The sequence below is a fragment of the Lactuca saligna genome, chromosome 7 (assembly GCF_052625555.1).
Source record: "Lactuca saligna cultivar CGN05327 chromosome 7, ASM5262555v1, whole genome shotgun sequence".
NCBI lineage: Eukaryota > Viridiplantae > Streptophyta > Magnoliopsida > Asterales > Asteraceae > Lactuca > Lactuca saligna.
The window spans coordinates 45,341,679-45,413,767 of record NC_136423.1 but is presented as its reverse complement, the minus strand read 5'-3'; the positions used below and the strand labels follow the sequence as shown (position 1 = coordinate 45,413,767).

Sequence of the window (72,089 nt, the reverse complement as noted above, 5' to 3'; positions counted from 1 at the left end):
TGGTGTGTGGATTGTCTAAAAGAGTATTAGACATAAGCAAATGTTTGCTGCAACATTCATGAGTGCTTATGAATATGAATTTGAGCATTGGATTAAACCCACGCTCACTTGGATCACTCCATGAATTGTATCACGAGTGATTGGTGAGACGATAACATATTATATTTTTGAAACCGAGATGTGTGAGTTGTATCTTGCTAATCGGTTGCACATTGATAATATGAAAACACACTAGTAACTTGGTGTTATAAAACATATTGTTGTGTGTGATTTGGTTAGTGAGTGCAAGCAAGCATTGTATCAAAGTTTATTTGTTCCTTTTATCCAAAGAAGGATAAAAGCGATATCTTTGGGCCCCTCGATGGTTTAGTGATGACAAATGTAAATGCTCGGCCGGGCTAGGGCTAATTTGATTTGTTCAATTAGTCTGTCATCAGAAATCGAAAATCGAGAAGTAGTACAAAGAGAATGATTTGAAATCATATCTCATACGATATGTAGAATGGAGGAATATATGATCCCTTATCTAAGGACACACGTATCTGATAGGATCAGAGTTGACAGCGGCTTTGGAAAGCTATGATTGTAGATCAGGATCTGAAGTCATACGCAGAATATTTATTAGACTTATCCAAGTGGGAGACTGTTGGATTAGTGTCTAAGTCCATAACTATTTTGGTATGTACTTGACCCGATGGTGCATGGTCCCTTTGGGTTGCCTTCACCAAAGCAACTTGATTGGAGAAATAAATAAAGAGAGAGAGGTTATTATGATTTATTAATATGTTATAAGAATAATATATTAAATGAGAAATCATATTTGCTTAATTAATAGTGGTCAATAATTAATTAGGAATTAATTTTGTGATCAAGTGTAATTAATTAAACTAGAGGGGCTGAATTGTAATTATGTGATAGTTACAAAATATGGTAATGGTTATCCTAAATATGGGTTGAACGAATTCAAGGAGATAAGGATCCTTGAAATCGTCCAAAGTATAAAGGATAAGGGTTTTCAAGGCTTATCTTATGGTTGCTTTGTGGATAAGCAACTAGATAAGTATAATGACTGAAACCCTATGTCTACACCTATATAAAGACCCTAAGGCCTTAGAATTCGTGTACTTGTTCCCAAGGAGTCCTAAGGACGAATTCTAACCTCTCTCCTCTCTCTTTATACCTTCTCCATTTGCTCTTGGTGTTTGTAAGCCATTAGAGGAGTGACACTTGTGACTTTAAGCATTCCAAAGTCAATTCTAGGAGGAATTAGGATTGTTATTGCTACATAACAATCAAAGTAACATCTTAAACCTAATTATATGTTAATATCGATTTCCATATGCTAGAATTAGGGTTTATAGTCTTGGATTCAAAGAATGTACAATAAAGAAACCTAGATCCAAGCATTAGGGTTTGTATGAGCACATAGGATGTCTTATGACCAAAAACCCATCAGGAAGATCTAAGAAATACGAAGTCAAGGTATTGGATTTATATGTAAGATTGGTTGGCAATACAAAGTAGATAACAGATCTACGGCCTTATTCTTGATCCAAGCTCCTCAGCCTTTAAGCCTCTTCAACAAATGCACCAATTACACAATTTTAGCCTTAAACACACTCAAAATATGGGTTAGCTTGCTTAGGGTTTGCTCTCTGGAAATGAAAGGTGGTAAGGAGGCTGGAGGGGAGGGCTTAAGGTCCTTTAAATAGTGTGAAAACCCTAAAATTTAGGGTTTTCACGTCCAGCCTCAACTCGTCGAGTTGGGTCCTCCAATTCGTCGAATAGGTTCTAGAATCCATGCGGCTTCATTAGTTTCTACACGATGAGTTTGTAGAGTCCCAATCCAATGATCCAAACTAGCGATCAAATCAAACATAAACAAGAATGAAGAAGAAGAAGAAGATTATCAAGCAATGCACATGTTTATTAGCAAAAACGTTTGGTACACCTTGAGATACACACAGTTGACCGTAAAACCCTCTGGATACGTCGCCTCACTCTAACAGAATCTGACACTATTTATAGGTGTAGGCTGGCCGTGAACGGGGTTCATGACCGAATGCACGTTTAAGGTCGTAGACTAGTTCATGACCGTGAACACCAACTCAACCATAAACAGACACAAACACACATATTACAAGATCAAGACCCTATAAGACTTATATAAATGATTGCCTAGTCCAAACCAGTGATTTATGACTTATCAATCTCCCCCTTGGTTTGTGGCTAGCAAGAGCCCAGTCTTTATTTATCTTGCATTCTCTAGAAGCCTCACATCTAATTTTCCCATTGCTCCCCTCCAAAGCTTATTGTCAATTATCTTCACAACCATTCCAGTGAACTCCTTAGCAGTTGCCTCCAAGATCTCTGTTTTGCAGATTATTTGATTTTTTGCCAAGGTGTGAATGTCTCTTTCCCTAAACCTTAGAAGATCTTTAGCTTCAACAAGTTGAAGAATAGTTTCGTTATTTGAAAACATAATTACTGCAGTGGCTGTGGCCTCATCAAAAGCCCATAATTCCATCCGATCCAAATATCCATCTTCAAAATGTTGAGGAATTGGAATTTGTTTTAACTGTTTAATAGAGGGCCACAACACTATCTTCATGGGCTCATTGGTTTGAGGATCGATCACATCCTTGTCTTTTCTAATTAGAGATCCTGTAGTCTTCATCCCAGAGAAATTTTCTTTGACCCGACTCTCCAGAAAGAGTTTGAAATTTGTATCCTTAGAATTCATGGAGGGATTGTACAAGTGGAATATTTGAAAGCTCTAAAAGATCGATTTTTGTCCAAGAACAAAAATCTTAGGTATCCTTGTAATACTCTAGAGGGCCATGATTCCTTTTTACCACCCACATATGAAAATCAACATTAAATCCCCACATTTTAATTCCTGATCAATTGCCAAATATATTGCCGAAATTCCATTTTTAAAGATCAATCACTGTAACCTGAGGCTGGTCTCCACGATGGTTCTCATCAGAGTTCCTCATGAAGAGTAATCCTTGTTTCGTGTCAGCAGTGACCTTTCTCTTGGCTTTCTTGATAGTGATTTGTGTGTTGGCATTAACAGGTTCATCTTCGAATCGATCGATGATTGTTGCAGTTTTGGGAGGTGGTTGATCCACAGGGTGTCATTTGGAGGATGTTGGACCGGGACACTGGGAAAAACTTCAGATGCTATAGGTTGTTCAACTGATGACTTGAACTTATCACCAAGTTCTTCATAAAGTTTGTTTTTCAATTCATAATATCATGTAGTTAATGCTCCCATGTGACTTTGAAGATCAGTTATCTGCTTTGACTTGCATTGGACTTTAGCTTCAAGATTCAACACTCGAATGTCGACTTTTCAAATCAAGACATCTTTATCAAAGATTTTTTGCTTTAGAACTCCAATCTTGATCTTGAGCTCTAAATTGGATGGGTCTTTACCCTCTGAGTTTCCTTCCTCGATTGATATGCCTTTACCACGAGGACAGAGACCTATTGCTTCTTGTGCTGCCAAGGCCCTTGCAAGCCTCACATAGGTGATATCATGCGAAGTCCTTGGTGGGGAGGAACCTCTAGGAGCTGAAGAGCTCCTGGATTCAAATACAGTGCTGGGTCCTTCTTGAGTCTGAATGATTAGCGTAGAATCTTGTGTTATGATTTCAGGCTAAATTGGCGAGGCCTGTTCCCGAATTAGTTCCCTCGGCCTCGGATCATATCTTCTTTGCTTCAATAAAGGTTCGGAGGATTGAGTCACAATTGGGTCACTCATAAATGGCGTAGACAACATTTCTTGAGACCATGCACCATTGACTTGAAATCACCATGGGCTGCTAGTGGGTCAACTAAGAAGATAGCCAAATTGTGATTGTCTGCAAACTTGAGTTCAACTATTCTTGATTTGCAATTAACTAAGCTAAGTGAGAAAAACAATTTATTTAGACAATTAAGAATGGGTTTAGCTCAATTTTCATTCAATTTAGACTTTTATTGGTGATTAAATGATAGAAATAAGGATTTATGTTCAACAATTTGGGTTTACAGTCAAAGAAGGTGTGTACGGCCGTAAACGGGTGTGTAGTGCCGTAAATGGGTTTACGACTATAAACCCTTTAACGGGCCGTAAACATCGATCAGTTCGTTTTCTAAGATTACACCCTCGATTCAGGGTTGTTTTCAGTTAAAATGGCGCTTTGGTGATTGCCATAGTTATACCTGCAAGAGTAAACAATCAATTTCGAGGAAAAACATGAATTATGAAGATCGATGAATCGAAACAGGGAGAGGACTCGGGAGAGTTTACGGCCACATACTAGAACAGTGAGAGAAAAGAGTTTGCAACCCAATATCCTTTATGCCCAAACCCAATACATCAATTTATTATTATTAATTTTTTATTTTTTTAAATAATACATTTTATGGACGTCAAAATAAATAAAATAAAATAAAATTAAAACAAATTCTAAAAATTAAACTTTTTTTTAATTTTTGATTTTCAGCAAAATGAAAATAAATCAAATTAAAATGAATTAGAACTAATTTCATCTCAATTAACGCTAATAATATTTTTGTGATATTGGGATCAAAGTTATTAGACATCCTTAATCCATTTATTAGTACTTCCACCTTCATGTCTAGATCTGGTCGACTGCCAGTATTGTGGTCCACTTAAACACAAAAGACTGTGACAACTTTTTGACATACTACAAATGACAAGGCATTGTGACCTTATGTTTCTAGATAAAATTCCTAGGGACCATTCGTCTGATGACAACCAAGGATATTATTGTTCACCTAAATTGAGCAGCGAGATCTACAGACAACCTATTTCAAGTTTAGTTTTAGTTGTTCTAGAACATGTTTCCCATTTCCTGATATACCCTGATAATCAAGAACTTCCGAGATACTCCTTACTTCAGGTGAGCAGACTATTATTAAGAGATTAGATAGATTTAGACTGCATATGTTATGTGCCCAGGTCAGATATATTCCAATCATGCAGAGGGGTTAATATATGACTAACCAGAAGAAGAAGGGTTGAGAAACAAAATGGTGCATATGTTGTGTACCAAGTTGGATGTATCTTAATCATGCAGAGGAGAATACATATGACTAACAGATATGAATAATTGCATAGAAAAAAGATGAAAATAAATGGATTTGCATATGTTGTAGTCCAGGTCGGATATGTTCCAATCAGATAGAGGATGCAACATATGACTAACCGTAAGTAAGAGATAAAATAATATTCTACATACCTACTTTATCGGAAATCCCAAGTCACCCTATCAATACCAAAATTAAGGACAGAGTCCATACATCAAGGATAAGTAACGCCACAGTAATAGATACAGATTGCTTTAATGTGACATGTGGATTCTCATGTATATCTCCCTGCTCAATCTACCCAAGCATCGTATTGTCAAGATAAACAGAACTATCTAAGTTTAAGATTCGTCAAGTCTCTAAATTCCTTAATTTCATCTATACCTAGTCAAGTCCATTTAAATCTTTTATGTCTACCAGCGCATCAAACACAGAGTCTATCTAATTCAATCTTGGTACATTACACAAATTCAAATTGCCTACCTGTTATCACAGGAAGATATCACTTCCCATCACAACATCTACAGAAGAAAGCTACTGAAAGAACATTATTTTTGGATTTTTGATTTTCTAATTTTTGTTTGGTTTTTGTTTATTTCTCCCCCTAAATTAGTGCATGGGTGAGAATGAAAACTAAATGCGCAAATTTAAACTATCCTAAAAACAAAAGTTAGTCCTTAAAGCGTATCATTTTCAAAAATCCTATAAGCATATCGAATCGAGCTTTGTTAAACGGTTCTGTGAGCAAATCCGCCACTTTATTAGAAGTAGGAACCTGTTCCCACCGAATGAGGAGCGCTCATAACAGTCTCTGATAAAATCCACTTTGATATCGATGTGCTTGCTTTTCAAGTGTCGGACAATATTTTTAGCAATTTGAGTTGAAGCTTCATTATCGCAAAATTTCTAGAAAATTAAAACCGTAATCCATGAGTTGATGTTGTATCTAGATAACTTGAGAAAAACATTGTTTGAACTAGACATCTACAATGGGAGAAATTCAAGTTAGTTGATTTAGTCCTTAATATAACACCCAAATGAAATATTAAGCTAGGACCCAACACAATATTTTACAATTTGGAAGAGGGATATCGTAATCCAAACTGCAAAATATTTGAAGGTAGGTAATGATGATTTACCAATTTCCACCATGAAAAACGAAAAACAGTTTTAGGTTTTAAGTGAATTGAAACTCCTAGATCCTTTGAGATTTATTGAACAATTCAATGGCATGTTTAAATCTCGATTGTGCCCTTCAAGTTTGTGAATGGGATATCGAGGATCACAAACAAGGTGTGAATAACCATGCAAATTAGCTTGGTACACCCAATGTTACAACCACCTAATCAATGTGCCGGTTAACCACACATGCTCCATTGATCTATGATTAACATCAAGCTACCCTTTGCCACGCATTGTTAGTCCCAGATTAGTGCGCCAGTTAACCACATACGCTCTACTAACGACTTAACAAGGTGCAAACTGCAATTTCACGGGTTAGCACCATATTCACATTTTCCCAAGTAACTAAGATTTGATAATTTATAAGTGTTTAGTTACTTAATATTTATCATTATACTTTTAATGAAGGGAAAATTATAGTCCTATCATATCCGTTCGGCTAACGACACTCCACCAGTCAAGGAAGTGGTGGGTGAGAGTGGACGCCCATTAAACTATCATTTTAAAGGCAGTAACCTTATACCCCCCCCCCCCCTTTATAGACCAACTTCGTGAATGAGGCCTACTAACGGTAAGACTGACTTTACTCTTATACACACACACACACACACACACACATATATATATATATATATATATATATATATATATATATATATATATATTAAACTTATAATATTATAATAGTATAAGGATTGATTTGAACTTTTAAAATTCTAGAGTTTGGAACTAAATGTGTCAAAAGAAGACTATATTTACAAATTCCAAAACTTGAGGGCAAGTTTTGAACTATGCAAAGACTTTTGGAATCCACAACTTATGAGTTTAATATAGGTTTAAATGAAAAGACTTTTGGAATCATAAACGGGAAATCTTTAGAAAAGTCCTAATATTTACGGAAAAGTTACACTTTAGTCCCAAGATTTTTTTTAAATGAAAAAGTCTTGAAAACCGACAAAAAATTGCAGTTTGACCCTTTTTGACCGGTTGAAACCGATAACAAATTAATTTGGTACTATTTCGTAAACTAACCCAAAATATTGGGACTTTTTGGTAAACAAAAATATTAGAACTTTTTCTATAAAAAAAAATATATTAGGACTGGCATGCGATTCACAAATTCATAATCAAATCATCACCAATAACAAATGTGGGTATTCTGGGGAAACTTACTTGAACTCAGCTGATTGCATGCACCACACCCTTTCTTATCTTATAAATTCTTTCCTTAAACTCTTTTGAAAACTTAACAGATCGCCTATATGTATGAAGGAACCGAAGTGACTCCTAATTCAAGTCTTTGATCTCCTGTCTCAATTAAGAGGGGTCGTGGAAAGAACAGGTTCAAAATCACGATCAATTCCTTTTTTAAATCCTGCTGCAGCTGCACGAGCTCTTCTTGCGTGCCACAAATGCCCTACGAAGAAGAAGAATCCTAGAACAAAATGAGAAGTAGTTAACCAACTTCTAGGAGAGACATAATTGACTGCATTGATCTCGGTAGCTACGCCACCCACGAAATTTAAATAACCTAAAGGAGCATTGGTCATATATTCTGCGGAATGACGTTCTTGCCAAGGTTGTATATCTTTTTTTCAGCCGACTTAAGTCCAACCCATTTGGACCCCTTAGGGGTTCTAACCAAGGAGCACGCAGATCCTAAAAACGCATAGTTTCTCTTCCAAAAATGACTTCTCCATTCGGGGAACGCATTAATTATTTACCAATATGTCTGAATCCCTCAAACCAAGGCTCTGATACCAATTTGTAACTACCCAAAAGTCAAGGGTAAAAATTGCATCTTTAGTGTAGCTAAAACACTAATACCATTTGTCCTAAACATTTCAAATCATCATTAAGTAAAACATTCATCAAAGTTCATCCCAAAATCATACATTGTGGAAATACGAGAATGTGCACTGCGATCAAGCTGAGCCATTCCTTTCCAAAACAATGATACCTGAAACCATAAACAAACATGTAAGCACAAAGCTTAGTGAGTTCCTGAGAGCATACCACACACACACAATCCACATATCATGTTAGCTATAAAAGCTACCTCTACCTGTAAGCACAAAGCTTAGTGAGTCTACCATATAACACATATCAATTAGTTATAAAAGCTACCTCTACCACATAATACATATCAATTAGCTATAAAAGCTACCTCTACCACATATCACATATCAATAAGTTATAAAAGCTATCTCTACCATTAGCCACAAAGGCTATCTCTACCATTAGCCGTAAAGGCTATCTATACCATTAGCCATAAAGGCTACGTCTACCATTAGCTGTAAAAGCTATCTCTACCATAAATCACTGTATAAATATGTCACACACCTCTACACAGCAAGTATAACAACTATCATAAAATGGGTCGGCCTTGGTGCCTTAGACCCACTAGTATGGTGAGGAGACTCACCTCACATTTCTGAAGTCCTGCGGATAAACTCTAGCTGCAGGTTGACAGGTTCCTGAACTGCTAATCATCAAAACAACACCCAATTAATAATTGGGTTACAATACAAAACCATAGTCTACACTTGGGGTAAATGGACCATTTTACCCCTAACCTTACTTGGTTCAAAACCAAGGCCCAAAAGCCCAATAGTCAACCAAGGCCCAACATATGGCCTAATTTTCTAAATTGGGCCCAATCCTCTGCATGGACTTATTTTAAGGCCCAACCAATTATTCTAGTCCAAACAATTGGCATTCTGGTGGTCCACTAAGGCCCAAAGTCCACTGCCTTGCCCCACCTAAGGCCTAAAATGCTCCAAGCCCATAACTGATGAGTACACTGGGCGTACTCCCTTGTACAATAAGCGTACCGACTGAAGGTAGTGTATGATGTGCGTACCTGCATATACGCCCAGCGTACTCCTCTCTTAAGCCACTTTTCCAATAAGTGCTTAATACTCTACTCCAGAAGCTACAATTATAGATCCAAGTCCTCTTCAACGTGTTAAACCATAAAGTTTCTTACTTGATGGATTTACATGACCCACATAAGCTCAAACTCCAAAAATGATAAACTACTTCCATGGAAATGGTCTTAACTCATGCATGAACTTATAAAGACCTCCAAGATGGCAACTTTCTGCCTTAGGGACTCATTTAACACTGAGAGTGGCAACTCTAAGCGTAAGAATCGGATTTCGACCACAAAGCTCCATCCTTGGGACCAAAAAGGTCCAAAAACTCATCATAATAGATCTAAGCATTTAAGGGGCAAGTGTAAGACTTTATACCTCAAGATGATCTGAAATGAAGCAACAATCTCGGATCTACAACTTCTCCTTTGAACCATCACCTTACTTTGCTCTTCACTTGCTTGGAAAATAGATTCTCAACACCATAATGTCCTCTAATGGCCTCTAAAGCTCCAAGAACACTCATGGGAGGATTAGGATTTCGTGGTGACTGTCTAAAGATAAAATGGAGGCTGACCAATGAGGCATGTTTTTCCTTTTATAGTGGCATAGCCCTAAAATTAGGGTTTAGAAACTTTGAACGTACGTTGGGCGTACGCCTCTAACACCCGCATCCACTTTACACCCTTACACTGGGTGTACTCACCTGTCTGCCACCTTGCATGCATGGGCTGAAATGCAAACTTTTCCATTTAAGGACCAATTTTGCTAACAACTTCAAAGTACTATAAATTCTTCGTTCTAAATCCGTTTCCAACGAACTTTATATCCACAAAAAGGTGGCATGAAGTCATACACTTGTAGATACACACCAAACCTTAAAACCTTTCGAATAAAACTCGGACCCATAAAAGGCCGAATCACGAGATTACGCTTATGCCCATGGTCCTCCGAAGATACAATCGAACACTTTCAAAACCAGGTGTAACAACTCGAACATATGTATCAAAATTTTCTTGTATCAAATTGTAACTCCTACAAACCGTCTCATAAATAGGTTTCTAACATTTATTAAAGAAATTGATAAAGTCATAATTTCTTTATCGATAATACCATACATCTTCCATATTAAGTTAACGCATTTTCAATAACATTGTATAAATTATTTATACTTCTTATCAACTTTAGTTCTTTCATTATTTCTCTTAAACGAATTTTGTAAAACCCAAACACCAGGGAAATTGCTAAAGAAGGAACTGGAGCTGCACAAAATACCGGTCTCAGACCAGATCCAAAAAAAAGAGCGAAATCAAAGCGGTCTAAAACGAGACCAAATCGAAAAAAAAACAAGGTCCTAAAAAAGACCGGACCGAAAAAACATTGACCGTTCGAAGACCGGTCTCAAAAAAGATATGCAGCCAAAGTTTATAAATACATTATTTTTATGTTAATTACGTAATTTTTAATCACACATTATCTAACTTCTTTCCTTCTTTTATTTTATTAAACTCAAGTGTGTTGTTTTAATAAATTTTAAGTTATCATTTTGGTATCAATTACATGTTTTTTAACGAAAAAAATTCAAAACATAACAAAAAACCGAAAAATACATAAACCAAATAAAAAATGGCGTACAAAAAAGAACACAAGATCATACCAAAAAACATTGAGACCATCCGAAAAAAGACAAACCTGAAACCGTCCATAACAGGTCCAAAAAAATACTGGATCGTTTGAAGAATGTCCAAAACTATCAGACCGTTTTGAGGACAATCCAGAATCAACAAGAATTCAACCACATGACTTAGTTTGCCTCTTCAACGGGGTTTTAAGTAACATTGGGATAACTTAAGGGCTCAATCTAGGGCGGAACATGAAAAGTTGTAGTAGGGGGCCAAAAGTAAAACTTTTAAAGAAACAAAAAAATATTCAATCCAATGTCATAACATATAAATAATCAAACAAAAAATTAATATAAAGTATTCTAACATCGCTCATTAAAGTGGAATTTGTCGATCTTTTACGTCTTTAAAGTCTTGCACAATCGTCTCTAAAGTAATTTTTTCTACAAGCTCCCTTTCAAAGTACAAAACCAACAAGTCGTTTAAAAATTCATCTTCCATTTTATTTCGTAGCCTTGTTTTAACAAGACTCATTGCTGAAAATGATCTCTCTGTTGTAGCAGTGGAAACCAGAAGAGTGAGTATAAGACTAACTACTCGATAAATCAAATAAAAATTTGTTACTCTTCTAGTCTTTATCAACCATTGACATAATTTTGAAATATATATCAATTGTTTATAATCATCACATTGAATGACATCCACTTCGTAATGTTGGAGTTGCATCTTCAACAGATTTTTCTCAGTTTCACTGAAATCTTTAGGATAAAACTTTTCTACTAAGTGACATATATCACCACTTCAAAAAGGCTCATTAGAATTTTTAGGATCTAAAGTTGATGAAAGATTGAGTAATTTCATCAAGCTATCATTGAGCCTATGATCTAATTCCATTAACTGACAATTAATTGCTTCGGTGAAAATATCCACTCGATAATGATGTTCAAGTGTATGATCGCTACCCTTATTACGAGCTCGAGCCCCTCTACTAAAGTAAGAAGAAGACAAATCAGGGATATCAATGTTGTGTTCCAAACAAAATGACTTAACATGAGATAGAAAACTATCCCATCTTTCATCTTTCATTTTTTTGCAATAACAATTTGGTGGATGCAACTAGCCTCAATGCATTCAATATATCTTGAGATTGTTTTTCTAAAGCTTGGCAAAGTAAATATGATCTCCATTATTTATTTATCTAGATGTAGAACAAAAATGAATTCATATGTTGTAATAGTCTCATATGCTGAATTTGCATTTCTTCTGATTGAACCAATGCCATCCTTGATAATTTTAAGTAAAATCTCACAAATTGGACGAAACATTTTGATTGAGCTTGAAACTGATTTCAATTGAGAACCCCATCTTGTATCTCCAACCCGTTGTAATGTACAAATCTGATTGAAGCATGTACCAGTCTCCATCTCACCAATAGATCTAAAATATGCCATTTGCTCTGCTTATGAATCTCTTAGTTGGTCAGCATGCTTGGAAGAAGCACCAATGACATTGATAACAAAAGATAATTGAGTAATAAACTTTTGCAACGCAATAACTCCTTGTGAAGCGGCCATTAATACTAATTGCAAGCGATGAGCAAAGCAACGAATATAATATGTAGTCGGACAATACTTCAAAATCAATGCTTGCAGCCCTTTGAAATGACCACGCATATTGCTTTCACCATCATACCCTTGACCACGAATCGACTCAAAATCAACATTGTTATGTGTCAATATGAAATATATTCTATTCTTTAGAGTTTGTGATGTAGTGTCAAGTCCAAAGAAACGCTCCATAATAACGCTATCTTTATTTACGAATCTCAAAACAATAGACATTTGTTCTCTGTTAGACTCGTCACGTGCTTCATCAACAAGTAAACAAAATTTTCCACCATCAATCTCATCACAAATCATCCGTCTCACCCTATTAGCGATAAGGTTTAAAATCTCTTTTCAAATTGTTGGTGATGTATATGATGCTTGTTTAGGCGCAGTGCGAAACAATTCTTTCATCTCATTGTTAAAAGAACATATTGCCTCTAACATTTCAAGGAAATTTCCTTTGCTAATCGAATTTGATCTTTCATTATGACCTCTAAATGCAATTCCTTCAAAGGCACACCAACGAACTACGTAATAATAGTCTTGAGTCTTCAATCTCAATCTATTCTTCTTACGATCTTCATTTGTAAATTTCTCAATCGTATTTTGTATATCTTGAGTCTCATTTAACAAATCATCATATGATTTTTGTGTAACATTGTGAAAAAATGTACACTCTATTCCCATATGTTGCAAAAAAGCACATTTTTCCTACCTACTTTCTTCCAGTTTTGAAATCCATCTATCGTAAACCCCCGTTGCCCATAGTATCCCATTTCGGAAGGTTTGTTAAAAAGGAAACATGGAAAACAAAACACAACATCTGAACTCTGTGAAAATTCAAGCCATGGGAATTGCTTGGACCAAGAACATTGAAAGCTACGTTTATGGTCTCCCGTTCCAGATTTTGGATATGCAGAAAGTATTCGTTGAAAGCGACCACGATTCATATAAGCTCGTCGAATTTTGTCTTGTTGATTGATTGGATAATTGTAAATTTGAATTCGCAAACTAGGATCTCATTCTAGTGTATTAAGATCAACATCATTAATTTCAAGACAAGGTTTTTTTGATGGATTCTCGGTCGCATGAACAATATCATTAGGAGTATTTGCATCTATAACTGTTGGGGGTGGCTCTATGGTACTTGAGAAGAACTTTCATGTTTTCTTTTTACAAATCCGTCAAGTGTTGATTGTTTTTCCATTTTTGTTTACACTACATGGCATAATTAATAAACTGTTAACAACTACAAAGCCTTTTACATAACCAAACAATAAATATTGTTACGACTTTTATGAAAAACAAATAATATATAATATTATATAATTAAAAATTTTATCTTATTAAATCCTTGACCGGTAATGCTATATCTATCCTTGACAGCTAATATATTATTCTAATGCCTATAACTATTATATAACTTTCAAACGTTATCATATATTATAGAGAGAGAAAGTCAAAGATAGAAGGAGACAGAAGTTGAGAACCAAAGAGCTTACGGATCTAGCCGATAGAATAAATTTGAGAGGCATACCTGGTCGGAGATCGATCTGTCTTGGTGGCCGGAGACACAAGTCAGAAAAGGCAGACACATATATGGAATTATAAGCACTCCGGCGGCGACGGCGGATACTGCGGTGATCTGTGGTCGGAAACACAGAAGATAGTAAAGCAGTGCTGGTCGGAGTAGCAGTAACAGAAGTCAGCAAGGGGGATTGTCGATCGGAGACTCAGAAGTCGGTGGGTTTTTTCAGTGTGAACTCAAGCAAAGATGATCACTCAGGTGGTTGGTTTTTAGGGCGAACTCCAGCGGAGTGGAACACTCCGACGGTGGGTATGATTTATGGCAGAAACAAATTGATTATTTCTCAATTTTTTGTTTCTCAAAGATTTTGATTCAGATAATAAGTTAGATGTATAGAGTTTTTAGGTATCTTAATTTTATTAGAATTGTTATTGATTTTTTTCAGCAAAAAACTGCATTCTGTTACAAGTGATTTACGTGCATCATAACCGATTTCCTGATTATGCATAGTTAATTGTTTTTTAAAATAATTTTTTTAATTATATATATATATATATATATATATATATATATATATATATATATATATATATATATATATATATATATATATATATCGTAGGGGCCAAGAAGTCCAGTTAGCCCTGTCAAAAATACCCGTTACCCGAATTACCCACCCGATTTTTCGGGTATCGGGTAAATCGGATATCAGGTTAATTTTTTCGGGTAAGTAGGTAACCCGAATTTTTTCCGGGTTAGGTAAAGGGTAAGTTGTTTGGGTTTCGGGTATACCCGATTACCCGAAATATATATAACAAATAATGTCTCTTTATGAGTTCATATGTCCCTCCCAATTCCCAAATCTAGAGATGTCAACGGGGGCAAACGGGGCTGGGATTGCATCCCCTGCCCCCACCCCCGAAATTTTCCTGTTCCCCCGCCCCCGCCCCCGCCCACGAAATCTCTAGCCTCCCCATCCCCGCCCCCATTTGGCTTGACTTTTTTTGGGCGAACGAAGGTGTTATTTAGGCTAAAAGAAGTTATTTTTGAGCTAAAAGAAACCATTTTTGGATAAAAATAGGTATATATAGCATAAGTTTATATATTTAAAATAAAAATATCATAACATCTTAAAAATGTTATACTATAAACTTAAAAACATGATATTTAATTGAAGTTTGGAAGTTCAAAATCATTGCTATTATTTATTATTATATTTTTATAATTAATATATATTAATATAAATAATATATTAACTGGGTCCCCATTGGGGGTTCGAGACGGGACTACCCACCCCCACCCCCGCCCCCGAAACTAAAACGGGGGTTAACATTGCCCCTGTCCCCGATTTTTTAAACAAATATTCCCCATTCAGAATCGTGGCCCCATGGGTTCGGGGTCCTCGGGACTTTTTGACATCCCTACCCAAATCCCAATTTCCCTTATTGAGACTCGTTCTATTTTTCCCACGTCAAAAAAACTTTGTACCTCGTCCGCTCTTCGTTTGTATTCGTCACTAATGGATGACTATATTGAAGTAGAAGATGAGACGATTGAAGTTGATAATCCAACCAATGATCAAGTTCCACAAGAAAAAATATAAAAAAATAAAAAAATATAAAAAATAATAAAATAATAAAAAAAAAACCTAAAGAATTCAACCCAATATCGAAAGTTTGGAAAGAATACTTGATATCTCAAATTTTATTGAGTAAAAAATCTCAATTTTCAAAGTTTAGCACGACATACTTATTTCATTACATTTATTTTTAGGTGCAATTAAAAATTAAAAAGACCCATTACCCGAATTACCCTAATTTAATTTGGGTAGGGTAACGGGTAAATATTTTTATATAAAAAACCTGAATTACTCGAAAATTTTATCCGATTAACACCCCTAAATAATCTAGTACACAAATAAATGTATTATTATATGTATAGAATATAGGTATTAGAATGCAAAAAAATCGGCCTCCGACCCTCTCATAGCTCCGTCTCTCTGGCTCAATCTAAACAAATCTTAGCCCACATTTTAATTTATAAAAGAATTTGTATCTATAAGTCACTTTAAGAATTTTTAAATAGTGTAATATATTTTGGTCGACCTATAAATCATTATGACTTAATTTTGGTTTTTATACTATTTCAGATCTGTTAGTAAAGGATTATAAGATAATTAAATCCAATTTTACAAAGGAGTGTTCACAGGTATAGTTCTTGATTTCCATGGTTTGGGTTCATCACTTAAATATGAATTAATATAATGAAGATTATAACTGATTAATTATATATAATTCTGTATTCGGTTATCTACAAAACAAAAAACGTAGAAACCGATAAAAAAAAATTAAATGTATTCTGGTTTATATAATTTGTTAAATTATTTTGGAAACACGTAGTTGAGATGGCCGAGTTGGTCTAAGGCGCCAGATTAAGGTTCTGGTCCGAAAGGGCGTGGTTCAAATCCCACTCTCAACATATTCTGCTTAAATTTTTATTTTGACCACCGTTATTGTTTATTCCGACTTTTAATATTGTTATGTAGTTTATTTCTACTTTTTGTATATTTTTTCGCTAATCAAAATATATGAGTTATCTATAAATCTAAATTAGGTTATAACCCCTATATTACAGCTGACTAAATAAAACAAAATTAAAACTTTTGTTTCTTGTGCCTACATGGGAGTTTCATAGTTAAAGCTTCAAGCAGCTCTAATTGTTTCTTGTGTCGATATTGTTGCACTGGCAGCTAGAGACGCCATTTCCTTCCAAGTTTTGCTTGATTGAAGAGTTATAAGGAGCATCATTAGCATCGGAACTCAAACTATACTCCTTGGATGAGCTAGAATCGTCACTTCTTAAAGAGCTCTCAAAAAGTATTTCAATGATAAGTCCTGAGGGTTTTGGTACTTCGTCATCAACATCTGATAGATAATCCATTCTATTGGATATCCATTCCGATATATATATATATATATATATATATATATATATATATATATATATATATATATATATATATAATCTTTTATTTCTTCCATCTCATAAAGGGATTGAATGGAAGATGGTTGATGTTTCAATGAAAGAAAATGAAATTCCAAGATGTTATTTTTGTTGCCCACCAAGAGTTTGATAAAATGCTCAAACCAATTTTTCTTTTGTTGCGGCCTTATTGTTCAAGATAATGTAGTTTGCTTGGTTTGGATGCTCCTTGTGCACACCAATAGCGTGTTGGTGTGTCATTTCCTTCCCTTGTTGATTATTGCTTCATAGCTTACGTTTCATCTTGTGGCTTGTTCTCTTGTATGACATCTTCTTCTACAAGCTCGAGTGATATTTGTTTGTCCCCGTTTAGAAGCTTCCATTTTTGCCCAAATGGTGAAGTGGGAAGTAAAGGGATTGGCCGTATGATTTCATACATCAAAAGGCATCATCTACCTACTGAAGATCGTTAATGTGTTTTACGTGAAGCTCTTTCTAGTGATGTTGGTTTATTTATAGCAGTAGAAGAAACTTTGAAGGCTTTTGGCCAATGGATGTGTGGGAAGTGTATGGCTTTGTATGCTCTTAGTCATTATTGTCATCACCCGGATGGTTGTGCGAGGTTTGTTACATGGGCAAACGGTTCGAGTCGGTACATTGTCAATATTTTAAAGTCGTCTACTAAATAGTCCTGACAAACTCTCGTGGATATTTGGTTTTTGATGTTGGGCTCCTTGATCGTGTTTTTAAAGCGTCTATCACTACTGTCAAGAGTATCCCTCATAGTTTTCGCCTTGCTTTCTCTCAGGCTTTGAAAACTGCTTTTTACAAGGTGATTGCCCAGCCTGGCTCGATTGATGCTTGGATTTGTTTATTACTTCTTCCTCACTGTACACTGTACACTGCAGGTGTTTAGGCCAAAAAATAGACAAGAATGTAGGTATTGGAATAGAAAATCCTTACAGCAAAGCTCCATTATGAAGTCCTTGGATACATGGCTGAAAGAGGATGGTATCGGGAAGTTAGTTCAAAATATGTTAGACAATCCTGAGGTTGGGGCCATGGGATAGAGTGGAGGTATCCTTCAGAAGGAGTCTACATCAAGTACACCAACATCAGGTAATGTCTCCGTAAGGTTACAGATGGGCATTTTACTACAACTGTGAAAGTGTTATGCTCATCGGGTGTTACAACATATAATGGTGATACTATTAAAGCTTTGGAGGACAAACACCCTTTCAGTCCACCCCCATCCATGTCGAGCCCCATAAATTTTGAACCTCCCCTTGTAGCAAACCTTGACTGTGTATTTGGGTGCATCAAATCCTTCCCTAAAGGAACTTCTTGCGGGAGAGATGGCTTGAGGGCTCAACACTTACTGGATGCCCTTTGTGGAGAAGGGTTTGCTATAGCCACAAATCTCATACGTACTATCACTCCAGTGGTTAATTTATGGTTAGCAAGAAGATACCCAATCATTTTGACAGAGTTTGTTGCATCCGCTCCTCTCGTGCCTCTACTTAAACCTGACAACGGGATTCGTCCAATTGCAGTAGGCACTATATGGAGATGTCTGGTTTCCAAGGTTACCATGAAAGGTGTGGGTAAAGAAATAGTCAAGTACCTTAATGATTTTCAGTTTGGGGTTGGTGTGTCCGGGGTATCGAGGCTGTGTTACACAATGCCAATAGGGTGTTGAGTGAACACCATGCTGATGGGCCTCTTGTAATGCTGACAGTAGATTTCTCGAATGCCTTAGCATGGTGGAAAGTTCAGCATTGCTCCACGAGGTTAAGATGATGTGTCGTTCAATTTCTTTATGGGTGAATTTCTGGTACGGGCAAGAAGTGAGACTTTATATCGGAGACCACTGGATGCAACAAGGCGACCCCTTGGGTCCTCTTCTTTTTGCCCTCGTTTTGTACCCGCTTGTGCACAAGATTAGAGACAATTGTAAGCTCCTTCTCCATGCTTGGTATCTGGATTATGGGACTGTCATTGGGGATTCAGAGGAGGTGACTTGAGTGTTGAACATTATTCGCTTGAATGGTCCAGGCTTGGGTCTTGAGTTGAACATCAAGAAAACAGAGAATTTTTGGCCCTCCTATGATGGTAGGAAGCTTCGTGCCAATTTATTCCCAATGGATATAGGGAGACCTTCTTTAGGGGTGAAGCTCCTTGTGGGGGCTGTTAGCAGAGACACAGGGTTTATTAGCGGGCTGGCCATGAAGAGAGCGGTCGATGTTGTTCATTTGATGGGTCTTCTTCCACAACTGTGTGACCCGCAGAGTGAGCTTCTTTTGCTTCAATCATGCATGGGCATTGCAAAACTTTTCTTTGGTTTAAGGACTTGCCAACCGGTGCACATAGAAGAGTCATATTTGTTCTTTGACAAAGGGTTGAGCAAGTCTATCAAGGATATGGTGGTATGTGGAGGCCCCTTCTTTGGAGACATTCAATGGCGTTTGGCTTCCTTACCTATTCGTTTCGGTGGTTTGGGTTTGTACTCGGCATACGAGGTTTCCTCCTACGTATTTGTAGCCTCAAGGGCCCAATCTTGGGCATTACAAGACCACATCTTACATGACATTGGCATATGTGGTATGGACTCTGATTACCTATGTGCTATGACTCGTCTTCACAATACGATTTCGGGGTTCGACTGTAGTAGTTTCACTAATAACGACACTGTCACCCCTAAATCCCAAAAAGTATTGGTGTGTGCCCTTTTTAGCAAAATCAACAAAGATATGGAAGTCAACTTCGATATGATTGTTAGACAGAAAGCAGTTTTTGAGTGTCTTCGGGCACCTCATGCTCAGGATTTTCTGCTAACTATCCCCATTGATGGCCTTGACCAGCATATGTCTCATGTGGAGTACCAAACTATCCTTCGTTACTACCACATGATTCCTCTATTCCCAATTGACGAGATGTGCCCAGTTTGCCACAAGGCATGTTTGGATACCTTTGGGGAACATGCGGTTCATTGTAGAGAGCTCCCTGGTTTCAAGTACAGACATGATGTGGTTAGATATGTTCTCTTTGATACTTTTCGGTGTGGTGATATTTCTGCAAAGAAAGAAGCTCCTATGAACTTTTTGAGGAACCTGCAGGATGGAAGATCTACACTTAGACCGGCTGACATTTTGGTCTTTGGATGGGTAGGAGGGAAGTACGTGTGTGTGGATCTTAAGTAGGTCTCTCCTCTCGTTGGTTAAAGGAGTTGGGGTTTCACAGCAGGGCATGCCGCTTTGAAAGTCGTTGCGTGCAAAGTGGCAAAGCATGAGAATACATGTATAGACAATCAACATGCGTTTGTACCTTTTTCCTTTGACACATTTGGTTTTCTCGCACCAGAGGTGGTGGAGCTCCTCAACAGAGTCCAACGAGTCATGCACTCTAATTTCATATCTCCTAGATCCACAAATGTTGTTTTTAAAAGGATTAGTTTTTCCATTCAGAAAAGGTTAGCGTCACAGCTTGTTGCCCGTTTTCCTTCCATCGATATGTATTGAACTATATTATGCTTACCGTCATATATAATATTTGTTATTGCATAAAATGATGTAGTTGGGGAGATTTCATGGTTGTATGTTGATATGCATATGAGTAATCTAAATTGACATTTTCATTTCCATAAACAACATTTTACGACACATTTGAAGATACTATGTGCTGAAGACGATTGCACACAAGTGCAATATAATACTAACATAATATAATATTAACATTAGTAAAATCGTCATAAAATAATTAAGAATAATTTTAAACAATTATACCAAATATATCCGTATAATGGGATCAAGACCAAATAGTTATACCTAAAAAGTTTACAACCAAATTACCCCCTGAATTGTATATAGTGGTTTACTAATGTTAATCGCTTTTTAAGCCAAACCTTGAGATGATTTATACTCATTTCTTTCTGTAAAACCCGATCTAATGTATTAATCCAAATCACAAGATTGGTGTGGAATCTCAATCAAATGATTAACGCAAAATAGTTATAACGAATTAAGAACACAATATCGAATCTTCAATGTACACTATATTGATCAATAGTTTAGTCTCTATGTCTTTTGGTTCTCTTTATCTCTCTCTAAACTCGAAATCAGCTAATTATAATGACCAACAATTTTACACGGATACAACAATGCTATATATATATATATATATATATATATATATATATATATATATATATATATATATATATATATATATATATATACCTAGACCTAATTACAAAGGCCCAACCCAAAACCCAACCAAAAACATCATTAAGCCCACCGAAATCACATGGTAATTTTGGTCCAAACACCACCGAATTCATGGTGTTTTCGGTCCTAGATCAAGAACTCTAAAAGCTATCAAAAGTAAAGTATAAACCACAAATCATGTCCTAGCAATCTCCTCCTTGGTTTATAGCTTTCTTTTCTTTTCAATCTTCTCTTTGTTCTTGAATTCCATCCTTTATCTTCGATTTCTTCACAACTTTAAGATGAACATATGGATTTCTACATTAATGAATCTATCTTGAACAGTTGGATTTCCTATAAAATTTAACTTTGAACGCACATTGGGTATAGAGGCTTCTTGTATAGGTTCTTGAAAATCAGCACTTTTAGCTTTGAAAAACCTCAGAGATAATTACAGAGATACCGATTCTTCTGGATCACTTCAACAAGTTCATAGATAACAGCAAATTGATTGAGGAGGCTTCAAAGAAATTCATCACATAATCTTCAAATACAGCTTCACCTTGCTTCTGGCTTTGAAAGATTTTGTGTTGAAAAATAATCTTCACTTCTTGTTCCTTCAAATGAAACTTCCATATCGATAACAGATGTGTCTTGAAAAGTAACCATGACTAATAGTCCATGTGGATCACAGAGTCATAAAGACCCTTCTCACCACAGTTGTTCAAGGACCCAACCTTGGCTCAGATGGAGACTACTCGCAGTATCTGTGTGAACACGGAGGAACGCACTGTGATTTGTTGAGTATCAAAGAACTACTCATGGCTATTTTTGAAGTTAGCCCCTGCATATCCTCGATCAAAGATCTCAATACATTTTTTCAAGTTAACAAGTTAACTTGTCCCTTGGTGAGACGTTCAATGGTTTTTGAATCTCAGTTGAATGTACCATCCTAGTGCCAGTGAGAGTTACTTAGGAAAAACTCGTAAAACCATCCTGTGACAAAATTATCTGAAAGCATATTTTCATAGTTTAGCATGACACGAGGTCAAGGCCCTTTGGAGAGACATTCAGCGATAATCTTGTATTGCGAGGTGCATTACCCTAGTGCCAGTAACTGTTAAATCCTTACAGGCGGAGAACATATTCGAGAATACATTCGAGTCTCCGTAGTTTTGCATGACAAAAATTGTCAACGCCCTGGTGGGATGTTCAGCGATATCCATTTCCCGGTTGGGTGAATTGCCCTAGTGCCATGACAGTTCTTAGGTAAAGATAACTGACAAGACCATATTTGACAATCTGTACTTTTTCAAACTTTCAATTCGTGAAATACGACTGTTCTTAGAAAGAAACTGCCTAACTAATAGGTTGTACAGTTTTATGCCTTGAATTCCTTGAATACGATAGTTCTTAGAGAGATACTGCCTAACTAATAGTTTGTACAGTTTCATGCCTAAAATTCTTTGTGAAAGTAGTGTGAAGTGTAATGACCATCAATTCCTTTCTAGGTTTCTTCTCCTTGCTCAGAAAATTCCGACACAGTCACTTTGAGTATCTTCTTCTTTTGAATTCACGTTAAAGACAAATGAAAATTTTGAGATAAAAATAAAAACAAAGAGTAAACTTAGCACATAATAAAACAACTAAGAATAAAATTAAAATTAAAATACGCTGAAAAACAATAAAATATTTTTAGATTTTTCTAAAAAATAAATAAAAACACAAATAGACATATTTTTGGAATTTTTGAATTTTATGATTTTTTTTACGATTTTTTGTTTGGTTTAGTTCTCTCCCTAAATTTATGCATAGTGGAAAAAATATGAACAAATTTAACGAAAACAAAAAAAAATGTTAGTCTTCAAAATGAATCAATTTAATACAACCTAAGAGTATCAAGAAAATTTAAACCTTAATTCAGCAATTGAAGTTGCATCCAGATGACCTGAGAACAACAAGCAGAAGCAACAACGTATTCAGCCTCAGTTGTGTTTCAATTTTGGAACGAAGTTAACATATTCAAAATTCATCACGCCGTTAAATGCGGTCCCTGTTTGTGTAATATCTTCTCTCTCCCTTCCTGCAAAGGACACATAACCTCAATTAAAGTTCTGAATGTTGTGTGATTGAGAGATGACTCATGTTATGTTCCTGGAACTACTACTATCAACACACTGAAGTCTGATGATATTCCTCCATAGCTGCTCCGACATAGAGACCGAGATTAATTGGTTTTGGGAAGCCGGTCCATTTTGAAACAGGATTGACCTATGCCATTTATGCATGATACGCGTTCCCAAGTCATATCCTATTTATCAAACACAGAAAACGAAGAGATGTTAGAATTAATGAGTGATTTGGGAGTGGAAAATTTCGGTACCCATCTGTAATTAGGTTTAACCATTTTTTTTGTTTAAACGGATGGATGCTTTAGCACTCGCTTTAGAGCTTGAGACCGATTACTAAGATGACTTCGACCTTACCGATCTTGGTCTCAAATCAGATCTCCTGTTAGACATGACCTTTTTGTTCTTGAGAGTCTGATTTTTGGTCTTTTTAACATTCCAATCATTATTTCTTGAACGTGACCTCGAAGGATTTCTTTTGGAAGATCTCCCCATTGGCACGTTCTGCCAACCTTGTTTATAGTAGGGAATATATGAACGATGTTGGCAATTTCTAGCAATGTGACCGGGAGTCCCACAATTAAAACAAGTTTTTCTTTTCAAATAAATAAGATTGTGACTTTGACCTTGTCCAAATGAAGTTTGTTTCAAAGAACTTCCACCAGCACAAACACATGCACATTTATTAGACTGTTTAACAAACTTTTGTGGCTTGAATTTTTTAACAGTGGGATTATTATTATCACAAGTTTTTGAAGCATTTTCAGCATAAGTAGAAATATTTTTGTTCTGCAAGAACCCATCTTGCACTTTTACTCTATCTGCAGATGAAGTAGAAACATTAGTATCGTTCACATTAATACTCTCAGTTGGGCCAAATTGTTCAGTCTTGATTGAGGCAGTTACAGGGGGCTAGCCATATTGTGCAGGTGTCTCTATCTCTTCAGTTTCAAGGGGCGGAGTATAGTTATCATTGAAAGGAGGTAGAACACTATGACACCCTAGACCCTCACCCTGTTTATCTTTCCACTTTAATTATTTTTCTATCATTGACTCAACTATCTCACTTGACACATTGAATTTCTTAAAATTAAAATCAGTGTCTTTAAATTTAGCTTTTAATGCATCAAGTTCGGCAGTTAATTTGGAAATTTCCTCTTTAACATAATGATGGTGAACACTTTTAATGTTAAATTCCTCCCTAATCCTAATTAAATCTTTATTTTAAGCATTCAACTGACTCGCAGAGCCCAAGGCAATCTTTATTTGACTCGCCGAGTCTATGACTATCTTTATCGGACTCGCCGAGTCTTTCATTTGAATCGCCGAGTCTAATCAGTCCTTCATCCATACAGAGGATTTTTAAGCCATGTTAAGGTTCCATATTGTAGATCTAAGCTTCTAGGGCATGTTTATCACATAAAGTTGCAAACTTTACGTGCATGCAAGATGATAATGATCCAAAACAAGCTAAAGAAGAGGTTCTAGGCAAAAGAGCTTCACCTTCATGCTAAGGACTGAGACTTTATGATGATAAGAGTCAAGATGAGCCTAGATCTGAACTTGCAACTTCAGATCTTGGTTCATCACTCGGAATGCAACACCAAATACCCTAAATGGACCTAAAACTCAAATATAGAAGGGGTCTAACTAGAAGAAGCTTAAGGTGATGACTTGATACCTCCAAATGATGATATAGTGAGGTAGATTTCAAATCCTCAACTGTTCCTTGCTAAAAACTTCTAGATATTCAAACTTCCTCACCAAAATTCCTCTTTCAAGTTATGAAGCACACCAATATAGAGAACAAACACAATTAGGGTTTCTGAATTCGAGGGGAGCAGTAAGAGAGGCTAAGGGGAAATAAGTGATCCTTAAATAGGGTGCATAACCCCGGAAATTAGGGTTTTATCCTTCAGCTCCTACTCGTTGAGTCCTTTCCTAGACTCGGCGAGTAGGTCGCTAAAACACGCGGACCAACCTGCGGCTACTCGACGAGTAGGGCAACCAACTCGTCGAGTAGACCTTGAAATCAATACAATTCTCACTAAAGCAATACCTGAAAGAATCGGGGCATTACAATTCTCCCCCACTTGAACTAAACTTTGTCCTTGAAGTCTGCTGCGGTGAACAGCTCAGGATAGTGCTCCCGCATCTCTGCCTCTAGCTCCGATGTTCGCTCGGATCCCCTCCGATGTTCCCACTACACCTTCACTAAAGGTATTTCCTTGTTCCGCAGAACTTTCATCTTCCTCTCCAAAATGGCTACAGGCCTCTCCACATAATTCAGGTGCTCATCGACCTGAATATCATCCAACAACAATACTGTCTCCTAATCCATAATGCACTTTCGCAACTGCGAAACGTGGAAAGTGTTTTGAATTTGGCTAAGCTCCTACGGTAGCTCTAGCCTATATGCTAACTTGCCAACCCTCGCAAGAATCCTGAATGGACCAATGAAACGGGGGCCCAATTTTCCCCTCTTCCTGAAGAAGATCACACCATTCCAGGGTGAGACCTTCAGGATTACCATGTCACCCACTTGGAACTCTAACTCCGATCGGCGCCTGTCGGCGTAACTCTTCTTCCGAATCTGAGGGGTCTGCAATCGTTGCCTAATCTGCTGAATTTTCTCAGTAGTCTGCAGAACTACCTTCGATCATCCCATCACTCTGTGTCTAACCTCGCCCCAACAAACTGGGGTGTGGCATTTCTGCCCATACAACAGCTCGAAAGAAGGGGCGCCAACGTTGGAATGATAGTTGTTGTTGTAGGCGAACTCTGCAAGTGGTAGGTGGGAATCCCAGCTCCCACTAAAATCAATGACACACGCCCTCAACATATCCTTGAGGGTCTGAATGGTTCGATCGATCTGACCATCGGTCTGAGAATGAAACGTTGTACTAAAATGCAATCATGTGACCAGTTCCTTGTGAAACTTCTGCTAGAAATGAGAAGTAAATCTAGCATCCCGGTTAGAAACAACGGAGACTGGAACCCCATGGCGAGCGAAAATCTCGCGAACATACACATCGGCTAACTTCTCGGCCGAGGAACTCTCCCGTATTGCCAAGAAATGGGCACTCTTGGTCAATCGATCTACGATGACCCATATAACTGTTGGATAAGGTGTCTAAGTCCATAACTATTTCTGGTATGTACTTGACCCGACCCGGCATGGTCCATTTGGGTTGCATGGCACCATGCAATTGGATAGACTAAATGAAAGATATAACACTTGGAGATTATTAATATATTATAAGTTCTAATATATTAATAATATTATTTGATTAGTTTGATCAAGAATTAATTTAGAATTAATTAAGTGATCAAAAGATAACTAATTAAATATATGGGTTGATTATGTAAATCATCCATATCTTGTATAGTGGGCTAAGAGGCTCCATGGATTATCAAGTTGGGTTCCACCCATAGGATGCTCCATGGATGCTCCATGGGAGTTACAAACCCATGGGTCATGGAAATGAAGAGTCATGACACATTAGGGTTTACATGGTGTAACCCTAGATGTATCAACACTATATAAGAATCATATTCTCCACCAAAATCGGCAACACTAAGGAAACAAGAGGGCTTGGCGGATTTCAAGAAGTGTGCATTCTCTCAAAAGTCTTTCCAAGAGCATTTGGTGTTGTGTGAAGCATTTGAGGCATCACACTTGGGGTGCTAGGCTCATAAGGTTTCAAGGAACATAAGCAACAACAAGGTAAGTTATTCTATCTATCATTCAAGTTAAAATTGTTCCCCATGTATGCTAGATAGGAATATAGCCTTGGAATTCAACTTTGCATGATAATTAGACAAACATAGATCCAAGGTTATTAGGGTTGCATGTACACTTAGGAAGTGTTAGAATGCTCAAAACTCAACAGCAGTATCAGAGCCTAGGCTTGTTTGTTTGTTATTTGTGCTAAAAAGTTGAAGAAAGTTGAAAAACTTGCTGTCTGACTGCTGGACTCGTCGAGTCCATGGGGGGACTCGTCGAGTTCACTTGTATCTTCAACCTACTCGTCGAGTAGGTTAATGCACTCGGCGAGTAGGGTCGACAGAGTGCAGATTTTCGACTTTAGTTGCTGGAAATGGATTAGAAACATTACCCTAAACTGTTTTGGTACTTGAAAACTTGTTTTAGATGGTGTAATGTCTTTGCTAATTCATTTACAACAACTAGTTATCAAAATTACAAAGTTTTAAGTGTAATTTTGATTTATGAATGTGTTCATATTCATGTTCTTGTTCTTATGATGTTTTAGATGATCATACGAATTATTTGTAACCTATGTGGTAGATTAATTCTTGATCATAATGTGTTTTAATGGAGTCCATAAATTGTCCTCAAGTTATGGAAAACCAAGAGTCACACTTGAATTAAAACCATTAAAAGAACACAAGAGTTAGGAAAATGAAGAGTCTTCATTTTATTACTCTATTAAACTCATAAGTTACAAGAAATGAAAAGTTTTGAAAGTTACAAAACTTGCCCTCAAGTTTTGGAACAAGTAAAGTCTTATTAAAACTTTAGTTCCAACCCTTAGAATTTTAAAAGTTAAAATTCAACCCTTATACTTATATTATTATAATTATATATATATATATATATATATATATATATATATGTATAAGAACAAAGTCATCTTACCACTAATACGCCTCATTCATGAAGCCGGTCTATAAGGTGGGTATAAGGTTGTTGCCTATAAAATGGCAACTTAATGGGTGTCCATTCTCACCACCGCTCGCTTGACTGGTGGAGGGTCGTTAGCCGAATGGGTAGGACAAGGACTTATAAATTCTCATTAAAAGTATGATGAATATTGTAAAGTAACTAAATGTTTTATTAAATTCCCAATCTTAGTTACTTTAGGAAAATGTTAATAAGGTGCTAATCCATGAAATTACATTTTACACTTTGTCTAAGTCGTTGGTGGAGCGTGTGTGGTTAACCGGCACACTAACTTGGACTTAACAAGGTAGGTAAAGGGTGACTTAAGGTTTATTATAGTATCGGTGGAGCGTGTGTGGTTTACCGGCCCATCGATTGAGTGATAAACTTTAAGGGTACCAAGTGATTTGCATGGTTACTTCACACCTCGTTTTGTGATCCTCGGTATCCCAGTCACAAAACTTGGAGGGCACACTCGAGATTGAAACATGCCTTTGAAAAGTTCATTGAATCTCAAAGAATCTAGGAATTTCTAAGAACCAATCATAAAACCTAATATCTAATATTTCGGTTTTCGTGGTGGAAATTGGTGAATCGTCATTCACCTACCTTTCAAATATGTTATAGCTTGGATTACGGCATACCTCTTCTAAGTTATAATATATTGTGATTGGATCCTAGCCTTAATATTACATTTAGGTGTTTTATTAAGGACTCTCTAAATATCTAAACTAATCTTGTCCTCTTCATTCAGATGTCTTCAAACAATGCTGCTTCTGGCTTTAATCCTAATGGCTCCTTTACCCTTATGAACTTGTGTGGGAAAGTCACTTTTGATGGATCCAACTTCAATGAGTGGATCAGAAACATCAGGATGATTACCCGCTACGAGGACAAAGAATATGTCCTTGACAAGGAGCTTAAGGAGATTGATGAGACCACTGCAACTCCTCAGGAGATCGCTGACTTTCAGGCACATGAAAGGGATGCTACGAAAGTAGCATGCATCATGATGGCCACGATGACAGTGGAACTCCAAAAGTCCTATGAGGATTTCTACCCTTATGAAATGCACCAAGATTTGATGGAAAGATACCATCAAAGTGCACGACAAGAGAGGTACGAAATCATCTGCTCCATGATAACAACCATGATGAAGGACAGGGATTCCGTCACGAGCCACATGCAGAAAATGCAAAGGTATGTGGATCGATTGTTGAAGCTTAATGTGAACTTCCCTGAGGAGCTTGCAATAGATATAATTTTGCGCTCCTTACCATCGTGCTATGCTCAATTCCGCATGACATATCACATGAATAAGGAAGAGGTCACACTCAGCAAACTTTAGGGACTTCTCAAGACCATAGAATTAGGTCTTAAGGGGAAGTCGGTTGTTAACACTCCTACTCCAAACTCCACTCCGGTTTTGGAAATCGGGAAAAGTCGAGGGAAGAAGAGAAAGAGTTTTTCGAAGGGTACCAAGGTTAGGACCCTTGATGGCTCTTCTTCAAGTGGAACCAAGAAAGGTTTCGTCACTCCTTCTTCTGATCCAAAAGAGGTTGAATGCTTCTATTGCCATGAGAAATCACATTGGAAGCGGAACTGCCCAAAATACCAGCAAGATGTGAAGGATGGGAAAGTTAAACCCAACCATGCAGGTATTTACACTATCATTTCTAATAACTCACCCCATTCGAAATCTTGGGTCCTTGATACCGGTTGTGGTATTCACATTTGTTGTGACTTGCAGGGACTAAGAAGAAGTGAGAATGTGGAGCAAGGAAGAATAAACTTAATCATGGGGAATAGGAAAGTTACACATGTCACCAAGATTGGAGTTTATACTTTATCGCTAAGTAGTGGGTTAAATTTAGATTTGAATAAATGTTGTTATTCGCCAGAAATGGCAAGAAATATTATTTCCTTTCATGCATTGTATAAACAAGGTTTCACATTTTCATTTGATAATGAAGTTGGTTCGATTAATGCTTTCTTTAATAATGTTATTTATTTTAAAGCATTACCTTGTGATGGTGTGTATGAAGCTGTATCTGTTGTAGATAACTTAGGAAATAATGTTTTGTGTATTGATTCTCCTAATAATAATAACTTGGATAAAGCATCGTTATGGCATTGTCGTCTTGCACATATAAGCAAGAAACGCATAGGCCAACTCCAAAAGGATGGAGTCTTGGAGTCGTTTGACCTAAAGTCAAATGATAGTTGCGAATCATTCTTACTTGGAAAAATGACGAAGTCACCCTTCACAGGCTCGTGTGAGAGGGGTGAAGGTTTGTTGGACCTTGTACACACGGATGTGTGTGGACCATTCAAACATGCCACAAGGGATGCTAATCGTTATTATTTGACTTTTACTGATGATTACAGCAGATATGGATATGTCTACTTAATCAAGCATAAGTCAGAGACTTTCGAAAGGTTTAAGGAATTTAAACAGGAAGTCGAGAATCAATTGGGCAGGAACATTAAGATGCTTCGATCCGATCGAGGTGGTGAGTATCTTAGTTCAGAGTTCCTTGACTATCTAAGGAAATGTTGGATTGTCTCACAATTGACACCTCCTAGGACACCGCAGTTGAATGGTGTGGCTGAGAGGTGTAATCGAACCTTGTTAGACATGGTTCATTCCATGATGAGTCGAGCTTCGCTACCAATCTCATTCTGGGGGTATGCCTTAGAGACTGCCTCCCATATCCTTAATCTAGTCCCTACAAAGAAAGTTTCCAAAACTCCTCACGAGATGTGGACTGGTAAAGTACCTAAACTAGACCACATCAAGATTTGGGGTTGCGAGGCTTTCGTGAGACGCGAGACTCATGATAAGCTCGAACCTCGAAGCGAGAGGTGTATTTTCATCGGCTACCCACAGCAATCCTTTGGTTACCTCTTCTACAGACCTAGTGACAATGTGGTCTTTGTAGCAAGAAGAGGAGTCTTTCGAGAAAGAGAGTTTATAAGCCAAGGAGACAGTGGGAGGCAAATTGATCTTGAAGAAATTCAAGAGTCAAGTGGTGAAGGAACTTCAAACTCTAGCCCTCAACTTGAGGAGGAAACTCCTGTTGAGCCAATTGACGAATCTGTACCTTTGAGACGTTCCACGAGAGTTAGGAGTGCACCTGAGCATTACTATGGATTCCATATTACTGCAGAAGGTGAGACACTTATTAGTGATGGGACACTAGTAAGTCAAGATGACCCTAACAGCTACGAGGAAGCCATGGCAGGCCCAGAGTCTGCTAAATGGAAAGAGGCTATGGATAGCGAGATACAATCCATGTATGACAATCAAGTTTTGAACTTGGTTGAGAATGTACCGGGTCGTAAGACAGTAGGGTGCAAATGGATCTTCAAGAAGAAGACCGACATGGATGGTAATGTACACACTAATAACGCTCGACTGGTCACAAAGGGCTTCTCTCAAATTCCTGGATTGGATTATGATGAGACCTTCTCTCCAGTAGCCAAGATTAAATATATTAGGGTTATGTTAGCCATAGCCGCATTTCATCACTATGAAATTTGGCAAATGGATGTCAAAACCACTTTCCTTAATGGAAGGTTGGCTGAAGATGTTTACATGAGTCAGCCAGAAGGTTTTGTCAGCAGCGAATACCCTAATAGAGTGTGTAAGCTTGAGAAATCCATCTATGGATTAAAGCAAGCACCTCGCAGATGGAATCTTTGCTTTGATGAAAAGGTCAAGGAATTTGGCTTTTCTAGGAGTGAAGATGAATCTTGTGTGTATGTCAAGGCTAGTGGGAGTATAGTTAGCTTTTCGGTATTGTATGTGGATGACATACTACTCATAGGAAACGACATTCCAACCCTGCAGGAAGTAAAGTCCTTGCTTGGGAAGTGTTTCGCTATGAAGGACCTTGGTGAAGCTGCATATATTTTAGGGATAAGGATCTTGAGAGATCGGAGTAAAAGACTAATTGGACTTAGTCAGAGTACCTACTTGGATAAGGTGCTGAAAAGATTCAGCATGCAGGACTCCAAGAAAGGAGAGTTACCCATCCAGAGTAACGCCAAATTGAGTAAGACACAAAGCCCTAGCACTGAGGCTGAGATAGCAGAAATGAGTCGAATACTTTATGCTTCGGCTGTAGGATCGATCATGTATGCTATGAAGTGTACTCGACCTGATGTAGCCTTTGCCCTGAGCATGGTTAGCAGGTTTCAGGGGAACCCTGGCAAGGCACACTGGACTGCGGTAAAGAATATTCTCAAGTACCTACGAAGGACTAAGGACTGGGTCCTTACCCTCGGTGGGAGTGATGACTTGAGAGTTGTAGGGATAGTGATGCTAGCTTCCAGACTGATAGGGATAATTTCCGCTCTCAGTTGGGCTGGGTCTTTACTCTAAACGGAGGAGCAATTTCTTGGAAGTGTTCCAAGCAAGAGACAGTGGCTGATTCAACCTGCGAATTAGAGTATATTGCAGCGAGCGAGGCGGCAAAGGAGGCTATATGGCTAAAGAACTTCATCGGAGACCTTGGAGTTGTACCAACTATTAAAGAGCCAATGGAAATTTTCTGTGATAGTGAAAGCGTTGTTGCCTTAGCCAAGGAACCAAGGGATCATGGGAGATCCAGACACATCGACAGAAAATACCATTTTATTAGACATCGAATAGAAGAAGGACTCCTCGTGGCAAAGAGGGTATCATCGGATGAGAACCCAGCAGATCCCCTCACAAAGGGACTAACTCGGGTTAAGCATCTCCAGCATGCTCGGAGCATAGGGCTGAAGGATGATATTAGATTTAGTAGTTAGGTAACCTCGAAATTTGTAAAGTGTAATTGACATTAGATGATGAATAAAAGGTGTTTTATTTATGAGCAAAGTGTTGCTATCTCTTGTCAATCGTTTACTATATTTCTTTTGCATGTTTTGACTTCCAGAATAATTTTGTTTGGTATAACATATTATTCAAACCTCCACAGTCGGTCATATGTCGGAAGTAGGTATGAATCAAGACTGTCATGATTGGTTGCAGAGGTCTAAGGTGTTAGACAAGGCTACAACAATCATGAGTGCTCATAAGTTCTGAGCATTGGACTCAACCCACGCTCACTGAAATCACTTCATGGAATTCTATCTCGAGTGATCGTGAGACGGTAATATCATATAAATCTTCAAACCTAGAGATATGATTTGTTACTTACAAGTTGGTTATGCATTGATTGTACTAAAAAACATTGGTAACTCGATGTTATAAATCGTGCTCTTGTGTGTAATTCAATGAGTGGTAAAACAAACATATGAGTCGAAGTTTATCTGTTCCTTCTTGGATTAGAAGCTGATATCTGGGCCCCTCGATGATTTTGTTTTGACCTATGTATCGTGCCCGATCAGAACTAAGTTGATGTGTTCAATTAAGTTTTTTGTCAAACAAATCAGAAATCGGGAAACAAACTGTTGGACAATAAGTAAGACATTGTTCCATGTATTTGTCCAACTGATATCTAGAACAGAGGATTATATGATCACTTATCTTAAATGGCGTACCATCATCTTCTCAGTTCCGAGAAACCTTGAAAAGAGCTACGATTGCCGATCGGTTCCTGAAGTCATACTTGTAGTAATAGTTATTAGACTTATCCAAGTGGGAGACTGTTGGATAAGGTGTCTAAGTCCATAACTATTTCTGGTATGTACTTGACCCGACCCGGCATGGTCCATTTGGGTTGCATGGCACCATGCAATTGGATAGACTAAATGAGAGATATAACACTTGGAGATTATTAATATATTATAAGTTCTAATATATTAATAATATTATTTGATTAGTTTGATCAAGAATTAATTTAGAATTAATTAAGTGATCAAAAGATAACTAATTAAATATATGGGTTGATTATGTAAATCATCCATATCTTGTATAGTGGGCTAAGAGGCTCCATGGATTATTAAGTTGGGTTCCACCCATAGGATGCTCCATGGATGCTCCATGGGAGTTACAAACCCATGGGTCATGGAAATGAAGAGTCATGACACATTAGGGTTTACATGGTGTAACCCTAGATGTGTCAACATTATATAAGAATCATATTCTCCACCAAAATCGGCAACACTAAGGAAACAATAGGGTTTGGCTGATTTCAAGAAGTGTGCATTCTCTCAAAAGTCTTTCCAAGAGCATTTGGTGTTGTGTGAAGCATTTGAGGCATCACACTTGGGGTGCTAGGCTCATAAGGTTTCAAGGAACATAAGCACCAACAAGGTAAGTTATTCTATCTATCATTCAAGTTAAAATTGTTCCCCATGTATGCTAGATAGGAATATAGCCTTGGAATTCAACTTTGCATGATAATTAGACAAACATAGATCCAAGGTTATTAGGGTTGCATGTACACTTAGGAAGTGTTAGAATGCTCAAAACTCAACAATAACATCACATCCATTCACCGTCCTTGGCAACTTGGTAATGACGTCCATCGTGATCTATTCTTAATTCCACATGGGAATCTCTAGGGGCTGCAGCACACCATGCGGCCTATGATGCTCGGCCTTGACCATCCTATAGGTCAGGTACCTCTCGACATACCAAGTGATTTCTCGCTTCATGCATGGCCACCAATAACTCAAACTCTGGTCTCGGTACATCTTGGTGCCCCCCGGTTGAATAAAGAAGTGAGACTTATGAGTCTCCTCCATGACTGTCTGTCTGACCCCACTAGACATCGGAACCCATACCTGATCGCATCAGGTCAATAATCCCCGACTATCCTGCACAAACTGGGTGTTCTCACCCTTGATCCTCTCTAACTTCCAGTTCTCCGATCGCATGCCCTCAACCTGAGCCTCCCTGATCAAGCTCATAAGCGGAGAATCCACCGCTATCCTCATACACATTGTTGGGTGGAAGACCTAGCTGCCTTGCGACTCAGATAATCTGCCACCACGTTCACCTTACCGGGGTGGTAAAGGATCTCACAGTCGTAGTCCTTGACTACATTCAGCCACCTCTGTTGCCTCATGTTCAGGTTCGACTGATCCATGATGTGTCTCAAACTCTTGTGATCCGTATATATGGTACAATGAACCCCATATAAGTAATGTCTCCATATCTTGAGAGAGAATACCACTGCTCCCAGCTCCAAATCATGAGTAGGATACCTCGTCTCGTGCGGCTATAGTTGTCACGACGCATAGGCTATTACCCGTCCTCTCTGTATGAGGACCACCCCTAAACCTGTTATAGATGCATCATAGAACACCACAAAATCCTCTACTTCCTCCGGGAGTGTCAAGACTAGGGCCTCGCATAGCCACTGACGGAGGGTCTCAAACACCCTCTGCTGCTCAGGGCCCCATCGGAAATCCACCCACTTCCTCGTCAGACGAGTGAGGGGTACTGTAATTTTGGACAAATCTTGAATGAATCTCCGATAGTACCCTGTCAATCCTAGAAAAATCCTAATGTACGAGGGAGATATCGGCACCTCCTACTGCATGACTACCTCGATTTTGACCGGGTCAACCAAAATCCCCTCCTTATTAATGAGAGTCCGAGGAACTGGACCTCTCGCAACCAAAACTCACACTTCAAGAACTTGGCATACAACCGTTCTCGTCTCAGAACTCCCAAAAACTCCCTGAGGTGCTCCTCGTGCTGCTCTCGGGTCTTAGAATACACCAATATATCATCTATGAACACAATGACCGAGCGATCAAGCATCGGTCTACATACCCGATGCATCAAGTCCATGAAAACTGTTGGTGCATTGGTCAACCCAAATGGCATCACCACGAACTCGTAATGACCATAACGACTTTAAAACGCGGTCTTCTCTAAGTCCTCCTCTTTGACCCATACCTGATGATACCCTGACCTCAAATCAATCTTGGAGAACCAAGATGGGCCCCGTAACTGATCGAAGAGATCACCTATCCTAGGGAGTGGATAACGGTTCTTCACCATCAACTTGTTCAGCTCCCTATAATCAATGCACATCCGATGTGAACTGTCCTTCTTCCTAACGAAGAGGATCGATGATCCCTATGGAGAACTGCTAGGTCGAATGAACTGCTTGCCCAATAGTTCCTGCAACTGTGATGACATCTCTTGCATCTCTGGTGGTACCAACTGGTACGGCGCCTTGGCGATAGGGGCCACACCAGGCACCAGGTCGATCCTAAACTCAACCTGCCTCTCCAGAGGTATCTCTGGAAACTCCTCCGGAAACACGTCTGCAAACTCCCTGACTACTGGAACCTCTGAAACTTAAGTTTGACCCCTAGCTCACGTGTCTACTACATATACCAGAAAACTCATACACCCATGTTGAATATACTATCGAGCCCTGGTATCTGAACAGAACCCTGATCCCACTATGGTACCTTCACCGTATACCATCAGTTCTCCCCCACTTGGGGTTCGAACTACCACCCGTTGGCCCTCGCAATCTATCATGGCACCAAACCGACTATGCCAGTCCATTACCACAATAACGCATACTCCCCCCATGGGAATCGGGATCAAATCTATCGGAAAGGACACCCTGAAGATCTACAACTCGCATCCTCGGTAGACCGAAGAAGCAGATACCCCGTGTTCGTTGGAAATAGAGACTCGCAACGGAAACTCTAAATCGCCCACTGGCACCCTGAACTCCCTACTAAACTTCTGGGATACGAAGGACCGACTCGCCCCTAAGTCAAATAAAACCAAAGCGGGCAAAGAGTTCACTAAAACGTACCTAATCACAGGTACATAAATAAGCATAACATATATATAATAAATGAGATAATATATAGAAACATACCAGAAACCACATTCGGTGCTACCCTGGCCTCCTCTGCCGTAAGATGGAAGGCACGCCCCTGATCCTTTACAGGCTTGGCCTTAACTGGCCTCCCATCTGCAATCCTCAATGTAGTCGGCGCAGGAATCTGCACCGGCCTGGCTGCGAGCTGTGGACAGTTGGTCTTTACGTGACCAACCTTATGAGAATGATAACATATCCGATGTAGGGGCGGAATGGAGACAGTCCCTATCATAGTGCCCCTCCTTGCCACACTTGTGGCACCCACTACTCGCTCGACAAGCTCTAGAATGACTCTTGCCGCACTTTCCACACAGTACGACTCTATTGACTCCCGGTCCTAGAATTAGCAGGCTTAGACCGCTTAGGCGATGGTTGCGATTGTGTCGGGGTCTGCTGCTGCTCCTTCAACTGCAGCTCAATCTCCAACTCACGCCGTCTAGCGGCCTCCTGCAACTCCAAAAGAGTATCACATCGTTAGGTAGACACAAACTTACGGATATCAGTCTTAAGTATGCTTAGATATCGGGTCATCTGAGCCTACTCGGAAGCAAACTCAGGGCAGAACATTGCCCTCTCTGCGCATAACATATCCCTGAACTGCTCCCAGGTAATAGCAACTCTCTGATCATCAGTTTATGACCCAGTCGCCAGTCTCCACTAGTCCTTGGACTCGGACCTTAGCATGTTCAAAGCATACCTAACCTTCTGGTCAGTAGGACACGAGCAGGTAAAAAAACACCCATCTACATCTGAGATCCACCTCATAGCCTTGATGGGATCCTGCGTCCCATTAAAAGTAGGGGGTTTCGTATTATTGAAGTTTCGGTACTGGAAGCGCCTACTGGCTCCTCCCCCTACCACAGATACAGTTGATGCAGCTGCTGTGGCAGTTGTCTCTGCAAGGGCTGCATAACGCTCATCAAAATACTCGACCATAGCGGTCTTAATAGACCCAAACATCTCCAGAAGCTATGCCCGGAACATAGCAGCAATCTCATCATGCAGGATCTCTCGAATCCTGTCATCCAACTCCTCTGTACCCATCTGCACCAGAGGCTTAGGTGTTGTTGGCCTATCCTGGCCTTCGTCTCCTGCTCCTGATCCTGAACCGGATCCTGTCACAAAGCGTCTCGTCATCACCATTCTGAAACATACCAAATGATATTAGATAATCCATATAATAACTGGGATCCAACTCCCGACTATACCCTAGGGGTTGTGACTTCCTTGCTACGTGTATGGGTCCTGTGTTTTCAGTAGTATGGGCCCATACTACCTTCCACACCTACCCATATTTGTCTTAAGTATCGCCACAACACCCTAACAAGACACATAATCATAACGAGCATTTGATCCTCAGTCCTAGAGGAATGTTAAATATCTTGTGATTGGCCTACCAGACTCACACTACTCACTTACCCATGAAACTTCCACCCAACACTGCAACACTCGTGTATGCAGCCATACATAATGTTGGACCCTATATACTTTCGAATATCCGATCCTACCCTACGCCCTAATCAAAAGGACAGAACATAAGGCCAAATCAAACATTCTTAGGCTATAAGATCTTAATTATATACAACCGTGATGCATACACAAGTAACTACAGTAATGATGTCAATCTCATATAAGGAAAACCCTAGGCTAGTAGGCATTATGTAATCAGACAATTCTATCATGCAATCCCTGAAGATCGTTAGCTTATTACTAGAATAATGTTCTAACATATCACATAATCAAATAACTGTATGGTATTTTGGTGTTTGCTTGCTGGCTCCGGCTGATCATACACCCTGCCTCCTCCTCTACTTATTTTGAAAACCACTTTAGAAATCATTTTGAAAACCTATCCTTGATTTGAGACTAGATTCACACGAATGCTCCCCCAATTCACTCAAACCAAGGCTTTGATACCAACTTGTAACACCCAAAAATTTCATGCCAAATTAAAACCATTTCAAAACATTTAAAACCATTCATCATTACAAAGTTTGTTTTCAAAATCTAATATCAGAGTTTTTCCCAGAAACATAAACAAATCACGAGGAGTTGTACGATCATGCCTTCTCCTTGATGCGATCCCCTGAGGTACCTGAAACAATAAACTGAAACTGTAAGCCCGAAAGCTTAGTGAGTTCCCCCAAAATACCAACACCATATAAATATAACCAAATCATATAACAATTACAGAACAACATGCATAATGAGCTTTCAACCTGACTGGACCGCCTCGCAGGGCCTACAGCTTATCCGGGCCACTCTCTGGGTATGTTGGCCTACAGCACAAAGCAGGACCGCCTCAACCCAACCCCCAACCCCCAACCAAAAAATCATATGCACATAAATATCATATGCTAGCTTATATCATATAACAGTCAAAATGATCTAATAGATCACCAATCATAGCAACATCCCAATAACCGGGATACAGACCTAACCGGTCACTAACATAGCATCATCCTATAGCCAGGACACCGACCTAACCAGGTCATTAAGCATAAGCATATCACCATCCTAACTACCAGGATGTAATCAATAAACATATCATGCCATAATCCATATACAAATACATAAAGGGCCGGCCTTGGTGCCTTAGACCTTATTGATATGGTGAGGATAACTTACCTCGTACTGTCGACTTGAAGATAAACTCACGCTCTTGGATTGCCGGTACAATTCCACCACCTAAATGAACCATAGAACCATGCTTGTAAATTTCCAATTTTCCAAAATGTCCCAGAAGTCTGAAAGTCAACCCTTGGTCAAGGTCCAAGTCAACTATCAAATTCAACAGTCCATGTTGACCTCAACTCATCGAGTACAACCATTCACTTGTCGAGTTCCTTGCATGCTCACCAACTTGCCGAGTCACTTGAGTGACTCATCGAGTTCCTAGTGTCAGTGGTCGTAACTCCTCGGCCAACTTAGCGAGTTTTCCCCTTACAACTCGTCGCGTTTATACGTGTCCAAATGTTGGGAAAGTCCTAGCCGAGTCACCGAGTCATTCGACTGACTCGCAGAGCCCAAGGCAATCTTTATTTGACACGCCGAGTCGTTCATCCGACTCGCCAAGTCTACGACTATCTTCATCGGACTCACCAAGTCTAATCAGTCCTTCATCCATACAGAGGCTTTTTAAGCCATGCTAAGGTTCCATATTGTAGATCCAAGATCCTAGGGCATGTTTATCACGTAAAGTTGCAAACTTTACATGCATGCAAGATGATAATGACCTAAAACAAGCTAAAGAAGAGATTCTAGGCAAAAGAGCTTCACCAACATGCTAAGGACTGCGACTTTATGATGATAAGAGTCATGACGAGCCTAGATCTGAAGTTGCAACTTTAGATATTGGTTCGTCACTCGGAATGCAACACCAAATGCCCTAAATGGACCCAAAACTCAAATATAGAAGGGGTCTAACCAGAAGAAGCTCAATGTGATGACTTGATACCTCTAAATGGTGATATACTGAGGTAGACTTCAGATCCTCAGTTGTTCCTTACTCAAAACTTCTTGATCTTCAAACTTCCTCACCAAAAATTCCTCTTTCAAGATAAGAACCACACCAATATAGAGAACAAACACAACTAGGGTTTCTGAATTCGAGGGGAGCAGTAAGAGAGACTAAGGAGAAATAAGTGATCCTTAAATAGGGTGCATAACCCCGAAAATTAAGTTTTTATCCTCCAGCTCCTACTCGTCGAGTCCCTTCTTGGACTCAGAGAGTAGGTCACTAAAACACGTGGACCAACCCGCTTCTACTCGACGAGTAGGGCAACCAACTTGTCAAGTAGACCTTGAAATCAATACATTTCTCACAAAACCAATACCTGAAAGAATCGGGGAGTTACACCACTCCACATCAATCAAGAAAAAATCCATGAAAAATGTATAAACAGAAAAAGCCTTAAGCAGTTAAGCACATATTCACCTGGGCATTCTATTGGTAAGTCTGTTCAAGTTTCTTTTGGGTTTAAATTCGTCCCACCGGATACCTGCATCTGGATTCGTGGGCGGTGACAGGTGGTGGTGGGGACTGCCCACCACAGCAACGATGGCCAGTAGTGGTTGCTTAATAGCTTCATTGCTTTCGTCTTCCCAATACAAGGGTGATCGAAGAGGAAAAAGGAGCAAGGATTGGGGTTTGTTTGGGGTTTCTCAAATCAACAGAAAAGAAAAAGAGATGGGGTGAGGCTGGAATGGTTCTATGGTGGGCGGAGATATAGCGGTTCACGGTGAAGTTTGGTGGTCGAATGGAGGCTAGCAGGTGGTGCGGTGCTTATCTCCAGATTTTCGGAAGTAGCAGACCCTTCTTGTTCGTTGAAATCGGGAACGAAAGAAAGAAATGGGTATACGACTCGGAGAGAGAGAGAGAGAGAGAGAGAGAGAGAGAGACTTTTATTTTTTTAATTGGTTAAATAAATAAATAAGTATTTATATATTTTTTTTAAAATGAAAGAACTGAAAAATAAATGAAAAATAAATAACCTAAGGGTATTAAAATCATTTCACTATTTAAAGGGACCAAAAACGCAATGAAACTAGTTCAAAAGGACCACCAATCCAAAAAAAATCGTAGTTTGGACTAAAACCCCAAAATTTTGCATACCACAGGGACAATTTTTACAGTTTTGTCTTTTAAAAGTTATATATATATATATATATATATATATATATATATATATATATATATATATATATATATATATATATATAATTAACTTTTTGAAAAGTAAATTTTGAAGATAAGATTGTTTAGATACCAAACTTTATTTTAAAAGATTACAAATTAAAAAAATATATATACTAATATTAAACAAAATATGATTCAAAATCTTTACTACTTATAAAAGAAATCTAACTATTTCTATAAATAGATTGAATATAATAATATTATTTTTTTAAGACGTCCAAACTATTAAGCTTGAAGTACAACCCATTTATAATATAATAATATTAAAACTTTAACCATATCCTTTATCCCTTAAAAATCTCGTATCAAATTAATAGAATAATTCATTTGCAAATTGAACCCGTCAATCTCAACACTTCAACCATTTGAAGCGGTCAATGTCAACAATTTATAGAGGATCTCTTCTCTCACATTGGTAACAAACAATCTCATAATATCTATCTTCGTAATCCCTTCAAAGTAAGAAATATACGCACACTCTCTCGAAAAACCCTAACCAGTAACCAAGACAGTATAACCACCACCACCACAGCCGCTCTGCCTCCTTTCGCCTTCAATCAACCACTATCACGACTACCGTCCTTCCTCTCACCCACGACATGAACTTTCTTTTGGAACATAACATTTTTCTTTAAAAAAATATCGTTGAAAGAAGCTATTTGTCCCCGCCGCTGTGCGCGGGTAACGGCTAGTATTTATAATTTAAAAAAATTATATTCAATATTGTTAAGATTCTTAATTTATTATAATCAAAAAATATTTTAATTTAAATATTTTATTACCTTTAATTATTATATTTTTATGATTCAAAATTAAATGATTTATAAATATAATAATATAAATGCTGTTCCGAAAAAACCCTTATTTAATTGAATATATTCCTATCAAAAATGTATGATCTAAAATACTATTTCTTCCATTATAAATTACAGTTGAGTATTGAGTTTTGATCGTAGTCTTCTTCTCCATTGACTCCCCTTTGACCCACTGCTCGAGGAATCGAACAAAGATGGCAGAGCTTGAAGTGAAAATGATGGTGGGTTCTGATGGTGTTGCTGTGATCACCATCTCCAATCCACCTGTCAATGCCTTTGCCGTCTCAAGTGAGCTTTAATTCAATACCGTTTCTTTCTTTTTTCTTTTACCCCCATTCAATTCGCGAGCAAAATGATCAGTTTATTGTTATCTTCGTGGGTTTAATCTTTCTTATTGCATCACTGCTCTTTAACTAACTCCCATTGAAACTACTGATTCTTTGTTTGTTTGTGAGTTTTATTTTCTTTGATACCATTGGTAAACTGGGGTTTTGTCAGTTTTGTCTTTCCACCTTACATGTGTGTCAATGATTAATTGTTTGCTGCGTTTATGGGTTTTCCTGTATAGTTATTGCTTGGTTGAAGGAGAAAATTGAACAAGCTATGAGCAGAGATGATGTAAAAGCTATCGTTTTGACTGGTAATTCGTCGAACAAGCCTTTTCCTTTGATTAAATTTGACTGTTGTTTTGATGCAATTTTCTATGAATTGGAATGCCTACCAACTGTTTGATTTTTTGCTTTAACGAGATTACAACTTAACAGTAGAAATCAAAAAGTGGTATCTTCTTCTTATCTTTTCATGTATAGGCAAGCATCGGAAGTTTTCTGGTGGATTTGACATCAATGTATTCAGAAAAGTTCAACAAACTGGTACACCTTTATTAGTTGTATTCTATCTCAAAATTCAAACATGTTTTTTGAAAATCAAGCATTGTTTGAATTACTTGCAGGAAAGTTATCTCTTCTACCTGATTTATCCGTTGACCTTGTGGTCAACAGAATAGAAGGTCTTATCATACAACTCCTCATTCATAAATGTTATCAAAGATCCGTTTTTTTGTTATTAACTTATGTTCTTCTGTAAACTTAGATGCAAAGAAACCTATAGTTGCTGCCATTGAAGGACTTGCACTTGGGGCAGGGTTAGAAGTTGCCATGGTTTGTGATTTTGGGAATCAAAGAATTTTTAATTTAAATTTAAATTTAAGTTCTTTAAAATCATTTTCATCTTGTTGTTTTGAACAGGGATGCCATGCACGAATTGCAACTCCAAATGCCCAACTTGGTTTACCCGAATTGTCTCTAGGAATTATCCCAGGGGCTGGAGGTACAATGTTTAGTAATTTGTCTGCTTTTAAAACTTTTTTTCATTTAAGTTTAATAAATATGATTTTGTTTAATAATTGTTCTTAATATAAAAAACAAAATACTTTTTAAGGTACCCAACGACTTCCTAGACTTTTGGGGTTGCCAAAGGCACTTGATATGATGTTGGTGAGTTCCTCTCCCTTCCAACAAGTGTAAACATGGGAAAAATTGTATCCTTATTTATGTTCCTAAATAGAAGGGTAAAATTGTCATTTACTCATATTCAGATAGTTTATTTCGTCCAACAAGAAACAACCCCTGACACTATCCAGACATACATCATTACCCACTCAGTCACAACTTAATAGAAAAAGTCCCCTTAAGTCCTACCTATTTACAAATTCGCCCTTGTCTATTCTTTCAAGTGTGTCATCATTTTTCTCAAATATCTTTTAAACATTATTTTGCAGACATCTAAACCAATAGTCTCTCAAGAAGGGCATAAGCTAGGGCTAATTGATGCTATTGTGTCGCCTCAAGAGTTGCTTAAAGTCTCAAGGCAATGGGCATTAGACATTGCAAACAACCATAAACCGTGGGCCCGCTCCCTTCACCTTGTAGACAAAATCGGTTCCTTATCTGAAGCACATAAGATACTTACAATTGCAAGAGAAAAAGCCAAAATAACATGGCCTAATATGCCTCAACACATAGCATGTATTGATGTAATTATGGAAGGCATTCTTCATGGAGGATATCATGGTGTTTTGAAGGTATAATTATGACAATTTTTGTTCTCAAAATAATCATTTCAAATGTTAATAACATTAGTGTTGTTCCAAAAGATTCTTTTATCTTTGTCATTATTAAGATTTCTCAAATATACAAAATTTTATCCCTCAGGAGGCTAAAGTCTTCAACAAGCTTGTTGTTTCAGACACATCAAAAGGTCTTGTTCATGTGTTCTTTGCACAACGTGCAACCTCAAAGGTAACATACTTGATATAATTTATAAACTAATACCAACATTTTTAATCTTTTGAATATTTTCTACATTTTCAACTTAGTTTTAATCACTTACAGGTGCCTAATGTTACTAATATTGGGCTCAAGCCAAGATCTTTAAAGAAAGTTGCTATCATTGGTGGAGGTTTAATGGGTTCTGGAATAGCTACAGCTTTTATTATTCATAATATTTATGTTATTCTCAAAGAAGTCAACCCCAAGTTTCTTCTAAAAGGGATAAAAATGATAGAAGGTATTCGTTTTCTCAAATGAACCTTTTTTTGGACTCTAATGAACTTTGTTTTGTAAACTTTGTGATTCAAAAACTTAATGGTGTTTTCTTTTAGCAAATGTCCGAGGTTTGGTTGCAAAGAGAAAGTTGACTCAGTCAAAAGCTGAGAAAGCCTTGTTGATGATTAAAGGGGTAATGGACTACTCAGATTTCAAGGATGTGGATATGGTGATAGAAGTATGTTCTTTACTTCTTTTTCTATATATGTATAAAGAATTAAAGATTACTATAAAATATAAAGATTGTTGTGTTTAATTGTTTGATTTTGTTACTTTGAATGGCAGGCAGTTATTGAGAATGTTGAATTAAAGAAAAAAATATTTAATGAAATTGAGAAAATATGTCCTCCTCATTGCATTTTAGCAACCAACACATCTACCATTGACCTCAATTTAATTGGTCAAACACTTACATGTCAAGATCGAATTGTGGGTACACATTTCTTCAGGTATGTTTTTCTATACATTTTGAAGATTAACAGATCAAGATTTAAAATTTATAAAATATATATATATATATATATATATATATATATATATATATATATATATATATATATATAACTTTATATATATCTTGCTGATAACAGTCCTGCACATGTAATGCCACTACTGGAGATCATTCAAACAGAAAAGACTTCTCCCCAAGTGATTCTTGATCTTATGACAATTTCAAAATTTATAAAAAAAGTTCCTGTTGTTGTTGGAAATTGTACTGGTTTTGCTGTTAATCGAACTTTTTTTCCATACAAACAAAGTGCACACATCTTGCTTCTTTTAGGAGTAGATTTATTCAGAATCGACAGATTGATCAAGAATTTCGGGCTTCCAATGGGGCCATTCCAGTAAGTTTCTGTTTCTTAATCGTAAATTCAAATAGTTTAGAAAAAGGGCAAAACGGTAATTTTCCAAACATGTGATTGTTTCTAGGCTTGAAGACTTGACAGGATATGATTTAGCAGTTGCTGTAGCTAAAGAATTCGCCACTGCTTTTCCTGATCGAACTTTCATCTCTCCTGTAGTTGACCTTCTTATCAAAAATGGGCGAAATGGTAATTTACTAGTTTTCATTTTCGTGTTGTGATTCAATCATGTGTTGAAATGACATGGCTTTTTCAGGTAAAAACAATGGAAAAGGGTATTATGTGTATGAAAAAGGTAGCAAACCGAAACCTGATAATATGGTGTTACCAGTTATAGAAGAGTCAAGAAGGGTAGCCAATCTTATGCCACAAGGAAAGGTAACCCATTTGTACCCTTGGGACATACCAAGGGCAATTTTGTCATTTTGTGTTTTATCTGTGTAGACTGTAGCCATGACTGATGAAGAAATAGTAGAGATGGTGTTGTTTCCAGTGGTGAATGAAGCATGTCGTGTTTTAGAGGAAAAAATTGTTGTGAAAGCATCCGATCTTGACATTGCATCGGTTCTTGGGATGAGTTTTCCTTCATATCGGTATGTTTATAATTGCAAGAATAAATGATTTTAGATAAAAATGTATTTTGCATTTACATTTTCACAATGCGTTTGCAGTGGTGGCATTGTTTTTTGGGCAGATGTTGTTGGGAGTAAACACATATATACAAGTCTGAAAAAATGGTCTGAAAAATATGGCAACTTTTATAAACCATCAAGATTCTTGGAAGAAAGAGCCATGAATGGTGTCCCATTGGTGAGTTTACTTTTTTATCCTCCATCTTTTTTACTTAATGGGACATAAAAGCTTATATATTGGTGTTCTTTTGCAGAGTGCACCTATAAATACGGGTTCTAGAGCACGTATGTAAGCAACTATATGTTCATGGGTTGAGTTATATGAAGCTAAGTATGATATGAAAGTGGTCTTTTTTTTCAAAACCTTAATAAGAAATCGGTTGTTTGTTGGTATCAATTTTGTTGAAGATTGATACGAATAAAGAGATGGAAAGTTGGGTTAGTGAAGTGTTATATGATGTGGTATATATTAATTTTGAATAAGGGTTATAGGTTTAGATAATAAAGGTTGTGTTTAGTGTATTTTGAGGCAACAAGAATAAAAACCATCTTCATATCTTTTGGATAAATGTTTAATAAATGTTTGGGAAAATGAATACCTTGGTGTTACTTTGTGATTTAAGTTGGTTATAAGTTGGTTGAAACAAAACCAACCCACAAGCCACATGAACGATTTGTGTAATTTACTTTTATTTTTAATATATTTATCCTTTATAAAACTTTAAAAACCACTCTTCCCTTTCTGATCCATAATAAATATCACCATTTTGACCTTTGACAAAACGCCCAATATCCAAACAAGAATTGAACTCGAATTCTAAATGATCAAAATACTTAAAACTCTAAAAGACTAAAACATTTTATCAAATACTCTAACAAATCAACAAAGCAACCGGTTATTTCAATAATGACACACAAAGCATAATTAGCTGTTGCATCTAATAAAAATGAATGGCCTAATACTAATAATAATAATACAAAAATGCCACAAGCATCCTTCTTATTGCACATCTTTTTCATGTTTTAGTTTCAAATCTCCATTTTCAAGGTGAAATGGGGGTTTCATATTATTCTGGTTATCATTATGTTGAAGAAGTTGTGTTGACCTTGAGAAACCATTAATGGAAGGATTCCAATGAGCATTTGTTGTTGAGTTTTCAACTGCTTCCATTTGACTTTGACCTCCATAATCACTTCTTGCCAATGAAGAACACTGTGTTTCTGCAATGTCAAAACAAAGTTAGAATTACAACCAAAAACTATCATCATCATCAAAGGGTAGAGTAAAATTACTTATATACCCTTAAAAGGAAGAAACTTGCCTTTTAGTTCACCTAAAGTGATGAGCTTATTAAGACAATCTCTAAAGGTTGTCAACACTGTCTTTTCTTGCTCAACATAAGTTTGAGTAATGACTTGTCCATTTGGCAATCGACCATGATTTTTTTGATTATTATTATTATTATTATTATCCGCATGATCATGATCCAGAAATCCATCAGAATCAGAATTCATGAACACTGAATCATGTTCATCACACATCAAGGCTAGGGTTCCTGGAGACATTGGCCTCTCACTTGAAGATTCATCAGCCATGGCTTTCTGAGCATCACCTTCCTTTGGGCTTTGTTGTAGATCTGTTATTGATGATGTTAAGGAGCTTTCTCTGTTAATGTTTCTTGTCTTTTCCTTTGCATTTGTCTCATCTGAGTATAACAAATTGCAACATACTTTTTCTTGTTATTAAATTATAATCATACTTTTCATTTCTTTATGTTACAAGTTACAACAATCTACTATGAAAAGTCTACCTAATTATAGCAATGTCATCCAAATGACCTAATTATCTATAAATTTACTCAAATATTTTTGTATTATCTGATTCTAATTCTTGAAATATACCTGAAAGCACCCGAGCAGCTTCACTTGCATACACCACCAATACAGCACATAGCTCCTTCATATCATCTGAACGAATAAGATCTGCTAATAGAGACCTTCAACCAAGATGAACTAATTAGCTTTCCAAAAAAACGAGAACAAAAAAAGGATATAAATATTAAATAATCAATTTGGGTTATAGATTTTATTGGTGAAATGGGTAAACTTATAAGATATAGACAAAAAAAGATTTAAAAGGGTTGAAAGTTGCTATGCATACAACCTCCTAAATCGATTTATTCAAAAAGTAATAGAGTTTTGTAATTATACTTAGCACAATGTAGTCTATAAAAGGGGTTAAATGCAACAAGATACTTCCTTTGTTTCACTAATTCATGCAAAGATACTTTCTTTAACCATTCAATGTAAAAAAGTTACAATTTTTACCATATAATGTAACAAAAGTTACTTGTTTCCATTATCTTATGCAACATTGGTGAAAGAAAGTACACACACCTGTATGTATATTTGGAAGGGCCCACAGGTGCATTGTTAGCTACACGAGCACCAGGAACAGAAGGACATGAAGATGAAGGAGTGGAATCTTTGACATGATTCGTCTGCTTGCATATCAATAAATAAAAAAAGTCAAATATAGCAAATAATATGAACCCAAAGTCAACTATTTTCAGCCATCTATAAGATCATATTCGTCAGAATAGAATAAAACAGGACAGAACAGAGCAGGTTGTACTGCATTTGGCTTGCATTGTCTGGCATGCATTGAACCAGATATCAATGAAACAAAGGGGACTCGCTCTCAAACTCTCGTCTTTGCAAAAGACATAAATACCCTCCTCATCATCGAAATTCAAAAGTCAAAAGTCAAAACTAGCTCTAGAAAGATTCTTGATTCCCATGTAACAAACACCACCTAAAACAAGAATATCATTAAATTACCTCATGAAAGTGTGCAACCCTATGAAACACTGAATCTTTTGCTGCATGTCCACCATATAAAACTTCCGGCCCCTTTCTTTTCCGGGACACTGGCGGTGAACCGTAACCGGAGGTCCCGATAGCTCCGGTGATGGCGGCATTTGCCGCCTGTTGAAGATAGACCATGTTATTAACAGAGTCACCATGAAAAAGTGCTTGTCTTTCTTCACTTCCTTCAAAATTCTTGCAATCCATACATCTACAATTCTCAGAGCAAAGAATGTTTGCTTGAAAGCACTCACAGTATTTCTTCAAGCATCCTGATTTCTTGCAATTGCATCCTTTGTTATGTTTTCCTCCCGCCTCTTCCTGCATAAATTTGTAATTGATAGATACTATATTATCAGAACAAACATCTTACTACAAATATACAAACTCAAAACTTGAAGGACCAAATTGTACGCTTGAAAACTTAACAACTAAATGATGTAAAGTGAAAGTAAAACACCAAATTTGGTGTTATGGTGTTCCTTTACACCATTTTGAGGAAAAACTAAAAAGTGAAACAATCAGCAATGGTAATGCAGTTTCACTTCATTTCTACTTCAGACATTAGACTATAAAAACAGTTACTAACTAACCAAAACTATAACAACTTTTGAAAAATGTTATAAAAAAACAATGGAATTGAAGATGACTCACCCTTCTATTACGATTTCCATGAGGACTACTTGCAATTTTAGGTCTAAATGCATCTGGATTTCTTTCCAAAGTGGTTTCAACAGCATCTCTTCTTGCAGGCTCATTTTCAACATTGTTATGACAGTTGACACAGTTGCACCCATCACAATATATTCCCATTGCAAAGCATTCACAATATCTGCACATCAGAATCACACAAAATGAGGCTGATTTGTAAAAAGGTTAAGACTTAATGAGGAAACACTCATTTCCCTTAATCTATTATGTCAAAAAAAAATCATAAAAACCTTACAAGATCAAGTCATGTCCTCCTTAAGTCCTTTTAGGGGCATGTTTCTTTTTTACTTGATCAACAAAGCGCTTAATCTTCCCAGCTATACATGGTTTTTTCTTTTTGGCTTAATCTGGACATAATGACTTAACTGATTAAGCCAAAAAACTTGGCTTAATGTATTAAGACACTAACCCTTAACCTATTAGCCCTTCTTCTTTTTTCATCCTAACTTCTTTCTCTCATGTTAAAATTGGAGAAATTTGGTTTTTTAGAATATAAAAGATCAAATGTTCATTTAGTCTCATTCAGCCTAGAAAAGAAACAGACCTTATGAATAATACCACACTCTATTCAAACAGATATCAAATATCATCACCCATTCAGCCACTTTACTCATAGGAAAAAAGATAAACACCCTTAGTCAATTATATGAGTGTTTTTACTCAATGTGTTGTCATTTACTCATATATTTTGTAAACTATATACATATATATACATACAACACTTAATGGGAAAAAGAAAAGACACACAGCTATAATATAAGAACAGAACACATGTGAAACAATTAAAATTTATACATACATACACATGTGGATAAGCTATATAAGCAAAAATGGAAAATCATTACACGAGAGAAGCTTTCTCGTAGATGATGCATTAAATATATATAAAGTAAAAACATGTTTCAGCTCTGTTTTTTACATTACAATATTACATAACTTTTTAAAAAATGATAGTTGAATTGAAGAATGATACTTACAATTTCAAGCACCTTGAGTGCTTGCAATTGCACTGTTTTGGCTTCTTTGGAGTGCCATCTTTTCCTTCAACATTTTGTCTTGCTCGAGCCTTTGGAGATTCTGGTTTTCTGGCATAAAAAAATATACAGTTTTCCACCATTAATAAATGAACTTTCAACTTTCAACACAATCAAAAGCGATTATTATTTCTTAAATCAAAAGAATCACTACCAAATATTATTTCCTTATACCATGTTTTACTATAGTTGATTATCTAATTCTAATCATTTGATATCATATTATCATATAATCAGATTCAAAACACGCATCTACTGTAAAGTTGTAAGCCCTTATTGTATCCATTACTTCTTTACCAATCACAGTTTATAAATCACTCAAACTCAACACAATCATAAGTGATTAACTGATCCCACATTTTCTATTACAGATGATTATTTGATTCTAAATATTGATCATCACATTATCAGATTGTGAATGCACATCGAAACTTCTGTCATGTATTTAATGATACATGATTTAAATATAATCTGGTCTTTTTATAACAAGAAATCAAACAAAAGTTACAAGGCAAAAATAGAATCTCCATATAACTGTTTGCTAATGAAGTATGGATTTCTGTTTTCATGTGATAGAATAGCCATGGTATCACAAGAAACGAAACAAAAAGGGATTAAAGAGGCTTCAAAATCCAGATTCGGATTTATTAATATGTGATATCTAACTAAAACATGGAGCACTAACAAAGTTGGAATTTTGAAGTTCTGAAGATGTATGATTTTGATTAATACAAAAAACCCATCAATGTTACGAAATCAAACACAAATCAAGTGGAATTTAATAATTTATAATCTAGCATATTGAAGAACACTCACAAAGGCCTTAAAGGTTGTTGTTGTTGCAGCAGCGACTGTTTTGGTTGTGGTGGCGGCGGCGGTGGCGCTGGGTGTTGAACATGCACCACAACCGGCCGTTGAGGGTGCTCCGGCAAAACCACTTGAGTCCTTGCCAACGACGCCGCCGGCGGTACACTACTGCCGATGCTGTTAAAATCCAGCTGCCGTGCGAGCTTTTTTGCAGCCGGGATATCCATCGGCGTTGCCGTCGATACCTCCGCCGCGTCCGATTGATTCGTTTTCGGAGGGAAATTTGAATCCCCCCCGCCTTCACCCTTCTCCATTATTATCTCTCCAATTTGAGATTTCACTTTCTTTATCAAGAACCTTTACAGAACTATGAAAATATACAAAAATTCACCAAATTCCTCAAATTCAAACAAAAATCAACAACCATTCGAATAAAAAACGGAAACCCAGAAACAATACGATGACAAAATCAATAAACTTATCGCTCCCACTCCAACAGCTCAGATTCGCAACTAAAACATCATCAAAAGATTAACCCCAAATCAGCACCACATCCCATGAATAAAATCGGTTAAACCCAGCAACTCTACGATGGAAAACAACAATCTTTAGATGTGATTGAGACGAGAAAGATTGGGGAGAGAGAAATACAGGAGCGAAAAATATAGACTTGCTTTCTTTGCTTTGTTCCTCCCTCTCTTGAGCTTTTGAAATTCAATTTTTTTAAATAATCGACGGTATATCATGTCTTGGTATTCTGATCGTATGGTTAAGATTGAAAGTTGTATCCCACGGCTGTAATTAATAACAGAACCTACAAGTGATTTGGGCCGTTTGATCGAAAAGATGCTAATGGAAATATTTCTCTTTCTTGCTAGGCTTGGTCCACGGGAAAGAAACTTATAAACAATAATTAAATGAAATTTGTATAAAAGAAGAAAACTCAACCAAAGGATAATAAATAATACTTAATTTAATTACCATAATACTATTGGTGTAGATGCTATTAAAGATCAATGGAATCTACCTTGTTAATAAATCAGAATCTAATCAAATAACTACACTGATATAGTTTTTATGGTTAATTACATTAAAAAAAAAAAATAAAAAAAAATAAAAAAAAAAAAAATTCTCACATTAAACTTAAACTTTGTTTTATTTATTTAATAAAAAAAAAAAAAAACTTTACATTTTTTATCCTTTTAACAGGTTTATTCGGTTACGGTAAACTTTCGGTTTATATTTTTCTTTCTTTCAAAAAAATTCTTAACTTTTTTTAATTATATTAAAAAAGTTATATATTTGGTTTTACTATATTAAACTTGAGTTTTGTTTTTTAGAAATAAAAAGCATTTACATCTTTTAATTTTTTTATTTGATTTTTTTTATTTGTATTTTTATTCTCAGTCAAATTTATCTATTAACCATGTGTGTTGATTCGTTTCTCAATCCATTTCTAGGTATTTTGTGGAAATCGAAATATGTTTTTTTTTAACTTCGGCTATTTATAACAAAATGACTTAAAAGAGATATGATGTTTAATTAGATCTCACAAGTTGACCTTGTGGCTCGCTGGTAATGTACATGTCAAATTTTATTTATTGACTTCAATACTTGTATAAAAATCTAAAATATATAAATAATTGATATTTTGTAATACCAAAGATTTCGTAAATAACTAAGATATAAAGATTTGATGTTATAGTACACGGTATGGTTTGTTCATGCTTGTTATGGCCGACTTGGTGAAACCATAACGGAGTCATAACGAGCAAAACACAACCTCACATTCTATGGTGAATCTTGTGTCCGTTACCACCGATTGAAACAAGTAAAAAATTATACCATTTGAATTTAAACAGTTTGACTATGGTCAAATTAATAAACATAATAACTTTAAAATTAATTATTATTTTCCTATATAAATACCTACTATGTATATAATTTTTTCCACGCAGTTTCTCTCTCTATGTATATAATTTCAATTATCTTCAAAAAAAATTTAGAAATTTACAACAAAAATATAAAAACACCATCAAAACAAAACATAAACAATCCATTACAACCAAAACATGAAAACACCATCACAACATCAATCTTCAACCTTTCTTTATTTTTTAAGTATATATATCAAATATTAGATAATCAGAAATATATATTATCGGTATGTTTTGGGTTTGGGTCGGTTCAGTTTAATTTTTTAAATCAAAACTCAAAACCGATAAAATTTTGGTTTCATTGGTTTTTTGGTTTCTAGGTTCGATTTTATTAACATCTAAATTTAGATAGATAAGAATTTTAATCGTCAAAATGTAATTAAAGAAATACTTAAAACCAAATAATAGTATTCAAAACAAAAATGATATTCATTGTTTTTAATGGGGAAAATGACTTACCAAGGTAATCATATTTATCGTTTTATTCACATTTAAATAACTTATTTGTTTTTGCACACATTTGACCATTTAACTTGGTATATGTATTCACATATTGTCAATGTCACCGGCTATAGCAGGTAACAATGGTAATATGTGAACAAATTAACATGTTAAATAGTTAAATATGTATGAAAAAAGAAAGTTGCCTAAATGTAAACAAAACAAAAAAATTAATTACTCTGATAAATCATTTTCCCCACTTCTAATAGCAATTTTATTTTTCAAATATGTTTGTATTGTTTTCTTCAACCGTTATTTTTAAAGTATCAATAATTTCCTAAATATTAATTAAATATTGATCAAATTTAAACTTTATTGTTTAATTAATAAATATGTTTTCGTTTTGTGAAATATTTTATATAGCCTCTTATAATATTTTTTCTTTTGTTTTTAAGCATATATTATATTTATAGAGTAAATAGTATCTAACAATAAAATTAAATAGATTAAATATGTAACAATAAGTATGGAGGGTCTTTTAAAAAAAAATAAAAAGAAAATATTACTTAGCAAATAAAAAAACAAAAAACTCTATATAATGTAAATGTTTTAAAATTATTCCAACTTTTTAATACTTTTTAATTAGAAGTTTATAAATTTTTAATTTTTTTAATACAACATTTTAAAGTAGTATCTGACGAAAATATTATAAAATGTTATAAAAAAATATTAAAATATCATATAAAATTTGTAAAACACTTTTAAAATGTTGTAAAATAAAGCTTAAAAATAAATGTATGAAAGTTACAAAAAAACTGTATGAAAATATATATAAAAAAAAACAAGTTAAATACATGTAAGAGAAAATTAAAACATTTATAAATATTTGGTTTAAAAACACTTGTATTAAACTTATATGAAAGAATAAAAAAGTTTAAAAAATTATAAACAAATATTTAAAACATTGTATTAAAAAACATGTGGGAAATAAATATCATAAAAATATTGTAAGAAATTTTAAAAACTTTTAACAAATTTGTAAAAAAAATGTTCACATTTAAACAGTTTTTTTTATATACATTTGACAAAAAAAAAATATAAACAGGACAAGAAGATAATTACCGTTACAAGTCATTTTCCCTTTTTAATATTATAAACATCTATAGATGCATAAATGTATTAATAACTCCCCACTAACTTAATATACTATTGTTTCTATTATATATTTGCATCATTTTCTATTAAATTGAAGGGTGTTTTGCGAACTTGTGATACGGGGTATTATTGTTTTTTTGTACACCATATTAGGGGTGGGCTTGGCATCGAAGTAACATCAAACCTGGAAATATTAATATTGAAAATTGGATTTTGTTGGAACCGAGTACCGAACCAAAATATACTACATGATATCGGTTTGGTTCTAGAGCCGATAACGATATTTTGATACCAATATCATTTCTAATATTTATTTTTTTTGTGTGCAACAACCTATGTTTGATGACTCAAACTTAAATACAACAAAACAAGAAGTTCTTGATTCTAAGAAGAAGCCATAGCAAACATAATCAGCACAATCCAAGTTTATATGAGAGAATTATAAGTGATAAAAGTTTAACACATATGTAGTTAAAAAAAATGACGAAATCTTTGACACTTTATTTTTATTTTTTCATAATCGAACGTTATTTTTTCTAATTTTGTTCAATACTGACAATTTTTCATTTGAAACTATATAAATATTTTTTTAATGCATTTTAAATGACATAAATATATATATTTTTAATTAAAAAACCATACTTTGTATAAATACAAGGTTTTTTTTACATTCAAACCATAATTTTATGTATAAATAAAATATGCATTAGTTATATAAAAACCATATTATATATTAAATAAGAAACTTTGAAACGTGTTTGGAGGTTTGGATGCATATATATATACATAAGATTATACTTTGAACTAGGCAAATGTCTGTGCGTTGCGCAAAAACGCCTATATAGTTGAAGTATTTACAAATATATGATTTTTTAAATATAACAATAACGTTGTTGTTAAATTTGATATAATAATTTGTATATATTAAATTGATATAATATATTGATTATTTTGAATTATATGATAATATATACATTTATTATAACTTCATAATCTCAATCATTTGAATGATGTCTACCCGCAAGTTACACATGAATAAAATTAAATATAATATATCATTTGATGTTATATATAGTTGTTTTTATTGTTAATGAATTTTTTAAAATTTATTTGCTTAACGTTTTAATTTCTATCATTATAATTATTTAAAACATCAAACATTGTTTTTTTTTTTTTTAATTTTAAAGCTAACAATATAATCATTTATATAGAGTTGTTTTTAACTATTGTTATTGTAAGTTATTTTAAGCTACTTATTTGGAAACTTTTAACGATTATAAAAATATATTTAAGAAATATTTTAGTTAAATTGAAATTACTATTTAGTTTTTGCTTTTATCACTACACTTTATCACTTTTAACTATTTACAAAATATTTTTTAGTTTTTTTTAAATGGAACTGAAATTTATATTTTAGTTGACATTGTAATGCGTATAAACACCTATATAGATGAAGTCTTTACAAATATATGTTTTTTAAAATATAACACTAACGTTGTTGTTAAATTTGATATAATAACTCGTATATTAATTTGGTATAATATATTGATTATTTTGAGTTATATGATAATATATAAATCTATTATAACGTCATAATCTCAATCATTTGAATGACTTCTACTCGCGAGTTACACATCAATAAAATTAAATATTATATATGGTTTAATATTATTTATAGTTGTTATTTTTAACTAATTTTTTAAATTTTATTTGCTTAATGTTTTAATTTCTATCATTTTAATTATTTAAAACATCAAACATTATTTTTTGACTTTAAAGGTAACAATATAATCATTTATATAAAGTTATTTTTAACTATTGTTATTATAAGCTATTTTAAGCTACTTATTTGAAATTTTTTAACAATTATATAAATATATTTAGGAAATATTTTAGTTAAACTGATATTACAATTTAGTTATTGTATTTATCACTATAATTTATCACTTTTAACTATTTATAAAATATTATTTGGTTTTTTTAGTGGAACTGAAATTTATATTTAAGTTGACACGGTAATGTTATATTTAAATTAACAATTTAAGTATTTTGTCAAAACTGTTCAGAAATTGTAGCTTTAAACTGATAATGGTTTACATGCAACAACATTTTAAATATAATAAATTAAGTATAATATGTTAAAATTTAAAGACATAACTTTATAAATAGAAGTAAAGTTATTATTTTAAAATTGAAATTTAGTCTATTTATGATTAAACTTTAGGTTTGATATTTATTTAACCTTATTAACCAACTTACAATCATTATTAGAAAGACGCTACAATTTATCACTTTTAACTATTTATAAAATAATATTTGGGTTGTTTAAGTTAAATAAAATTTATATTTAAGTTGAGCCTATAATGTTATATTTTAATTAATAGTGTAAGTATTTTATACAAATTATTCAAAAATTATACCTTTAAAATGATAATGGTTTACATCCAATAATTTATTAAAATTAATAAATTAAATATAATATGTTAAAACTTAAAAAACATAATTTTATAAGTAGAATTAAAAATATTATTTTAATATTCAAATTTAGTTTGTATATGAATACACTTTAGATTTGATATTTATTAACCTAATTACCAAAGTATAATTATTATTATAAGGAAATTGAAAAGTCATGGGAGTTTCAAATGAATGTGGTGAAAGGAAAAAAGAATGGAGGTTTCAAATGCATGAGATTCAAGAAAAAATGCTAGCTTTATAAGTATGTGTGATGTAAAAGAAAACTTTGTATTTATATAAAAATGTGGTTTTTAATCGAAAAAAATGTATTTATATATTTAAAATGTAATAAAAAATATATTTATATGATTTCAAATGAAAATGATCAACATTGAACAAAATTTGAAAAAATAATATTCAACTTGTAACAAAAAAAATTAGAATGTTAAAATTAAAAAAATAAAAATAAAATAAACTTAGTATCAGAATAAAAAAAAAAGTAAAAACTTAATATCTTTTGTAGAAAAAAAGTTCAATTTTAATAGGTCAGCATGTTATATCATCAAAATTGACACGTCATCATGTAACGTCAGTGGATAATCGGGTCGATCAGTCAAGTGTTAAGAATTATTAAAAATTAAAAACACATTGTCAAATTAAATTTTTAAGTAAATTTAGTATCTTTTATATTATTTATCCAAAAAATCAAACAAATCCAAATTTATATGAGAAAATTACGGTTTTTATCCAAAGATACCGAACTTGATAGTCCCAAAAACTGAAAATACCAAATACCAATCCAAAGAAACTATATGGCACATTTCAGTTGGGAATATGACTTATCAATGTAATTAACTTTTCGGTATGTTCACATCTGGGTAACTATCTTTTTTTTGTACATATATAGGTAACAAACTTTTTGGAAGTGTTCACATATGACCATTATGACCTGCTATAGCAGGTTAAATCCTAGATGTGAACGCTTTCAACAAGTTTGTTACCTAGATGTGTACAAAAAAAAAATAGTTACCCAAATATGAACAAACGAAAAGTAAAAATTAAATTACATGAATGGTCCCTGTGGTTTGGGGGAATTTGTGGTTTTGGTCGCTAACTTATTTTTTTTAACTTAAATGGTCCTTACTGTTTATTTTTGTTGCGTGTTTGATCACCGTCTTACCTAAAAATACTTTTGTGCCCTTATTAATTTATTTTTTTAATTAATTTTCTTATCTATGTATTTATTTTTTACATATTAAAAAAAAATAAAATAAACCACACATATTTGTATCTCCTCGGATGATCCCTACTATTTATTTTTTAATTAATTTAATTTTTTAACTCGGATGGTCCCTACTATTTAATTTTGTTACGAACTTGGTCTCTGTCTTACCTAAAAAGACTATTGTTGCCTTGGTATTTTTTTAATTAATTTTCTTGTTTATGTACTTATGCTTTATATGTTTAAGAAAAATTAGTAGATCTCACATATCTGTATCTCATCACCATCCCATCTTTCATCCTTCTCAACTTCTATTTATTTTTCATTTTTAGTGATATCGACGTCTTCATCGTCACTTCTTTTTTCGGTCCTTCAACTCCGTCGAATCAGCACCACAACCCACTAAAGATGAAGAGACAGTAGGTTATGGTGTTGGTTCACCAGAGTTGAAGTACAAAAAAAAGGATGGTGAAGACATCGATGTTACTAAAGATGGAAAAGAAATAGAAGATGGGGAGGAGATACAAATATGTGTGGTCTATTAATTTTTTTGAATATGTAAAAAATAAATACATAGATAAGAATATTAATTAAAAAATAAATTAATGAGGGCACAATAGTATTTTTAGGTAAGACGGTGACCAAACGCGCAACAAAAATAAACAGTAGGGACAATTTAAGTTAAAAAAAATAAGTTAGCAACCAAAACCACAAATTCCCCAAACCACAGGGACCATTCATGTAATTTAATTTTTACTTTTCGTTTTGTTCATATTTGGGTAACTATTTTTTTTTGTACACATCTAGGTAACAAACTTGTTGAAAGCGTTCACATCTAGGATTTAACCTGCTATAGCAGATCATAATGATCATATGTGAACACTTCCAAAAAGTTTGTTACCTACGTACAAAAAAAAGATAGTTACCCAGATGTAAACATACCGAAAAGTTAATTACCTTGATAAGTCATATTCCCCATTTCAGTTAGGTTCAAACTCTCTCTCTCTTTTTTTTTTTTTTTTTTTTTTTTTTTTTCCTTGATAAGTCATATTCCCCATTTCAGTTAGGTTCAAACTCTCTCTCTCTTTTTTTTTTTTTTTTTTTTTTTTTTTTTTTTTTTTTTTTTTTTTTTTTTCTACACAATAGTGCATATTTTGTAAATAAGCTCATTTTTATTTTTGGTCCTCTTAAAACTATCGAACGGTGTGGATAACAATGCAAAGTTGCGCAGCAACAAGTGTTCGGCGTATTAAAGCCACAACCACTCGTAACCGCCTTCATACGCGTACCTCTGAAGCAATAATACAATCTGTTGTTCTGAAATTTACTGAAGGAGCTCGTCGAATTCCTGATCACACTGACGACTTTTACTATTTCGAGCTTCGGTTTACTTTCGATTATACAAAGAACCAGAACAAATCGTTAGGTTAGCAGCTTCGATTTTGGTAAACTTCTCCACATTTGCACGTATTTGATCATAGGTTTTATGTTCTAGTGTGTTAGATCTACTGCGTGTTGAGGTTATCGAGCTTAGTAATTAGTGTGTAGATGACAGTTTAGAAACAAGTAAAGTATCTTGATGTTCACAAAGGATCATTCTACACACTAAAGACCTAGACCACAGCTTTTGAAGTGTTGAGAAGCTTAATTTTTTTATATATGATGCTCTGTTTTATCTGGTAGATACGTAAATGACGTTTTGTTTACATGTTTTTGACGACAGTGATCTTAGGGTTCTCCAAATCCTGCAATCGGGAATCAAGTCTGGACAGGTTCTGGTATGCGGGTGCATCCACACATTTCTGCCTCGATGTATAAACGCACGCCGTCTAAGGACTATACAAATTCAGTTGAACTAGAAGATGGTTCTGGTAAATATCTGATTATTTATCATATTCTTTCAGCTTAGGTATTGATGCTTGATCTTCTGTTCAAAATGTCATTATGAAGTTTAGAGATGCAAAAAGTTCAGTTAATATAGGTGTTACAAACAATTCATGTTTTTTATTATGTCAATTTACTCTAATTATCCATTACTCTTGTAAACTTTTTTTGGGGTTTATAATATTCTGAACAATCTTGTTTGCTTGAATAGAACTTTTACAGGATGATATTGATAATTTCCAAGAATCTACAGATCCATCTCCAAGACATTCTCTACCTCATGTACTTGTGGCATCCTTAGTCTCATTCTTATTTGGTTACCATCTCGGGTTTGTTCTCAACCTATACATCTCTTGTTTCCATTGACCTTCCCCTCAAAAGCAAAATTACAAACTACATTTAATCCACTCTGTAACAATGTAAACCATGTTCTTTTATGTGTAGGGTAGTGAATGAACCCCTTGAAAGCATTTCTCATGATCTTGGTTTCAGTGGGGACAGCTTAGCTGAAGGTATCTTTTCATTTTCACCAAAGATCCATCTTTTTCTTCTTCTGCTATCTGGATTTTAACCTAATATCTTATGAGCTTTGGTGCATTGTAAATAAAGGTCTGGTGGTTAGTACGTGTCTTGGTGGTGCCTTTATTGGGTCTCTGTTCAGTGGTTGGATTGCTGATGGATTTGGGCGCCGAAGGGCTTTTCAGTTGTGTGCTTTGCCTATGATCATCGGTGCTTCTTGTAGGTAATATATTTTAATTTTTAAATCAACTGTCTGAATGTTAGTAAATGACAATTTTACCCTTCTGTTATTAAAGAAACAGTTCTATATATCTATCCAGATTAAGTGCTTGACCCATTAAGTCAAAGATAGATGTCTGTAGAATTTTTATAATGATACTAATTTATATATTTTCCAGTGCAACAACAAACACATTGACAGGGATGCTAATTGGGAGGTTTATTGTTGGAATTGGATTGGGTATTGGTCCACCTGTCGCATCTCTCTATATCACAGAGGTCAAAAAAACCCTACTTCTCGTAATTGTGCATATGGAAATTCATTATCACTTATCATTTTTTTTTTTTAAATAATAATTTCTAGCAGGTTTCTCCTCCTGCTGTGCGTGGGACCTATGGAAGCTTCATTCAAATTTCAACATGTTTAGGGTTGATGGGAGCTCTTCTAATTGGGATTCCTGTAAAGAGCATCTCAGGCTGGTAAAAAAGCATTTGTCTACCTCTGAAACTGTATTTAACATTTTAGATTTGGATTCATTTTTTGAATGTATGTCCAGGTGGCGTATCTGCTTTTGGTTATCTACAATTCCATCCACAATACTTGCTCTTGCTATGATATTCTGTGCAGAAAGTCCACATTGGCTTTACAAGGTCTGTTATCGTCTTCATTTCTATTTGTTGATAAAACAAGGGGCATATGAGTAATTTTACTTTATAGAGAGGAAGAAATGCTGAAGCGGAGGTGGAGTTCCAGAAACTTTTAGGAGCAGCAAATGTCAGATCAGCAATGGCAGAGCTCTTGAAGTCGGACAGAGGGGATGAGAATGACACTGTTGGGATTTCAGAACTGTTTTATGGGCGCTATTTTAGAGGTAATTTGTGGACTATAATGCCCCTTTTGTTACACATCACATGACATGTCAGCTTTTACATCATTAGACTGAGATTGATGTGAATGAGACAAAAAATTGTACCAAAAAAGTTGAACAAGGCGAGACAAAGACTGGCTCTCAACTCTCTTGTTTGTGAAAAAAGACATAAATGCCCTCCTCATCCTCATCATTGAAAATAGCCCTAGAAAGCTTGTTCAGTTCCATTCATGTTGTGTGTCACAAACGCAGCCTAAGGCTGCGTTTGTTACATGGGACAAAACTGGACAAGCTTTGTAGGACTATTTTCAATGATGAGGATGAGGAGGGCATTTATGTCTTTTTTCACAAACAAGAGAGTTGAGAGCCAGTCTTTGTCTCGCCTTGTTCAACTTTTTTGGTACAATTTTTTGTCTCATTCACATCAATCTCAGTCTAATGATGTAAAAGCTGTCATGTCATGTCCTGTGTACCAAATTGGAGTTGATGTCTGTGGATCTGTTGGTTTTGGTTGGGTGCATTAAAAAAAAAAAAAAAGCTTTGTTATTTATTTGGTCCTTTTGCAGTTGTTTTTATTGGGTCAACCCTGTTTGCTTTACAACAGCTCTCTGGAATAAATGCTGTGTTTTATTTCTCTTCAACTGTATTCAGAAGTGCTGGAGTTTCATCAAACCTAGCTAATGCCTTTGTGGGGATTGTCAACCTTTTGGGTATTGTATTTAATATTTATCAACTCTATTTCACCATTTAATTATAAGCATTTTTTCCTAACTTGTGATATTTATTTATACTCATTCAGGATCTATCATTGCCTTGCTTCTCATGGATAAACTCGGGAGGAAGGTTCTCCTTCTTTGGAGCTTCTTTGGCATGGTAATTTTCACAGACCTAGTTTTATGCATATTGTATTTATCAACTCAAAAAAAAAAAAAAAAATCACAAATTTTTTACCCAAACACCCTTTGATAATAGTTCGTATCAGAAATATGTGATTTCAATTTTTTTTTTTTTTATGGTTTTTATTATTTTAGGCTATATCTACAGTCCTTCAAGTAATTGCAGCAGGCCTGCTTGCATCCACATCTGGAGCTCTATACCTCTCTGTCAGTGGCATGCTAATGTAAGATCCAATATTTTTATTTTTTGCCTTTTAAAATTTCATAAATAATTGTATCAAATAGGTGAGGATAAGTTTTATTTATTTAAAAAAAAAAGCTTAATACATCGGAGAAGATTTATAAAGATATGTTTCTGTTGAATAAAGTTGGTGGAAATTTGATGTGGAAAAATAAATAAGGTTTACAAGAGGTTGACCATTGTGGATTCTCTAATAAGAAAATATTGAAACTGATAAAATTAAAAACTAAATTGTAATAGGTAAAAAAAAATGGAAGTAGAATGCTATGATAAACAGATAAAATGAAAGTTCATTGCTATTTGTGTATGTAGGTTTGTTTTTTCATTTGCAATTGGAGCGGGTCCCGTTCCAGGTCTCCTCCTGTCAGAAATCTTCCCAAACCGTATAAGAGCAAAAGCAATGGCCTTTTGCATGTCTGTGCACTGGGTAATGATAATATTACACTTTACACCCTTCATCTTCTTCCTCTTTTCTATAATTGAACTGATTTGTTTGTCTACTAGGTGTTCAATTTTATGGTGGGATTATTATTCCTACGTTTGTTGGAGTTGATGGGTGCACAGCTGCTGTACTCGATGTTGGGTACTTTTTGTTTGGTGGGAGTGGCGTTTGTGAAAAGGAATGTTATGGAAACAAAAGGAAAAACACTTCAAGAAATTGAGATTGCACTTTTGCCACAAGAGTATAGTGAAATCTGATTGATCGGTTTATGTTGTTAGAGTAAATGTAAACCCGTGATGCTAATCGTTGATAGCAGAGGAGATCAAATATGATGTCATGTGTGTAAAGTAAATAACACGACTAGACTATGTATGTTTGTATTTTATGATATGATATGATATGAACTCTTCTTGAAGGTGTTGTATGTGCTTGTGGCTGAAAGTATATAGTAGGTGCACTTTCAATATTGTTGTGATTGTGGCTTTACCTTTTCTCGAATTAGGACATCTTGGAGAGAAGATAACATGCACCATTTTGTTTGTTAATCCTTACCTAGGATCAACCTTATCTGATCTTTATGTGAAGTTGAATAGAATGAAGAAAGATGAAAAGGAAGCCATGGGGTTTTGAACCATAGATTGAAGGAAAGTTTGTCTTGTACATGTTCATGTCATTTTCCAAAGCTATGATCTTTACTTCAAAACTTCCTCCTTTGAACTAATTCGAGAAAAAAAAAACACTTACAAAATACTGCGCACTTTAAACATTCATGTTTAATTATATTTTTTATAAAATGCCCCAATTCGAGAAGGTAAAGCCACAATCGAAAAGATATTGAGAATGCATCTTCATATTTGAGTTGGATAAGTAAGAGGCAGAAGACATAACCCGGATTTCTTCTTTGATCAATATGATACCAATATTGTAGATTTGGGTTAAAAAGAAGGGAAAATAACTTAAAAGCATATAAAGATATTTCTTGTTTTGTATATATTTAGTCATTGATTTTCTTTTGTCCACATTTGCCTAATAAACTTGTTTTTTTGTCCATATCTTACCCTTATGACCGGCTGGTATGGGTTTAGCCGGTTTCGGGCATTCTTTGTAGCTCCAATGAGACTCTGGTCATCTTCTCCGGCCAATAATGTTTTTTCCAACAATGAACACTCTTTTTGTGGTGATTTGTTTTCCCAGACAGTCACGCAAAGAAAACACACACTCCTCTTCTTGCTTATTGTTTATCTACGATAAAGGTAAAAAATGGTTTCTTGGTGGTTCTCAATAGTGGTTTAATGTTTGGCTGCAGTTCAAGGTGGTGTAGCAACGGTGGTGGAAGGAGGTTGGAACAAGGCTCAATGGCGGCAGAAAAATGGGTGGTCGGAGGTGATGGATGATGGTGGTTATGGTAATCTTGGTAAAACCAACGGTGGTTTGGTGGCTATTGCAAAGGATGCCCGGAGAAGATGAACAAAATCTCGTTGGAGCTACAAAAAACGCCGAAAACCAGCTAAACTCACACCAACCGGTCATGAGGGTAAGATATGGACAAAAAAACAAATTTAATGGAAAATGTAGAAAAAAACAATATTTAACGACTTTTAGTCTACAAAACAAAAAACTATCTTTTCCTTTTAAATCATTTTCCTAAAAAAATAACCGAAGATGCGAGCTCTGATATAATCATCATTGTGCATAAGTTAACAACTAATTAAGATTAAAAAACAAAAGACTTCTAGTCCAATGGTATCCGATATTGGCATCCCTTCCTCTTTGAAGTTGAGGGTTCAAATCTCATTGTAGACATAGGTAAGTATTTAGAAGTAGGTTAGATGCCAAATAAATAGGTACATGCAATATTCATTCACAATCTTTTGAATAAACAAATTGAGTTTGATGACTCATTGTACTTTGCACCAAAAGAAAAATAAGGAAAGTCACTAAAACACTTGTACCAAGTCATTAACATTTCCAAATATGAGATGTAACTGATAATACGAGCAATTGCTTGTAAAAATGACGTTTATTGAACAAATTTGGTCACTTTAATTACATATGGTGTAAAACAAAGGAAAATGTTTGGATTGCTTATGTAACTTGCTTAATAGTTTATTGTGATTTAGTAGCCTAGTTCTTTTTCATCATTTTACATGTATACGGAGAGTTAGAGCTACAACCAAAGAGGTTGACTTTTTCTATTGGAACCAATTTATGTACATCATATTTTAATTACAAACAAAAGTAGTAAACATTAACATGTTTAACTTTATTATTATCTCATTCATGTTTAAGTTACATTTACAAAAAAATAATAACATATAAACAAAACAAAATCACTCGAACCTTATTGAATAGTCTCCACCACTTCCTTTAGTAACATCAAACCCACCAAAATCATCAAAATCCGAATCCGAACCCATGGGTCCACCCCCACCCCATTCCCCAGATTCACTCGACCCATCATCATCTCCACCACGGTTCGACCCGGGAACCCGCAATTCACCCAAAGGAACCGGACCCGGTTCTTCATTCAAATACTTATCATGAAGCAGCTCCATGGCTGCAGCCCGACCTGCCGGGTCAAAACAAAGTAACTTCTCCACAAGTGAAATCTCATCTTGTGATCTATTCACAAGACACGAAGCTAACCCACTTGGGTTTTCCACTTTCCCAAATGAAATTATTTTATAATCAGGTAACTGTGTACACCCGGGCCATATTTCTTCATTTAAGTTGCCTAAAACTGTAAAAATTCGACTTAATTGATCAATATCTGAAGTGCCTGGAAAAATCGGTTGGAGAGTGAAAAGCTCTGCGATTATACACCCGAGAGACCATAAATCGATTTCTGCACTGTAATTTGTTGACCCGAATAGAAGCTCGGGTGCCCTGAACCAACGGGTCCCGACACATGATGTTAGAAGGGCGGATTCGTCATTTCCAGTTTCATTGTATGAGTAGTTGCTTTTGAGGAAGTCGTCTTCTATGTCACTAGTGGTGAATGTGGCGAGACATGATGTGTCTACATCTGGGAAGTTTGTTTCTTTTTCGAGTTGGAGTTCATCAATGGGGTCTTTTGGGTATTCTTCTATGGTTCTTAGAGGTGGTGGTTCCATGAGATTTGGACGGGTTTCTTGTTGGTGGAAGAGAGATGATTCTTGGACTTGTGGCTGTGTGCTGTCGTGAACTGAAAGGAATCCAGGTGCTAGACGGATCCTTGCCTGTAAGAAATTAATGCAAGATGTTCTTGAGTTTTGGATTAAGAAAAGTTTGGAGAAAGAAGAATCTACTGTTTTTTGAATTAGAAAAATGTAATGCTCATTACAGTTTTAAGGTATTTGTAGGTGATTCACATGCCTACTACAATGATATTATTCAATCAATCAGCTGAAAAAGATGAGTGTTTCCTATTTGAGAATGGAAGAATCTCTAAGGATTTCTCATATAATGTTGTAAGAATTTATAGATCTGTTTTCTCTTACAGGAACAGTTATAGGATTATGAAACAGTGAACTTAAGATAATCACCTGGCCGAAATCAGCTAACTTGAGTACACCGGTGGCGGAAATTAACAAATTTGATGGCTTCAAATCACGATGAATAATGGAACTTCGATGACAAGCATCAACCGCCAATAGAATCTGAATAATCCATCGCTTGATCTCTCCAACGCTCAACCCATTCCATTCCTTCTTCGCGGTGCGGATCACCGACGCCAAATCCGTCGGAAGGTATTCGAGAACAAGCACTGCATCTTCGTCTTCGCTCCAGAAGTACTCATGCAACTCGACAACATTCGGAGAATGTTGTAGAGTTTGAAGCGCATCGATCTCTCGGAAAGCGGATTGGTAATCGTGAACTTCCTTTAATGCAACTGTAAGATCGTCGGAGAGACGGCGAGCTTTGTAGACGTCGGAGTAGGCACCGGATCCGATTCGGTTTTGAATCTCGTACTTGGAGGTGATCTCCCGGCGGGTATGTATGCTCCAGCTCTTGGTGGTTGACGGCGGAGCTGGATCCATTAGATTTTCAGATTGTTCGTTTTTAGGGTTTTGAAATTTTGTACTCCCGATTTCCCTTCGGTGCGAGGAAGAAGATGGATATGTGATATGCACGTGAGGATCTCGAAGTTTTATTTAAGGTTAACGTGAGTATATACTTTGGCAAATCTTTAAAAAAATTCTTAATATTTTGCGAAAACTTTTAGTAAAATCATAAATTTAATTTTTTAAATATAAAAGTACCAATTTTTTCGTAAAAACTTGTATATAATGTACAAATATTTTTTTTTACGTATTTACGTCTATTTTTATGTATTTTATATATATATATATATATATATATATATATATATATATATATATATATATATATATATATATATATATATATATATATATGAGCAAAGTGAATATACCCTTAAGGGTATATAAATTTAGGTACCCAAACACACCATAATACATTGTTTCCTTTGATATATGCATTATAATGTTCTTAAACTTCAACCCTAACTTGATTTACTTTCAAGATATTCAAAATTTCACTATTATCTTTCTCTTAAATCACATCTTTTTTCCAAACACCTACTAGGCTATATATATTGTAGTTGAAAATGAAAATTATGTAAGAGGAAGATAAATGTGTAACTTATTATAATCTTGGAAGTAAATCAAGTTAAAAGTTAAATTATAAGAACATTGGACAATTAGAATGTATTATATGATACAAAACGATGTAGTATGATGAATTTTGGTACCTAAGCTTATATACCTTTAAGGGTATATTCACTTTTCCCTATATATATATATATATATATATATATATATATATATATATATATATATATATATATATATATATATATATATATATATATATAAATTTAGGGTTTGTGGTGGAGATCTGGATACCAACTTGGATCATGAGAACATTTTCCAAACTGATATTTCTATCTTATGTCTGGGTTGCAAGAAATTCAACCTAAGATAATCCAAGTAGACACTTACGATACTAGACACAGAAATCGTAAGCCAACTTCCTAGAAAGATTCTGTGAAAGTTTGAAGAAAACGAAAGCTAAATTTCATGTGTTTCTTCTGAGAAAGAAGAACCGTTTATATAATAAACGAGATTAGGGTTTCATTAGGGTTGGGCTGTCATGAGTTACTTTGGAAGCAAGTCAGGGCACAGTAAGTTCATCCTTACTTTGTTGAAGTAAACGACTTGTCTCTTCCATCTGTTGATCCAACATCATCCGCACCATTGCATGTACTCCTGTCATCGTGATTGGCTCAGGCTGCGGGTTACCGTTTCCAAATCCACTTCGAGTGTTCACCATGTCGATCTATACACTAAAATCAGACGTTTGGTGTGTAGTGACGAGAATTTAGATAGAAAAGATTTATTTATGATAAATGTATAAATCTCCTTATCACTCCCAAAGTTACATGCCAGTTCTAATACCGTAATCATGTAACACCCCATTTTGAAAAGCACTTTGTGGTGGTCTCGGAGGCCCAGGGTATGAGCGATTCGGTCTTTTAGGATCCTGGGAGTTATTCGGAAGGTTTAAGGCTTGGGTGTGTGGTCAGGAGCGTAGGGCTTCTCGCCACCTTTTCGTGGATATAAAGTTTGTCGGAAACGAACTTAGAATGAAGAAGTTATAGCACTTTAAAGCATTTGGCATAAATGGTTCCTAATGGAAATGTTTGGCAAGCAAGTCCCATGCATGCAACGGAAGCATGCACATGTGCGGTTGGATACACCCAACGTAGTGGAGTAAATGATCACGGGTTTGGGGAGGAGTACGCCCAGCGTACGAGGGGTACGCCCAGAGTACTCTCAGAGACCCTAAACCCTAATTTTTTTGAGCATGCCACTATATAAAGAACATAACACCCCAATTATCAGCCTCACTCTCATCTTCATACAACCACCACGAAACCCTAACCCTCCCTTGAGTGTTCTTGGAGCTTTGGAGGTCATTAAAGGGCATTTTTGTGATTGTAAAGCCATTTCCAAGCAGGTGAAGAGTATAACAAGGTGGTGGATCAAAGGGGAAGCAGTAGATCCGAGTTTAGGGTTCCATTTCAGATCACTTGGAGGTATAAAGCTATAAAATCTATCTAAGAGTGCTTAGATCTAGTGTGGTTTAGTTTTGAAGTCATTTTGGTCCATAGGTTGAAGCTTTGTAGTCCAAATCCGGCTTCTAGGCTAAGGGTTGCCACCCTTAGTGCTAAATGACTCCCTAGGACAGAAAGTTGTCGTCTTGGTGGTCTTAATGGGTTCATGCAAGAGTTAAGACCACTTTCATGGATGTAGAATATCATTTTGGAGTTTGGACTTGTTTGGGGCATGCAAAGTCACAAAGTCAATGACTTTATGGATTAAGGCATTGGAAAGACTTGGATCTGTGATTGTAGCTTCTGAATCTGAGTATTAAGCACTTAATGGGAAAATGACTTAACAGGGGGAGTACGCCGAGCGTATAAGCAGGTACATCCAGCGTACGCACCATTTGGCTAGTACGCTTAGCGTACATATGAGTACGCCCAACGTACGCATCAATTATGGGGCTTGTGGATTTTGGGCCTCGGTTTGGGCCAGGCAGGGGGGTTTGGTCCTTTGGGCCTTAGTGGGCCATCAAGAGTAACATAATCTGGGCTAAGAAGATGTTTGGGCTTAGGGTAAGGCCCATAAGAGGGTTTGGGCCTAACTTAGCAAATGGGGCCATTAGTGGGTTTGGGAAGCCCATCCGGTGTTGGGATTTTTATATTATGATTTTGAGCCTTAGACATGGACCAAGTTGGATTAGGGGTAAAATGGTCATTTTACCCTAAGGAGGATTATTGTTATGAACTAAGTGATATTTTGGTATTGATAGCTTTGGGAGTCGAGAAATCAGCTGCTCGGGATTTTTAGAGGCAGCGATTCGGGAGTTCGACTCTTCAGTTCAGATCGGCAGTGCAAGGTGAGTTATCCTCACTATATCAACAGGGTCTAAGACACCAAGGCCGGCCCTTTTTCAGATTGTATGTTGGTACTTACTTGATATGCTTATTGATCTGTTAGATCTGCATCCTGGTAGTTAGGATGATATTATGCTTATTGATCTGTTAGATATGCATCCTGGTAGTTAGGATGGTATTATGCTTATTGATCTGTTAGATATGCATCCTGGTAGTTAGGATGGTATTATGCTTATTGATTTCTTAGATCTACATCCTGGTAGTTAGTATGGCATTATGCTTATTAATTTGTTAGATCTGCATCCTGGTAGTTAGGATTGTATTATGTTTAGTGACTTGGTTTAGGTCAAAATCCTGTTATATAGGAGGATGTTATGTTAGTGACCAGTTAGGTCAGTATCCTGGTTATATGATGTCGTTATGCTATTGATCTGTTAGATCGGTTTGTTGTCCATAGATTGTTATGTGATTATCTGTTATATGTGCACATGGTTGTTTGATTGGGGGTTGGGTTGAGGCGGTCATGCTTTGTGCTGAAGGCCAACATACCCAGGGCAGACCGGATAGACTGCAGGCCCAGGAGGGCACATGGTCAGGCCAAAGGCCCAACGAGCGGTCCGGATAGGCTGAAGGCCTTGCAAGGCGGTCCAGACGTGCCAAAGGCTCGGAGAGTGGTCCAGATAGACTGAATGCCTATGATGCGGTCCAGTCAGGCCGAAGGCTCATTATGCATACTATAGACTCGATGACCAGGTTGACTGAAGACTCGGTCCGGGCGGACCAGTCACACTGTAGACTTGGGATGCATGGTTGTTTCTTTTACTTATATGTTATATGTTATGTTTATATTGGTATGGCGTTGGTATTTTGGGGGTAACTCACTAAGCCTTCGAGCTTACAGTTTCAATTTATTGTTTCAGGTTCAGCGGATGACCGCGGGAAGGCGAAGGCGTGACCGTACTCTTCTTCGATTGATGATTATGATTTCCAAGAACTCTGATGTTTAAAATATTTTGAAAACAAATTGTAATAACTAAATGGTTTTAAATGATTTAAAAAGTTTTAAATTGGCTCGAATTTTATGAATGTTACAAATCA

General features: G+C 35.8%; 4 protein-coding genes and 1 non-coding gene across 6 annotated transcripts; 3 read left to right on the top strand and 2 right to left on the bottom strand.

Annotated features, from left to right (window-relative positions):
* The first annotated feature begins 16,316 nt into the window (after positions 1 to 16,316).
* On the top strand, positions 16,317 to 16,396 carry TRNAL-AAG (transfer RNA leucine (anticodon AAG)). Its single transcript has one exon. It is a non-coding gene; the product is annotated as a tRNA-Leu (tRNA).
* A 25,934-nt stretch (positions 16,397 to 42,330) lies between these two features.
* On the top strand, positions 42,331 to 46,921 carry LOC145005047 (peroxisomal fatty acid beta-oxidation multifunctional protein AIM1-like). Its single transcript, XM_078964091.1, has 18 exons — positions 42,331 to 42,512; positions 42,793 to 42,864; positions 43,034 to 43,096; positions 43,177 to 43,233; positions 43,317 to 43,384; positions 43,472 to 43,553; positions 43,665 to 43,720; positions 44,005 to 44,307; positions 44,438 to 44,524; positions 44,618 to 44,792; positions 44,887 to 45,008; positions 45,116 to 45,279; positions 45,421 to 45,675; positions 45,761 to 45,882; positions 45,950 to 46,071; positions 46,138 to 46,286; positions 46,365 to 46,503; positions 46,580 to 46,921. The coding sequence occupies exons 1-18, from the start codon at positions 42,419 to 42,421 to the stop codon at positions 46,616 to 46,618; spliced, it is 2,169 nt and encodes a 722-aa protein (XP_078820217.1). The 5' UTR covers positions 42,331 to 42,418; the 3' UTR covers positions 46,619 to 46,921.
* A 238-nt stretch (positions 46,922 to 47,159) lies between these two features.
* On the bottom strand, positions 47,160 to 52,446 carry LOC145006186 (protein tesmin/TSO1-like CXC 5). Its single transcript, XM_078965284.1, has 8 exons — positions 51,755 to 52,446; positions 50,882 to 50,989; positions 49,848 to 50,025; positions 49,167 to 49,514; positions 48,723 to 48,826; positions 48,228 to 48,322; positions 47,648 to 48,031; positions 47,160 to 47,546 (listed from the first exon to the last, which is right to left on the bottom strand). Exons 1-8 carry the CDS (start codon positions 52,057 to 52,059, stop codon positions 47,326 to 47,328), a joined length of 1,743 nt encoding a protein of 580 aa, XP_078821410.1. The 5' UTR covers positions 52,060 to 52,446; the 3' UTR covers positions 47,160 to 47,325.
* A 7,726-nt stretch (positions 52,447 to 60,172) lies between these two features.
* LOC145005216 (Major facilitator superfamily protein) lies at positions 60,173 to 64,442 on the top strand. Of its 2 annotated transcripts, none has more exons than XM_078964276.1 (14): positions 60,173 to 60,383; positions 60,681 to 60,828; positions 61,053 to 61,170; positions 61,286 to 61,353; positions 61,451 to 61,583; positions 61,759 to 61,858; positions 61,947 to 62,059; positions 62,137 to 62,230; positions 62,298 to 62,451; positions 63,015 to 63,158; positions 63,248 to 63,321; positions 63,480 to 63,568; positions 63,898 to 64,012; positions 64,090 to 64,442. In XM_078964276.1, exons 2-14 carry the CDS (start codon positions 60,738 to 60,740, stop codon positions 64,282 to 64,284), a joined length of 1,488 nt encoding a protein of 495 aa, XP_078820402.1. In that variant the 5' UTR covers positions 60,173 to 60,383; positions 60,681 to 60,737; the 3' UTR covers positions 64,285 to 64,442. The 2 variants fall into 2 exon arrangements, with proteins under 2 accessions (XP_078820402.1, XP_078820401.1); XM_078964275.1 differs by having other exon boundaries at positions 60,173 to 60,402.
* Positions 64,443 to 66,269: 1,827 nt separating this feature from the next.
* On the bottom strand, positions 66,270 to 68,158 carry CAK1AT (CDK-activating kinase 1AT). Its single transcript, XM_078964992.1, has 2 exons — positions 67,552 to 68,158; positions 66,270 to 67,245 (listed from the first exon to the last, which is right to left on the bottom strand). The coding sequence occupies exons 1-2, from the start codon at positions 68,044 to 68,046 to the stop codon at positions 66,358 to 66,360; spliced, it is 1,383 nt and encodes a 460-aa protein (XP_078821118.1). The 5' UTR covers positions 68,047 to 68,158; the 3' UTR covers positions 66,270 to 66,357.
* Positions 68,159 to 72,089: the final 3,931 nt, after the last annotated feature.

What these genes read in the sequence shown, in the direction of transcription:
- CAK1AT (XM_078964992.1), bottom strand. Translation starts at nt 68,046, where the DNA reads ATGGATCCAGCTCCGCCGTCAACCACCAAGAGCTGGAGCATACATACC. An exon ending in AGTTAGCTGATTTCGGCCAG is followed by an intron (nt 67,246 to 67,551) that starts GTGATTATCTTA and finishes AATTTCTTACAG; the next exon opens with GCAAGGATCCGTCTAGCACC.
- LOC145005047 (XM_078964091.1), top strand. Translation starts at nt 42,419, where the DNA reads ATGGCAGAGCTTGAAGTGAAAATGATGGTGGGTTCTGATGGTGTTGCT. An exon ending in AAAAGCTATCGTTTTGACTG is followed by an intron (nt 42,865 to 43,033) that starts GTAATTCGTCGA and finishes TTTCATGTATAG; the next exon opens with GCAAGCATCGGAAGTTTTCT. An exon ending in CACAACGTGCAACCTCAAAG is followed by an intron (nt 44,525 to 44,617) that starts GTAACATACTTG and finishes AATCACTTACAG; the next exon opens with GTGCCTAATGTTACTAATAT.
- LOC145005216 (XM_078964276.1), top strand. Translation starts at nt 60,738, where the DNA reads ATGCGGGTGCATCCACACATTTCTGCCTCGATGTATAAACGCACGCCG. An exon ending in TGGGGACAGCTTAGCTGAAG is followed by an intron (nt 61,354 to 61,450) that starts GTATCTTTTCAT and finishes TTGTAAATAAAG; the next exon opens with GTCTGGTGGTTAGTACGTGT. An exon ending in ATCATCGGTGCTTCTTGTAG is followed by an intron (nt 61,584 to 61,758) that starts GTAATATATTTT and finishes TATATTTTCCAG; the next exon opens with TGCAACAACAAACACATTGA.
- LOC145006186 (XM_078965284.1), bottom strand. Translation starts at nt 52,059, where the DNA reads ATGGAGAAGGGTGAAGGCGGGGGGGATTCAAATTTCCCTCCGAAAACG. An exon ending in CACTCAAGGTGCTTGAAATT is followed by an intron (nt 50,026 to 50,881) that starts GTAAGTATCATT and finishes TCTGATGTGCAG; the next exon opens with ATATTGTGAATGCTTTGCAA. An exon ending in AGCTGCTCGGGTGCTTTCAG is followed by an intron (nt 48,032 to 48,227) that starts GTATATTTCAAG and finishes TGTTATACTCAG; the next exon opens with ATGAGACAAATGCAAAGGAA.